General features: G+C 36.9%; 1 protein-coding gene across 3 annotated transcripts; it reads left to right on the top strand.

The window, feature by feature from the left end:
• The first annotated feature begins 35,922 nt into the window (after positions 1-35,922).
• On the top strand, positions 35,923-50,587 carry LOC120091303 (proteinaceous RNase P 2-like). Of its 3 annotated transcripts, none has more exons than XM_039049277.1 (7): positions 35,923-36,174; positions 36,765-37,805; positions 38,174-38,275; positions 38,394-38,569; positions 49,170-49,290; positions 49,393-49,461; positions 50,175-50,587. In XM_039049277.1, exons 2-7 carry the CDS (start codon positions 36,888-36,890, stop codon positions 50,382-50,384), a joined length of 1,596 nt encoding a protein of 531 aa, XP_038905205.1. In that variant the 5' UTR covers positions 35,923-36,174; positions 36,765-36,887; the 3' UTR covers positions 50,385-50,587. The 3 variants fall into 3 exon arrangements, with proteins under 3 accessions (XP_038905205.1, XP_038905207.1, XP_038905206.1); XM_039049279.1 differs by having other exon boundaries at positions 36,653-37,805; XM_039049278.1 differs by having other exon boundaries at positions 35,923-36,189.
• Positions 50,588-72,089: the final 21,502 nt, after the last annotated feature.

Raw genomic sequence — 72,089 nt, 5'->3', positions numbered from 1 at the left:
TATTTCCCTTACAAAAGAGTACTAGAGCACTACACTTATATGGTTTTGAGCAATGCTTCACCTCAATTTGAACATTCTTTTGGAATGTATCTTCAGGTTAAGGATTTTGAGAGTTAAACAACTCATCCTCTCTAAAGATGACATCTCTACTGTTAATGCACCTTTTCTCCACTGGGTGTCACAATCTATAGCCCTTTACACCTTTTTAGAATCCCACGAACATACACTTCATTAATCTAGCCTTTAACTTCCCTTGATTTTGGTGTACAAAAGCCACACACCCAAAGACTTTTAAGTGATTTAGGTTGGGATGCTTACCTGACCACCTTTCTGTTGGGTTGTATATCCTAAAACTCGCAATTTGTAAAGTTAAACATTTTTCTATTATCAATAAAGATGTTATTCAACATTTATTCAATAAAGTTGTTATTAAATTTGTAAATTGCACTTATAAAGACTAAATCCAATAAACTAAAGATCCATGGCTATTATATGAATACTTGAACTTTATGTGGAGACATAAAGATGGATCAAGTTCGAGTACATAGCCAAAACGGTCTATAGTATATGAATAAGGTCAGGTACCTTACTCTGGTAACACTATCGAATACAGCCTACTCTGTAGTTGTTACAATCTGTTGTAAAGTGCTACAAACGAAGTGATCCTAATTCGTTCATGTATTGACATAAGGAGCAAGGGCATCCTATGCAATGAGTTTGCATCAGATCATACTAAGAATTAAGTCAGTCTTACTTTATAACGCTGTTTACTATTTAAGACTGACTATTTCAAAGCGATGACCTAGGTAACTTAACCTTAATTCTGAGCTAACTATGAACTCCTGTTTATTCGAGATTATCTTTAGATTTGCATGGGTGAGGGTTGGCTCAATAGCACCGACTCAAAAGCCTCTCATTTCAGGGGTAAGACTAGGTAGATAGTTGGGGACATAGAGTACAAGACGAAATTCACTCCTACCCGTTTTTAGTTATAGTGGAGAGGTTGTTCCCTTAAATGTTGTCTCTAGATCTTGAACAAGGGGCCCCACCCTCTCATTGGCATGAAAGGAACTTAGTTTAATGACTGGATCACAAACCAATTGTTCATTAAAGGATCAGTGAGACTTAAGGAGCAAGATGTAATCTCAGGGGTAAAACAACTTTTGACCTAGCCGTTATTATGGATAAATTGTGAAGGGTAACTTACTAATCATGGTTATATCAAGTGGGCATAATATATCTACAGTGAGGGGAGTGGAACTACTGAACTTTAGTGGAGTGACCTAGTAGTTATTGTTGGGGTTGATGCTCTAAATCTCTTAGGGTCCTATACTTTGTAAACTTGTATGAACAAACTCTTATGTGATTAATAATATTTGATATTTTATACACTGTCTATAAAATATGTGATATTTTAGTTGCATTAATCACAAACCAATAAACTAACATTCAAGGTTATTGTTGTAACTCAAACATGTATATAGAGACATACAGGTGGATCATGTTTAAGTGATAACCTAAATAGTTTGTAGTAGATGGATAAGGCTGGGTACCTTATCCGTGACACTACGAGTATGACCCACTTTGTAGGTGTTACAATTGTTGTAAAGTGCTACAAATGATCTGATCCCGATCATTCATATATTAGACATGCGAGCAGGGATATTCTATATAAAGGAGTTAATATAAGACCGGACCACGAAATGTTTAGTCTCATTATAGAATACCGTTCATAATAGATTTACATTTCACCAGGATGACCATAGGTAATATGACCTCAATCCTGAGTGAGTTGTGAACTTCTACCTATGAGGGTGGTCCTTTGATTTGTATGGGTGAGAGTGGCCAGATCGTCGACTCAACAAACCTACCATTTTGGGGATGCGTCTTATTGGGGAGCTGAGAACACAACTACACAAGATGGAATTCACTCCTTCCTCGAAGCAGGGGTAAGTAGATAAATTGCTCCCTTAAGGGCTGATTCCGAGTCTTGAACAATATGGTACCACACCCTCTCTTGGCCCAATAAGGGTTTAGTCATAGTGGGACTATGATCTATTATTCATTAGAGGGATCAGTGGAACTTAAAAAGTTAGATGTAACTACATGGGCAAAACGGTAATTTGGCCTGTACTTACGAGCAATTTGTGAAAGGTCATCATACTATTGATTGGTTATATCAAATGGACAAACAAATATATCTGTAGTGCGAAGAGTACCGCTGTTGGTCTTTAGTGGGGTGTCCGACAGTTAACGGATGGTGAACAATGTAATTAAAGAGTTTAATTAATTATTCATGTACCCTTGGAGCTTCAAGCTATAGGTCCATAAGGTCCCCTTGGTAGCTCAAAAAGATTTAGTTGAGAATCAGTTTTTGGGTTAATTTGAATTGTTCAAATTAATAAGAGGGATTTAATTATATATGATATAATTATCATAATGTATTTGATACATTATTGTTTAATAGGAGAAAATAAATACTTGAATGAGATTCAAATATATTTTCTATGAATGTAATTCATAGTGGTTAAATTTTATATAAATATGATTTATATTAAATGTCATAAAATAGAGAAAAAAAATTGTAGTTTATATTGTATATAATACAATATTAAAACTATAGGTTATATATTATATTTGATATAACATATAGTTTAATATAAATATAATATGATAAGTTAATTATCATATTTGTTTATATTATTTTATTATTTTGAATAATAACTTCCCTCTTTTCTCTCGAACCACCTTAGTGGGTGGTTATTGTTTTTGTGGCAAGAGGAATAAAAGAAAATTTGTTTTCTCTTCTTCCTCTACGCATTGGCAAAACGATTGATAGTTGCATAAAAGTTCTGTGTGTTTCAATCTTCTTCTTCCTCCACACTCAAACTATCCCTCCTAACCAAAATAGACAGAGCCCACCACTCCTGAGTTCTCACCCTGAGAATACCAAAGGCTCATTGTGGTTGTGTCTTTGTTTGGTTCGAGAATATCTTGAAGAAGGTCTTCAAGATTTGCTGAGTTCGTAACTGTTCGAGGGAGTTAAGTGAAGTGAAAAGGTCTTCAAAGTTAATGTATCTTGACCCTTTTCTTGTATCAAACATGTTGTAATTTACTTTAAATGCATATCTACTGTATGTTTGCTATAAATTATGTTTCAATAATTAATGGAATTTGGACGATTTGCTTCCGCTCAAAGATCTCTTCAATACGAGTTCCTTCAAATGAACGATGGTTAATTAGGTTAAAGAGTTTTAGCCGATTAATCGCGGATCGTTGGAGCCCATGATCTGTAGGTCTATGAGATCCCCTTACTAGCTCATATCGAACTAAACCTTAGAACAGTGTGAAGAACAAATTTGAAGTGTTCAAATTCGATTTTTGGAGCAAAGCGTTAAATATATACGATATATTTAACCTAATGTTTAATTACGAATTAAACATAAAAAGAGAGAAAATAAGAGATATTTAAAGATTTAAATATCAAAATTAGGAATAGTGATTCATATTGATTGGGATTTTTATTGGATTTAATATTAGATTAAATTAATTAAATTATTTAGTTAATTATTTATTATTAATTTAATTTTAAAACTAATTATTAGAATTGATTTTAAAATTAAATGAAATTGGTCAAAGTTGCATTAAAAGTCAAAATTGTTGACTAAGTCAAAAATGCATTTAAAGTCAAAATTGTTGACCAAGTCAAATTTGCAATAATAAGTCAAAATGTTGATTTAGACTTTGAGACTCAACAAGTCAAATTGTTGACTTTGGACTTTTAAAGTCAAAGTTTTGACCATTGACCAAGTTAGTGGAAAGTTCCAACTTTTTTAGTGGAAAATTCCAACTATTGAATTGCTAAGTGTTGTCTTCAATTTGAAGATACTTGCCCCACTTGATTCCACTTTAAGTTAGTGATTTTTTTAATGTCAAATTCTCATCAAATTCAAAATTGCATGTCATGCATGACATGGCCTATAAGTAGAAGAGTTCTATGATATTTGATTTTTTTTTATTTTTTTTATTTTTTTGGCAAAGTGGATACTTATGAGATTTTTGGGAAAAATCTTGAGCCTAATTCTCTCTCAAACCTTAACCTATTCTTCTCCAAATTAATCATTCACCATATCCCACCATCTCATTCTAAGGTTAGAGAATAGTCGAGAAGACTCTCGTGGTGCTCTAAGAACTGTTCGTGAGAAGATTGGAGCGGATTTGGAGAAGCTTTGGAGACTACAAAGGTTGTACTTTTTAAATCCCTTTAATTTATTTTGATTTGCATTCTTATTCTTTTAGTTTAACCTACTTAGAGTACTTTGGATCTTTTATTTCTTCTGTTGCACATGTGTTTGTTCCATCAATTGGTATCAGAGCAGAGAAATAAGACCCTGTTAGACATGGTTCGTTCTATGATGGATTATGCTCAGTTGCCAAGTTCTTTTTGGGGACACGCAGTTGAGACTGCATTATATATATTTAACATGGTTCCCTCGAAAGTGTTTCAGAAATACCTTACGAGTTATGGAAATGATGTAAAGGTAGTTTACGTCACTTTAGGATCTGGGGATGCCTAGCACATATGTTGGTGTAAAATCCTAAGAAGGTGGAATGTCGTTCAAAGGTATGTCTATTTGTAGGTTATTCTAAAAAGACAAAAGGTGGTTTCTTTTATGATCCTCAGGAAGATAAGGTATTTATATCGACAAATGCAACTTTCCTAAAGGAAGACCATATTAAAAATCATCAACCTCGTAGTGGGCTAGTAATAGATGAAATGACCAGGAAAACGACAAATGCATCAACAAGAGTTATTGATCGAACAGGTCCATCAACAAGAGTTGTTGATGAAACTAGTACTTCACATCCTTCTCAAGAGTTGAGAGTGTCTCGACGCAGTGGGAGGGTTGTGCAACAGCCTGACTGGTATATGGATTTAACTGAAACTCAGGTCGTCATACCTGATGATGGCTTAGAGGATCCATTGACTTTTAAACAAGTAATGGGTGATGTGGATAAAGACTAATGGATAAAAGCTATGGACCTCGAAATTGAGTCAATGTACTTCAATTTAGTCCGGGATCTTGTAGATCAACCAAAAGGAATAAAACCCATTGGTAGCAAATGGATCTACAAGAGAAAATGAGACCAAGTTGGTAAGATACAGACCTACAAAGCTAGACTCATGGTAAAAGGGTTTACCCAAAGAGATGAGGTGGACTGTGAGGAAACCTTCTCTCTGGTTGCCATGATAAAGTCAATTAGAATACTCTTGTCCATATCTGCATTTTATGATTATGAAATCTAACAAATGGATGTCAAGATGGCCTTTCTAAATGGTTATCTTAAAGAGAGTATTTATATGTCTCAACCAAAAGGGTTTATAGAACGAGTCAAGAGCAAAAAGTTTTCAAGCTTAATTGATCCATTTATGGATTAAAACAAACGTCTTGATCCTGGAATATGAGATTTGACACTGCGATCAAATCTTATGGCTTTGAATAAAATGTTGACGAACCTTGTGTTTACAAGAAAATCGTTAACAGAATTGTTTCTTTTTTTTGTTATGTATGTTTATGATATTATACTCATAGGAAATGAGGTAGAAATTTTGGCTAGGGTCAAGAGATGGCTTCCTACGCAATTCCAAATGAAAGATTTAGGTGATGCACAGTATCCTCTTAGGATCCAAATAGTTCGGAATTGCAAGAACAGAACTTTAGCATTATCTCAAGCATCTTATATAGACAAGATGTTGTCTAGATATAAATGCAAAATTCCAAGAAACGAATATTACCTTTCAGACATAGAATTCATCTGTCTAAGGAAAAAAGACCTAAGATACCTTAAGATGTTGAGGTCATGAAACAAATTCCATATGCATCAGCAGTAAGGAGTTTAATGTATACCGTTATGTACTCGTCCCGACATATATTATGCAGTTGGAATTGTCAGCAAATTTTAGTCCAATCTAGGATATGATCATTGGACTGCTGTTAAGAACATTCTCAAGTATCTTCGGAGAACGAGGAACTATATACTCGTGTATGGAGCTAAGGATCTGATCCTTACTGGATACACTAATTCTGACTTCCAGATCGATATTGATTATAGGAAATCAACTTCGAGCTCAGTATTTACTCTAAATGGATGAGCATTAGTGTGGAAGAGCATCAAGCAAAGTTGAATTGATGACTCCACGATAGAAGCTGAGTATGTAGCTGCAAATGAAGCAGTATGGCTCAGAAAGTTCATGATTGATTTGGAAGTAGTTCCAAATATGCAACTGCTAGTCACCCTATATTGTGATAACAATGGAGCGGTTGCAAACTCAAAGGAACCTAGAAGCCATAAACGTGGAAAGCACATCGAGTGAAAGTACCATCTCATCAGGGAGATTGTATACAGAGGAAACGTGATCGTCACGTAGATAGCCTCAATAGACAACTTGGCTGATCCATTTACGAATGCCCTCTTGGCTAAAGTGTTCGAGGGTCACCTAGTGGGACTAGGACTACAAGATACTTAGAACTAGGACAAATGGGAGAAATAATGGGTATCTGATGCCCTAGTTTATTGTATTTATTCTATTATGTGTTTTCTCTCATTGAACTCAACTCTATATATTTGTATATATATCCACTGGAGTTTTAGTCCAAGTGGAAGTTTGTTGGGTTGTATGTGTTGGGATTGGTGTCCTAATTATCCTTGTAGTCTCGTAGTTTGTAAACACTTTATGAACATATTGTTATTAATAAAACAAGTGTTATTTTATAAGCATTTACTCGATCCAATAAACTAAGATCCGTGGTTATTTTATGTAACTTAAACATGTATGTGGAGACGTACAAGTAGATCATGCCTTAAGTAATAACCTAAATGGTCTGTAGTATAAGGATAAAGAAGGGATACCTTATCCTTGTGACACTACGGATATGGCCCACTTTGTAGATATTACAAGTGTTGTAAGGTGCTACAAATGGTCTGATCTTGACCATTCATGTGGAGACATGCAAGTAGGGGTATTCTATACAAAGAGTTTGTATAAGACTGGACCACGAGAAGATTAGTCTCTTTATATAACACCGTTCATAATTGAGACTTACATTTCACTAGGATGACCATAAGTGACATGACCTCAATCCTCCAAAAAGCCTGATGTTGCTTCCTCTTCACAGAGTAAGAGTATTTTTGTTAAGAAGAGCAAAGGGAAAGGGAAAAAGAAACCCACTGGTAAAAAAGGCAAGACTATCGCTGCAGACAAAGGAAAGTGTTTCCACTGTAATGAGAAAGGGCACTGGAAGAGGAATTGCCCTCAGTACCTTGCTGAGAAGAGAACAGAGAAAGAAAAACAGGCGAACTAGTTCCTGAAGATTGCTTGCTCAACACAACCAGTGGAAGATGTTGTTTGAAGATAATCTTATCTGTTTTTGTTATCTTGTAAAGAACAAAGTGTATAGATTTTTGTTGTAAATGAAATGTTCATTTTCGAAAATTATGTTTGTTCTATCTCATAGGAACTTCTTTTAAGAACCAACCTAGTTAAAATCCTTTTGCAAATATTCATATATTTAAAATGGCTAGAAATCAATTAAGGCAAATAGTTATTAACCTAAATGATAAGTTTAGAACACTTGAATCATTCAGAGTGTACAAAACTTGTTAGGTAAAATAAAACCAAAATACTTTGATTGGATCAAAGTATAGAAAGTTTAAGATTTCTAGGTCTATTTGATAGAATATGAAATCCATTGACAAACTTTTTAATTAGCTTAAATTGGTTTTTCAACATAATTGGAATATTATTCTAGATCACCTTGTATTATTTGTTTCCATAAAAACTTGCATAAATCAATAAAGAGTTATTGAATTAACACTGTAAACAAGAGTTGTTTAAAACAGGTCAGATGCGTCTTACTCAAAGAGTTGAGAGTACCTCGATATAGTGGAGGAAAGTATGACTTCCTGATCATTATTGAGAATAAGATGCATTCCTCATATGACTTCCTGGTCACTATTGTACACTAACATGTTTACAAAGATTCTCTCGGCTAAAATATTTGAGAATCATCTAGTAAGACTAGGTTGACCAGGTTAATAACCTAGGGCAAGTAGGAGAAAAATCAGGTATGAGATACTAAATGGTAAACCATGGGTATTTCGTTTTAGAAATTCAATAAACTAAAAGGCCCATGACTATTACATGAGTACATGAACTTTATGTGGAGACATAAAAGTGGATCATGTTCAAGTAAATAGTCAAAATGATCTATAGTATATGAATGAGGTTGGGTGCATTATTCTGGTAACACTATTGGATGTGGCCCACTCTGTAGTTGTTACAAAGAGTTGTAAAATGTTAAAGACGATGTGATCCTAATTTGTACATATTATGACATGAGAAGTAGGGGCGTCCTGTGCAATGGGTTTGTACAAGATCGAACCACGAAATAGGTTACTCTTACTTTATAACGTTGTTTACTGTTTAAGACTGACTATTTCAAAACGATGACCTACGTAACTTGACCTTATCCTGAGCTAACTATGAACTCCTATTTATTCGGGATTATCCTTAGATTTTCATAGGTGAGGGTTGGCTCAACAGTGTCAGCTCAATAAACCTCCATTTCAGGGGTAAGACTAAGTAGATAGCTGGGGACATAGGGTGCAAGATGGAATTCGCTCCCACCCACTTTTAAGGATAGTAGAGAGGTTGTTCCCTTAAGTGCTGATTCTGGATCTTGAACAAAGGGCCCCACCCTCTCTTGCCCTGAGAGGGACTCAGTTTGTTGATCAGATCACAAATCAATTGTTCATTAGAGGATCAGTGGGACTTAAGGAACAAGAGGTAGTCTCGGGGTAAAACAGACATTTGACCCAACCATTATTACAACAACCTGTGAAGGGTTAATTTACTAATCATGGTTATATCGAGTGGACATAATATATCTACAGTGAGTGGAGTACAACCATGGACTTTAGTGAAGTGGCCCATTAGTTAACGAATGAGGGTTAATTCGATGTAAAGAGTTTGACCAATTAATTTCGGATCGTTAGATCCCATGATCTATTGGTCCACAAGGTCCCCCTACTAGCTCGTAAATGGACTAGCTTTAGAGTAGCATGATAAGTTAATTTGAAACATTCAAATTAGAATTAAGGAAATTAATAATTATATGAGATATAATTATGCATTTAATTTTGGAATTAAATGGAATTTGATAATTTAATTAATATTTAAATATGATTTAAATATTAAATTCATGAAGGTGGAATTTGTGTAAAATTAATTTAACATTTGATACTAAATTAATTTGAATTAATTAAATTATTTAAGTAATTATTTATTAGTAATTTTATTAGAAAATTAATTTTGTAAAATTAATAAAGTTTTTTCAATTTTTTTTAAATCAAATTGGAATTAAAACAAAATTGGAAAACACAAATTTTAGAAATGTTGGATTTCTCCACTCACAACCAAGTAGCTTACTTAACATCCACTTGACTCTAGCTTCAATACTCCAAGCAGAAGTTGCATCTCATGTAGCCTTATTCTTTGCACGGATATCCTGCAATAAATAGAGAAGGTGGAAGTGAAGCTGAGACATGCATCAGTTGAGTTTTTCCTGAAAAATTCGAGTTGAAGAAAGGTGTTCTTTAAGTGGGTGCGGCAGTGAGTTCTTCTCCAAATTCCCTTCATTCAAGCTTATTTTGAGTCTCACAATTTAATCTAAAGCTCCAAGAGAATAGTAGGGAAGATCTTGAGGTGGTTCACACCGAGATTTGAAGAAAATTTGCAACTGAATTTGAGATTCTAAATGTTCTACAAAGGTATGACTTGAAACCTTCTTATTATTGTATGAGCATGCTTTATTTAAGTCAAATTTAATGATTTAGAATACTTATTAATCCTTGTTGATTCTGTTGCATGCTGATATAATCCTTCAAGTAGAAGAGTTCTATGCTTTTTTTTTTTTTTGGCAAAGTCGAGACTTACGAGATTTTTGGAAAAAAATCTTGAGCCTAATTCTCTCTCAAACCTTAAATTATTCCTCTCCAAATTAATCACTCGTCAGATCCCACCATCCCGTTCTAAGGCTGGACAATAGTCGAGAAGACTTTCGTGGTGCTCTACGAACTGTTCGTGAGAAGATTGGAGCGGATTTAGAGAAGCTTTGGAGACTATAAAGGTTGTACTTCTTAAATCTCTTTAATTTATTTTTATTTGCATACTTATTCTTTTAATTTAACCTAATTAGAGCACATTAGATCTTTTATTTTTCTTGGTGCGCATGTGTTTGATCCATCACTTTCTTCTAGGCTTGAGAAGTTAAGGGAATGATGAGGACATCTGTTTAGGGTGTATACCGTGCATGATGCAGCTTCTGCCCAGTACTTTTCAGGTAGGAGTACATCAGATAGCTAATATCTTACCCTTTCCATTATTGTTCTGTCAAGTCTCTTGCTTGTCCGTAAGTATGCGTTATACTCAAGAAATTCTAACTCACCTTCCGGCTTTCCTTTGCGATGACTAGCTTCTCAGAATATAATTTACTCATGCCTCCAACCATCGCCGCAATGCTCTCTTCCATTTTGGTTGCTTCTTCAAAAAGATCTTTTCTAAGTTTAGATCCGACAAGCCTTTACTCAAAAACTTTTTACTCATTCACCGCAACTTTGTGTTTAGCTTTTAAGAATGCGTTCGTTCAAAACACTTCAAAAATTTGCGATTACTTATTCAAATGCGCGTTGAACCTGGTTATGCTCTTCATTTTGGCTTACCTCCACATGTGTCATGCGGGCATCCAACTTCGGTTGTGTTCCATATTCAACTCAACTCTTGTCTTGCTTGATTTGGCTTGCGCCGGACAGAGGAGTTGCGCTAATGCGTTGATCCTGGTAACTTACCTTTGTTTTGGCTTGCCCCCACGTATGTCATGCGGACATCCAACTATGGGTAAGTGTCTTTCACAACTTAACTCTTATCAACATGGGTTTCCCCATAGCGTTGACAGTAGACTTGTTATTCTCAAAATTCCTTCTTTTTTTTTTTTTTTGCTAGATATGATCGCAATGCAATGAATACAATTTTCCGAGACCGCTGCCACCCTCAAACTTAGAGCTGTCTCTTATACACATCTAGATGTGTATAAGAGACAGATACGTACCATCATAGAAACATCGCAAAGGAACACGATCGGGAAAAAAAAAGAATTTCAAAAGGATAATGCATAAAAGATAACAAGAAAAGAACCTTAGGCGGAATAACGCATGCGATCATGCGTTGGAATCCACGCAATCGAAGCCATGCGTTGAAGGATGAAAGGAATTCTTCCGTTGATCTGCGCACCAAGGAGACTTATTGTTGCACCTACAAGGAACAATCGCACCATAACCAAGGAAGCAGTTGCATATCCAAAATAACAATAAAAATAAAAATAAACTAAACTACGAAAGCAATGTAAATATAGAGTAGAAGACGTCCCTGGAGAAATTGGAGTGTTGTCACCGTAAGGAGTCTCTCATGCAGTAGATTGCTCTCAACTGCTTAGGTCAAGGAGCTTATCCTGACATTGGAACTTCCGACAATTGTTGGGCGCATGTTAGCCACCATGTGCTTAGAACTGCCTTCGACTCACACGACTAATTGCCCTTCTACCTTGGGGTTAATACTGGCTTTCGGCGCATCGCCTACACTTCAATATTGGTTACAACCTGGTCGTACAAGCTGCAATACTCCCAAGATAAAAAGGTTGCTTGCAGAGACACAAAATTCAACAAAGAATTAGTTGCTAAGTCACCGGAAACGGCGCCAAAACTTGATGATGGATAATTAGATGTCAATTACTTGACAACTAAAGTTCCATGGACACGATATGCGATGTATGCTTAAGCTATGCGTTGATTATCATGCGTCGGTGGTCATACGTTAACAAATGTATGCGATGACCATGCGTTCCTATCACAAATTTTCTTACGCTCACGCCAAGTATAACGCGAACGCAAGTTTCTCGGGTGATCTGAGGTCAAACTTAAGGACTTGTAGCTAGACGTATGCGGTAATGTGCATGCGGTGGTTGAATAAAAGAATGATGGAGGGGTTGTTAAGCTAACACTACTCCTACTCTTAACTAACAGACAACGCAGTGAAAATATGAATGAGAGGTAGAGACACGGAAACTATTGAAAGGAAGTAAATGGATGGAAAAATAGATAAAATGTGGAGATGTCTTCACTGCAACACCAAGCTTGACCGCAAGGGCAACCTGAGTCAACACAATCTATGCAATCATGCTACACACACTTGAGCCTGATTCTAGGACATATGCGATGTATATGCGATAGTGTCGGGAAGCCTATGCCTGCCTAAACCTCCATAACCCGCTCACGTGCTCTCGTCGCATGAGCGTGATGGCCGCATACCACCATATCCTACTTTCTGGACGCATGCAATATCCTCTCCGTAGGGTGCATACGCTGTGTGATAGCAAACGGAGCTTATCTCTAAGTTCTCCATTCTTGCTTATGCGTTCCAATCCGCTCTCTCGAGTCTTAGATTTGGATTTTATACTACTTTCTCAAGCATGCCTAAATGATAAATGATGCGCTCATAAGATAAGGTAACCGCATAAACTCGGCTGACATAAGATTATTCCTATCTCTAGTGAACAATAGCTTACATTGCTTAATGTGACCAACCACTTACCCTCCCGGGCAATTAGTTGTTGCTGACTTTACTCATAGACAAGCGTTGCATCTGCCTATAGACAGGCGTAGCTACAGCTTTACACTAAGTAAATAAGGTTTACTCACACACTCATGCAACGCACACCTCTCGGTGGCTTGCTACATGCTTCATATCTCTAATCCACATGACTAAGTACGCGATACTCTAGCAATCTCACTAAGTGATGCAATGAAAGTTAAGGATGCTAAGTTGAAATCGGAGATGGAGATGGAATTGGGGGAAACATAGAAATGCATTGAACACATAATGTATTAATTCCTTAATCACAAAATGTAATAGAATACAATACAAGAAAATAAGAGAAAATGAAAGGACCAGCTGGAAGTAATGACTTGCTTCCAGCGGATGTGCGTCAAGGCTGCCGGTGGTGTCATGGATAGGCGGTGGAGCTAACTCTCTCGAGATCTAGCTCCAATTGAAGGCTTCGATCGTCACTCGAAATGGAAGAAGAAGATGAAGGACTCTCAAGCTTTCTTTTCACGCATTAATCTAGATCACAAGGATCCGCCCTAGAGTGAACCTCAGGCGAAAACCTTGGATTCTAACTTTGGGCGAAAACCCTAGATAAGTTGAAATTCTGCTCATTGACTTCTTTATATAGAGCTTGGATCGCCGACGGCATTAATGAACTACTCCGATTTTGATATTCGCGGCGCGTTGGTTCTTTTCTGAATCTCTGCTGCTAACGGTGTGGTAGGTGAGATGTCAACATCATCTTTTGATTTCCTCGAGATATGCGCTGATGCGTTCATTCCACCAACCTTGCGTTGATCCTCTATTATGCGTTGTCATGTAGCCGCATCCGTGCAATGACCACATTTGCTTAATACTGCAACTTCTACACGATGACCACAATCGCTCGACGATCGTAACTCCTATGTGATGGATGCATGACGCTTATTACCGCAACATCCATGCGTTGATCAAATGCGTTTGCCTTTGTGAAGGAGAGTTTCTCCGCATCGGTCGTCTATGTGGTAGTCCGCCTTCCGCGTTTGCGTCCACTTTCTGCATTAACTACAAAAATAGACAATTGAACGCATAATAATGCATAATAATAGGTTAGCCGAGATTCTCAATATTGAACGTCGCAAGCTCATTTTCTCCTGAATTCCTAACATAATTGTTGCATATTCTGCTTAACAGCCCTCATAATTCTAAATAAAAGGCCTAAGATGACATGAATTTCTACATGTCATCATCTCTCAACCATACCATTTTGTTGTGGTGTGTACCTAACGATTTTATGTCTTACAATGCCTTCTTCTTTGCAAAATATATCAAATTCTTTATTGCAAAACTTTAACTTGTTATCGGTTCTAAGACACTTAACAAATTTAGGTGTCTATTGTTCTGTGCATACTTTCCACTATTTAAATTTCTGAAACCCCTAGTCCTTGGTTTTAAGTATGAAAATCCAGCTTTTCCTTGAGTAATCATCAATTAGAGTTAAGAAATACCTTGCTTCTTCAAATGAGGGTGTTTGAATTGGACCCCAAAGATTTGTTTGGATATAAGCCAGAATCTTTAATGCTCTCTGCTTAGAATTTTAGAAGCTCTGTCTTTTTACCTTCCTTATTACACAGGGAACCCACAAAATTTCATTTGAGTAGCCAAGCATCTGAAAGAATGTCTGGTTTAAAAAGCTCTTAAAGGCATTTAGAACTAATATGAGATAACCTCTTATGCCACAGGTCTCATTCTGAAAGAGTATTATCTTTAGCAATGCAGGCAATGGGAGTCATTTGAACATTTTTTAACAACATAAACTCTATTTCTTTTTTCCCTTGTGAGAACTACCTTTGAATCTTCAACAATATGCAGCTTTCCCCCTATCCTTGGTAGTGGCAACCTATAGTGTCAAGCATTCCTATTGATATCCGATTTCTTTTTAAAGTTGGAACATGTCTCACATTCCTTAGAAGTTTTGTGGTTCCATCTTCTAATTTCAAAGAAACCGAACCAATACCAAATATCTCACAAGAATCATGATTTCCCATGTAAACTTTACCACCATTTCACTCTTTATAGGTGCAAAACCAGTCTTGTGGAATGAACTTCCAGAATCCAAGACCAAGACCAAGTCATGAGTGAACTGAGAATCACCTTTGCCATTACTGTTCCAGTCACTATGAGTGCATTAGAGAAAGAAAAAGAATTTTCACTTGTGGATGGCTCATTTTGTTTGTTTGTTTTTTTTTTTTTTTCATTCTATTTATGTTTGAGAGAAAAAAAACAATCTTTCTTCCAATGACCATCCTTTTTGCCAGGTACACTTGGCTTAAAATTACCCTTTTCACCCTTCTCTTCCATGTGATGCTTTTAATTCTTGGATTTGCCTTTAGTAAATAATCCTTCCCCATTCTTACTGATTTTATTCAAACTCTGTAGCTCAATTTCTCTGGTTCTAATTGCTAAAATGATAGTTTTTTGTGATGATGGAGTCTCTAAAGGAATCGGTTAAGGTTTGTGAAAGAAAATGGAGATTGGACCCAAATCTCAATTTTATACAATCAAGAATTTTACAGAAACGATTATGCAACAATATTAATTATAGCATGCCAAATGTAAAATTAAAAAGAGAGAAAATGAATTATGAAATCCTTTACCTTTGAAGAACCCTTTTTCAAAAAATCCTTCTCCAAAATTGGTCACGAACAAAACGATCTCCAAATGGCCATCACCACGAATGAGTCCTCTATATTCTCTAGGATGAGAATCACAGGAGTTTTGTGGGCTCTGTGATTTTTTGTGAGGGAAATAAGAATTGAGAATTGAGACAGGAAAAGGGAGATTGAAAAACCCTGGGAAATTTTGCAAAACAGTTATGTATATCTTCCTCTGTCAAACAAAAAAGAAGAATTGAATCCCAAATGCAACCACCCACACAATAAGTGGGCTGAGAGAGAATAGGGGAGGGAAGTTATTTCTCTCCCTTAATTTCAAAAAATAAAAATTTAATAAATTTAATTTATATATATATATGTGTGTGTGTGTGTGTATACAACTATATATTATATCACATATAACATATAACCTATGGTTTAATATTATATCACATACAATATAACTTATAGTTTTAATTCTCTCAACAAAGATATTTAATATAAATCCTATTTATTTTAAATTCAATTATATGAATCCAATTCACATAATTAATGTTTGAATCATATTCAAATATTTATTTGCTCTCAAATAAACTTTATAATGTATCAAATACAATATAGTAATTATATCATATATAATTAAATTAAATTAATTATATCACATATAATTAATTACCTCAATTAATTTGAACAATTCAAATTAATCCAAAATTGATTCTCATTTAATCCCCAGACCTGTAGCTTGAAGCTCTAATGATGTTGGAATAATTAATTAAACTCCTTTAATTATATTATTCAACATCCATTAATTTCCGGGCATTCCACTAAAGACCGACCCCTGCAGCCGTCATGGTTTGAAATTGGTGACAAGGTGTTTTTGAAAGTAGCACTTATAAAAGGCGTTCTGAGGTTCGGTAGAAAGGAAAAACTAAGTCCACGATCTATTGAGCCTTTTGAGGTCTTGGAGCGAATTGGCCCCATAGCTTATTGTTTGGCATTACCCCCAGCACTGTCTTCAGTTCATAATGTCTTCCATGTTTCGATGCTGAGAAAGTATGTGACAAATCTGTCCCATGTAGTTGACTTTGAGCCCTTGTAGTTGAATGACAACTTGAGCTATGAGGAGAAACCTGTAGAGATTCTCGCCAGAGAGGTAAAGACTTTGTGCCGCATGGAGATTGCATTTGTGAAAGTCCTGTGGCAGAATCATCATTTTAAGGAGGCTACCTGAGAGCGAGAGAATGAGATGAGGGCCCAGTACCCGGAGCTTTTTCAGGAATGAATTTTCAAAGATGAAAATTCTTTAAAGAGGGAAGAATGTAATATCCTGAATTTTCATTATTTATGTAATTTCAGTAATTTTTATTAATTGAGAGAATATTTGAAATTTTTGGACTTAAGTGTAATTGCGGGAATTTAATTAACGACGTTGGAAATTAATGGCAGGAATTAATTTTATTTTGGGAAGGAAAGGAATTTAATAAAATAAAGTAGAATAAGGAAAAGAATAAAATAAAAGTTTACTTTATTTCCTTTCAAGTTATTATTATTATTATTATATGAAACAAAACCCTTTTCTTTTCCCTTACGCACACTCCCCCCCCTCCCTCGTGAAAACCCTTGCACTGCCCTTATCCTTCGCTGTTCAGCCTTCAGTCGTCATGCACCTTCGACGTCGAGGTCGTTCGCTCGCCATCCGCATTTCGTCCTCCGCCCAGTCATCTGATCCGCGTAACCCACCACCGAATCTAGTTAATCGCCTTTCTCGTGTCGCGTGACGCCGCTCACTGTTCGTGGGGTGCAGTTGCGCCACCGTGAGTTGCCTAGCCTCATCAGCCACCAGATCTGAGTCAAAGCTTCCCTAGCCCACACCGCTCAGCCTTCAGCCGGCACTCAGATCAGAAGTCGGAAGTCTGTAGCGCGTCATGCCTTTGCAGAAACCCAATCGCTCACATCCGCGCCACTTTCATCCGATACTCCTCAGCCGTGTCGCTCGGCCCCTACAGCCGTCATGGTTGCCGTCATGATTGGACTTTCAGAAGCAAGATTCGGAAGATTTTGAGACGTTGCTCATCGAGGAAGAGACCAATTTTCAACAGAAATTGTTAGATTTGGTAAAATTTTGGATGAGTAGTTTGGTTGGTTGTCTTTTGGGTTAAGAGTAATTATGAAAAATTAAGTTATTAATTTTGGATTCAAATTATGTTCAGGTTGGCCATTGGGATTGAGTTATGGAAATTGTTTTGGGGCCAAGCCACGACTTTGGTAAGTTAAATTTGGGGACATTTGGTTTAATTTGGTTAATTGGATTTAGACCCCAAAGATGAGTTTAAAACTTTGGATTTATTATTTTTGGACCAGGGGTGCTAAATTAATATTTGTAATTTATGTTATAGGGTGGATTCAAAGTCTTCCAAGAGTTGTAAGAAGGTTAATTACTTGGATTAATTTGTAACCAAATTTGATGTAAGTAATCTTACTACTGGAACTGCCCTAGTGTCAGGCAATGATAATTATGATTTACAGAGGATCATTAGTTAACATGATATTCATGTATGCCTTCATTGACTGGGGTTCAAAAGGACTAGAGTCAGTTATTGATAATTATGATTTACTAAGGATATATTAATGGTGTAATGTTTATGTATGCCTTGTTGGCATGAAGGTTTAAAAGACTAGAAGCACATAAGAATGTTTGAATGCTACAATGATTTGAGTATATTATTATTCTTGGAGATCCTATTGAATCTGGAGATGATGAGATGTATATGTATGTTATGAGACTAGGATGACTAAAGGTATATGTATGTTGTAAAGCCATGATGTTGAGGTGTATATGTATGTTATAGAACCATGTTGTGATACTTGTGATGTTGAGATTGTGTTAGTGTCCTCACTGATTAGTTAGATACCCACTAGATGTTGTGTTTTCCTTAGGATTCACTAGAGATGATGCTATCCTTCAAGATTCACCAGAGGTTGTGTTTCCTTCGGGATTCACCAGAGGTTGTGTTTCCTTCAAGATTCACCAAAGATTGTGTTTCCTTCGGGATTCACCAGAGGTTGTGTTCCTTCGGGATTCACCAGAGGTTGTGTTTTCTTCGGGATTCACCAGAGGTCGTGTTTCATTCGGGATTCACTAGAGGTTATGTTTTCTTCGAGATTGACCAGAGGTTGTGTTTCCTTCGGGATTTACCAGAGATTGTATTTTCTTCGGGATTCACCAGAGGTCATGTTCCCTTCAGGATTCACCAGAGATTGTGGGTCCTATGGGATTCACTAGAGATTGTGGGTCCTATGGGATCTACTAGAGGTAGTGGCATACTTAACTACAGTAGGATAAAAATCAGTTTTTCATGTATGTATGTGTCTCATGAGGACTAGAGAAGTTTTATATGTTTCCACCAGAGGTAGGCATCTAGAGGACATAGATGTCTAGCCTGACCCCAGTAATAAGGTTACTTACTGAGTATTTTATACTCATCCTTTCTCATGCTGTTGTTTCAGGTAAAGGTAGAGATGCACTGACGATTGACAAGTGGAATCCGTGATCAAGCTACTGGGACCAGTTTTATGCTTCTGCTCATGATATTTAGATTTCTTTTCATGTTTTTCAACTTTCAGTTTTGATGTTTGAAACTTACTATTAAGATTTGTTTTCAGACCTATTTATTATCATTTATTTTTCGGCTAGCTTACAGGTCTTCAAGGATCCTATCGTCTGCTTTTAATATTTGAACTTAATGAAGGTCTTTTGAATTTACCTTATTTATTTAGCATTTATTTCACTGTAAAAGGGTGTCGTTTTAGGTTTTATACATGCATGTATTTGGTAACAGCCTAACTTGACTTCTAGGGGGTCGAGCCGTTACATATATATACTCAATCATCAACTTAAGACAAATGATAAACATTAACAGAGTTCTACATTACTCTTCAATAATATAACTTATACACTTTATATAAGAGGTAAGCCCAACACACTCCATTAGTCCCTACATGACATAATACATGCATACTACTTTATACGTAACCCTCACTTAGACTTTCTAACATTTTGGTCTTGAGTGGCAGAGCAACAGCAAAGTCGTTTTCTAGGGAGTGACCGCTACCTGTGGAGAAGACATTTAAATAGAGTGAGCTAGAAGCCCAGTGAATGACTAACCTTTGAAACGTAAAAGGCATACATATCAATCATGCTTAATAAGAGATCATGAACTGAAAAACATAGCTGAAAACTAAGAAATTAGTCAAGCAGGTAATTACATAAAACTTCTCTACTAGACTTTAAACATAACATAGGCATCATAGACATTAACTCTAAAGGTCTCCACTTTCACATTAAATATCTTTACAAGAGAGCAACTCCTCTGGTCTGCTCTTGAGCGTAACTCACTAGACTTCAGCTTTGTTGGGGGAGAAACCCTCCGGCCCAACTTCCACTATCACCTTAGTCGAGGTGTGTAACTTCTGACCATTAATTGTGTCTTTAACTGTAACTCATCGAACAACTTCATAACACTTGAAGCATAAAACAAAATAACGTATTATGAATACTTCTTGAATCTTAGTAGAGAACGAGCATTCATCGCTCAAGCTTCCAATGTCTGTATCACACCAAGAGATCCATACTTCAGCCTCGGTTACACAAATATGGCCTAGAAGACGCATACATCAGCCTCTCAAATATGGCCTAAGAGACCCATACTTCAGCCTCTTCTTCAAAACTTTGTACGTGCACGTGGAGTTACTAAATACCATCAACAACTTAGGTACTTCCTAGACACCTTCCATGCTTTCAGTAGCCGACTTACTAAAAACATATCATGCTTTAACATCATATATATATTGTGAATCTTTAGAATGTAGCTTTAAGCTTAGCATTTGTGGAAACTTAGCTATAGTCTTTAGAACGCATGCTTCGACATAGAATGCTTTATATGAAATAAGTCTATCATATTACCTTAGTATGCGATCAAACAAGTACATACTTAAGGAAAATGCTAAACAATCTCATGAAGCTTAATTGCTTGAAAACATATAAACTTATTAACAATTATCATTGAATAACATAGTTTATCCCTCTTCATAGTTCTTGCTAATACGGAACCAACTCAATGCATAACATTCTTCATTAACAAGTTTTACTGAAACTTGAATTCATATCTTGGGATGTGGATCCTCTGTCCATCACCTTCCCAGTCATACTGACCCAATGTGTATGTAGCTAGGATCCTATCATCAACCATCTTTAAGCTCGGTTACCACTTCGAGGTATTGAGCTAAACACACTTTACTAGGAGTCTTTCACATAAACCTCACACTTAGCTTGTCTTATAGACCTAGCTTTCCCTAGTAGCATGCGCTAACCTTTCAGATTTTGTCTAGGGCAACATAATTCATAAGCACTAGACTAATTACTTAAGAACATCATGCCTGGACCATAACTATCCATACTCTATAAGTTATTAGTCTACCAAGCATTCGTAAACATCAATAAAGTAAATAGCTAGATAAAGTTTAAGGCTAGCTATCAATAAGTAACTTTTCATAAAAGCATGACTTGTTAAATCATTCATAAGCGTATGTAAATATTAGAGTCACTCACAGTCTTTAGAATATCTTTTTAAGATTGATGAGATTCTTCTATTAATGTCAACCCTATGAACATATCAAATTACTTTAGTTACTAGTCATGGTTTCCCCTTTTAGACTCACTTTCAGAACTAAGCTCACAATTATTCAATTTGCTTGCAAATCTTCGTAACTTACATTAGGGCATCGGGTACTTAGTCGAATTTAAAAGGGCTTAAACTTCAGCGGGTCGCCTCCTTTCTGACGCCCACACCCAGTACTTAGTAGGCTTTTTGCAGTGCCAAGCCCCCGTGTAGCAAGTAGTTGCCTGTTTGCCCAACAAATTCTAGATTCAGTTCCTAATGTCAATAACTCGAAATCTAGAACTCATTTTAAGAAAATTCCTTCTTCAAACATGCTTGGAATTGTGTTAACAATGTTACAGCATAAAACTCTTCGTGGTTTGACCTGGAGCTTTAAATCTTCCCTAGTGGCCCTAGACCACAAAGCTGCCTACTTGTTCAACACTTTCTAGGTTTAGGTTCTAAAATATGTAACTCAAACCCCATATCTTATCTTACACAAGTTCCTTATACAAACTTACTCATAAAGTTGATAACAACATTACCTTAAATTTTTAGCTTGAAATTCCATATCTTTCGGTCTAGATCTACGTTTCTTCTTCGAGTGCCTAGAAACGCCCGAAAAATGAACCTTCAACTCTTCCTTCTTTCTCCGGCCCTCTGTCCAATGAGAACTCCTTTCCAAAGGCTCAATTTCAGAAATTAGATTCACAGAGCTTTCTAATGGTACCAAGTTCGCCTGGTTTGCTCGAGCAAATCGTCCCAAAATGAGCCCTAGAAGTTCTCCTCCCTTTTTATACTACTGTCCAGCTCTTTGCGTGAAATCTCCTTAATCCACCTCACCTATTAGTGGAGATTAAGAGCCAAGATCAAGCCATTTGTCCAAGTAACTAAAAGAGAAGTTTAAAATTAAGCGTTTAAAACTAAACGTTTCAAGCAACTCAAATCTCTTTGGGAAAACTCAATGGAGGAAAGTCCTTACTTGATGAAAGATTTCGCAGCTCTCTGTTAAATACTTGATGGAAGGACTCGATACTCGATGGGAAACTCGATGCTGGGAGCTTACTCGATGCACGCCCCTTACTCGATCGCTTGTACTCGACGCGCAACTCTTCCTCACTTACCCTCGACGCTCGACCCCTTCCTCGATCACTTATACTCGATGCTCGACCCTTCCCCAATCACTTGTACTCGACGCTCGACAACATTTACTCAATGCTTTCCTTATGCCCATTTGATGCTCAAGCATCCTTCGACACAACCAAGACTTGGCCAGAAATTCTCTTTGTAAGGCTAGATCAATAAGTAACCGAGAGTTAAGTTCCATACTTAAACATTTTCCCCCTTCAAACTTATCCTTTACCCTAAAATGCACAAATCCAATCTAACTTAAACATTTAACTCAACATTTTGCTTATTTAAACAATAAACATAATGAAAAAGGGGAACGTGAGGTGTGGGCTTTACAAAAAGGGAATAGCAGAACTGTCTCGACAATCCAAGGAAACTATATGACATAACTCAACCAGAGAAAGAACCAGGGAATAAGGGTAAAGCCCCATAAATGTAACTGTTGAAGGATGTAATCAATATCCAAACAAACTTGTTTTTTAAAGAAAATTTGTTTGCATAAATTATTGACAAACTGCAGATGGAATTTCGACGATGAAATTTTTTAAGGGGGTAGTAATCTGTAAACCCTCGAATTCTTTTACCTAACTATAGGAAGTATTAGTGTTCAAAAGATCCCTAATTTTTGAGATCATATGTTTGAGCTTAGGGACAAGTATTATGAACAAGTTGTGAGAAAGGAAATTGGAGGCATAGTAGGTCGAAGTTAGGAATTTGATTAAGTATATGAACTATGCTATAAGTGTAAGTGTTGAATTCATAAGCATAGTATAGAAGGAAGGATTGGCTAAGTGTTTAACTCATAGTATAGTGAGGGAATTTATAGCATAGCAAGTGAGGTCATAGCATAATAATGTAAGCTCATAGCATAGATAAAGAAGTTCAACTCATAGCATAGAAAGATTACTTTGGATGCATGGTAAGGGTAGGTTGGGCGCATATGAGGACTTCCAAGACACTTTCGTTGGACAACTTGAATGCATTATAAGGGAAATAAAGTTACCTTGGATGCATAGAAGACATCTTGGAAACTATGCAAGGAGAATGAGAAGCTATGCTATTAGCATAAGAAACTATGTTGTAAGCTTAGAATAAAGAACAATGCTATGTGCATCATGCTATGAAGAGTAGGGGCCTAACCTTGGATACATTGTCCTAAGTTGAACACATTGTGGGAGGAGAAGGAGGTTTAGACACATACTAGGGTAGAAATAAACCTACTTGGGCGCATACTAGAAGTATTAGATGCATAGAAGGTTTTATCTTGGGAAAATTAGGGTTAGGTAGGATTAGTTAAGTATTGGACGAACCATGCGTTGAACTATGCACAATCAAGAATGGTTGGATGCATAGGGAAAGGAGTTGGATGCATACTTGGAAGTGAAGAGAGGCCAAGTGGATGCATAGCCATGCTATGAGCTCAAAGGAGAAAGTTATGCCATGAGAAGGAGATGAAAACCAAGGAAAAATGAAGTTGAGGAAGAGTTAGATGCATAGGGAGAGAGAGAATGAACGCATGGGGGTGTGATGGTGAGAAGTTGACTAAGTATTGAAGAGTATGTGGCACATCAAGGGATGAAACCCTAGAGGTTAGGCATATAAGAAGGAAAGTGGGCACATAGATGGTTTATTTGGACACTTAGGATATAAACAAGAAAGGACACTATGCTATAAGAAGTAAACTAGAACTAAGAATGAGAAGTTGGAGGAAATTGGATGCATGAGAGGGAATCCATGCGCCCAAAGAAGGCATCTATGCATTGAGTTGAAAAGAAGGGTTGGGTTGATAGTAAGGTGAGGTACGTGGCTTAACCAGGTCAAGTTTTAGCAAACCTAAGCAGGTGGTGGAAGATGGAGATGCAAAGTTGAGAAATGCAAAACCAAGAGTGGCCACTTCAAAGGGAAGCATGCATTGGACATGGTTAGGTGAAGACACAACCTACTTACATGTAAGTAAATGGTGGAAAAAGCTATGTGTTGGCTCAATTTAAGGAGCACATTTAGATTGTATGCAAGGTGGAGGTGTCATGCATTGAGGGTAGGAGGGGATGACATGGAGGGGTTGTTGAAGCCTATAAATACCCTTGGAGGATCTCATTTCATCTCACAACTCAAAAATCCTCGGAAAAGAATAAAAAAGGAAGTGATTGGAAGAAGTTAAGAGTGACCATGCATTGAAGAGGGTCATCTATGTGACCAAGGTGATGACTATGCATTGAGGAGAAGCTGTCTGCGCTTAACATTAGTTGTTCAAGCAACCTTGCACCCAACTGTACTAAGGAGACCAAAGTCTGTGCCCACAACTCTTGCTTTTGATCCAAAGGGTTAGTTTGAGTCTTTTAGGGTTGGTAAGCTAGGTTTCGGGTTAAAAAGATGTTCTAGGATTATTTTTAACCCTAAACATAGGACACTAAATTAATTACTGGATTAATACAAGCTCGAAATTCAGAAGGTATACGAGACAGGGGAACTTCAGAACCAGACCTGTGAACAGTGAGTGGTTTACTCTTAATATTTCTATGGATCTATATACGTATATGGTTATATATACATGTATGGTTTTGAAAATATTTAGCATGGTTGGAAAATATGTTTCTTGAATTTTGATCATTGATTTTCTGTTACTATGGTTGAATGACTACTTTTCTGGAATTATATGGGTGCATGTCTAATATGGATTTGATTGGAAACTAGAACTGTACTCGAAAAATTGTTAGCATATCTCATGGACATCTGGTTGGGATTGTTAGTATAATCTAGCTGGGATTGTTAGCTCCCCAGGTATGACTAGCAGGAATTATCGACATGTGCATATTCGACAGGTTGTATTGGGTACCGAAATTGTTTCCTTGGATTTTTGTATGGTTGAAATGATGCACTTTGGAGAAACAAATGATCATGGCAGTAACATCTCGGTTATCAAACTACAGTCATTCATACTTTTATATGGTTATGTGATTGATTGCCTGTCTCTTATACACATCTAGATGTGTATAAGAGACAGAGGTATCACAAAAGAGTAGTATCTGCCATCCTCACATCTTCTTTCGGGCTTAAGAGGTAAGCTCGGGAGGGGGTGTGACAAGTGGAACTCTTATACACATCTAGATGTGTATAAGAGACAGGTATAGTAAGTATCACAAAAGGGTGGTATCTGTCATCCTCACATCTTCTTTCGGGCTTAAGAGGTAAGCTCGGGAGGGGGTGTGACATATGCATTATAAATCACAAGATTTAGGGCGCAATCAATAACATCTGTCTCTTATACACATCTAGATGTGTATAAGAGACAGCGTCATGTGTGAACATTAATATCTCATATGAAATAAGTTTTCTTTTAGCTAAACATTTCTGGTTTGGAATATGGTTGGTAAAAGATGGGATGGTTAGATGATAGATATTACAAAAGGATAATGTCTGCTATCTTCACATCTTCTTTCGGGCTTAAGAGGTAAGCTCGGGAGGGGGTGTGACAAGTGGAAAATATATGGACTTGAGATTTTAGGACTAATTTATAGAACATGGAATCCAATCTCAACTCTTTGCACCCGGTACGCCTAAGCAGAATGGTGTATCGGAAAGAAGAAATAGAACCCTATTAGACATGGTTCTTTCAATGATGGGCTATGCTCGATTGCCTAATTCGTTTTGGAGATATGAAATAGAGATTGTTGTATACATTTTGAACATGGTTCCTTTAAACAATGTTTCTAAAACATTATATGAGTTGTGGAAAGGGCATAAATGTAGTTTATGTCACTTCAGAATTTGGGGATGCCATGCACACGTTTTGGTGCAAAACCCAAAGAAGTTGGAACGTCGTTCAAAAATGTGCCTATTCGTAGGATACCCCAAAGAAACAAAAGGTGGTCTGTTTTATGATCCTCAAGATAACAAAGTATTTGTGTGAAAAAACGGTACATTCTTAGAGGAAGACCAAATGAGAGATCATCAACCTCACAGTAAACTAGTATTGAGTGAAATTTCCAAAGAAGTTACAGATAAACCAATAAAAGTTGTTGATTAGGTTGGTCCTTCAACAAGATTTTTTAATGAAGCTGGTAATTCTGGTCATTCACATCTTTCTTAAGAGTTGAGAGTACCTCGATGTAATAGGAGGGTTGTCCATCAGTCCGACAATTACATGGGTTTCATAGAAACTCAGATTGTCATACCCGATGATGGCATTTAGGATCCATTAATCTATAAACAGGCAATGAATAATGTAGACCAAGACCAATGGATCAAAGCCATGGACCTCGAGGTGGAGTCTATGTACTTCAATTTGGTCTAGGAACTTGTAGATCAGTCGGATGGGGTAAAATTTATTGGTTGTAAGTGGATCTACAAGAGGAAACGAGACCAAGCCTATAAGGTACAGACCTTTAAAGCTCGACTAGTGGCAAAGGGTTATACCTAGAGAGAAGAGGTGGACTATGAAGAAACCTTCTTCCCTATTTTCATGCTAAAGTCGATTAGAATACTCTTGTCCATCGTCACATTTTATGATTATGAAATTTTGAAAATGGATGTCAAGACAGCCTTTCTAAATGACAATCTTGAAAAGAGTATCTATATGGCTCAACCAGAAAAGTCCATTGAACAGGGTGAAGAGCAAAAGGTTTCCAAGTTTAAACGATCCATTTATGGATTAAAACAAGCATCTAAATCTTGGAATATAAGATTTGACACTGCGATCAAATCTTATGGCTTTGAACAGAATATTGGCGAACATTATGTCTACAAGAAAATTGCCAAAATCATTGTAGCCTTCCTAGTGTTATATGTAGATGATATTTACTCATTAGGAATGATATAGGATTCCTGACTGACGTTAGGTGATGGCTAGCAACCAATTCCAAATGAAAGATTTAGGAAAGGTTCAGTATGTTCTTGGAATCCAAAATGTTTGGAATCACAAGAACAGAACGTTAGCCCTATCTCAAGCATCATATATAGACAAAATGTTGTCTAGGTATAAGATGCAGAATTCCAAAGAGAGGTTTGTTACCTTTCAGGCATGGAGTTCATCTGTCGAAGGAACATTATCCTAAGACACCTCAAGAAGTCGAGGATATGAGACATATTCACTATGCATCAGTAGTTGGTAGTCTGATGTATGTCATGTTATGTACACGACCTGACATTTATTAATCAGTGGAATAGTCAACATGTATCAATCCAATCCAAGATATGATCAATGGACTGCCGTTAAAGATATCCTCAAATATCTTAGGAGAACGAGGGACTATATGCTCGTGTATGGTGCTAAGGATCTGATCCTTACTAGATACACTGACTCTGATTTTCAGACCAATAAAGATTCAAGAAAATCTACATCAGGATTGGTGTTCACTCTAAATAGAGGAGCAGTAGTTTGAAGAAGTATAAAGCAAAGTTGTATTGCTGACTCCACCATAAGAGGCTGAGTATGTAGCTTCATGTGAAGCGATAAAGGAAATTGTATGGCTTAAGAAGTTCTTAACGGATTTGGAAGTAGTTCCGAATGTGCATCTGTCTATCACTCTCTATTGTGATAACAATTGCGCAGTTGCAAATTCTAAAGAACCTAAAAGCCATAAGTGTGGAAAGCATATTGAGCGCAAATATCATCTCATAAGGGAGATTGTGCAATGAGGAAACGTAATCGTCAAATAGATAGTCTCGGAGCACAACATTGCTAATCCGTTTATAAAGGCTCTCATGACTAAAGTGTTTGAGGGTCATCTAGTGAGTATAGAACTACGAGTTATGTAAATCTAGGGCAAGTGGCAGAAGCCATGGGTATGTGATGCCCTAGTTTATTGTATTTATGTTTTTTCTCTCACGCTCAACATTATGTGTAAGTGACCCCACTGAAGTTTTAGTCCAAATAGGAGTTTGTTGGGTTTTATGCCCTAAAGCTCATGGTTTGTAAACAATAAACATATTCTATTTTACAATAAAGTTGTTAGTGAGGAACCGAATCAGCTTCGCGAGGGCGCACGACTAGAAAATTGTGATCTCATTATTCAGTAAAGATGTTATTGAATACATGAATTACATTTAATAACCCTAAATCCAATAAACTAAGTATCTTTGACTATAGCATGAATACTTGAACTATATGTGAATATATAAAAATGGATCAAGTTTGAGTAATAGTTAAAATGGCCATAGTATAGGGTACAAACAATGTGATCCTGAATCGTTCATGTGAAGACATGCAAGTGGGGGCGTCCTATGCAATGAGTTTACATAATACTGAACCGTGAAATTGTCACTTTTACTTTATAACGTCGTTTACTATTAAGATTGACTATTTTAATACGATGACTTAGGTAACTTGTTCTTAATTCTGAGCTAACTATGAACTCTTGTTTATTCGGGATTATCTTTTAATTTGCATGGGTGAGAGTGGTCTGAGTTCACCGATTCAACAAGCCTACCATTTTAGGGATATGACCAGATAGATGGTTGGGGACATAGTCCTGCAAGATGTAATTCACTCCTACCCGATTCCAGGGATAATAGATAGGTTGTTCACTTAAGTGCTGACTCTGGATTTTGATCAAGAGGCCCCACCCTCTCATTGGCTCGAGAGGGACTCAGTTTGGTAGTTGGACCACAAACCAATTGTTCATTAGAGGATCTATGGGACTTAAGGAACAAGATGTAATTACAGAGGTAAAATATAATTTTGACTCAGCTGTAATTAAAAATAACTTATGAAGGATCAATTTACTAATCATGGTTATATCGAGTGGACAGAAATATATCTACAATGAGGAAAGTGCAGCTACTGGCCTACAGTGAAGTGTCTTGATAGTTAACGAATATTGGTTAACTAGGTTAGAGAGTTTAGTCGATTTATCTTGGATAATTGGAGCTCATGATCTATAGGTCCATTAGGTTCCCCTACTAGCTCATATTGGACTAAACCTTAAAATAGTGTGATGTGAAGATTTGAAACATTCAAATTTTATTTAGGAAGCAAGCATTAATTATATTCAATATATTTAACATCTTATTGTTTAATGAATTAAACAATATGGAGAGTTGGAAATATTTAAATATGATTTAAAGATCAAACACATGAATAGGGATTCATGGCCAGGATTGGTATAAATTTATTATTAATTTAATATTGATAATTAAATTGTTTAATTACATATTTAAAATTAATTATTAGAATTAATTTGATTTAAAATTATTTTTTAAATTAATTCTATTTAAGAAAAATTAAGGAAAATTCATTTAAAATTGAATTTTAGAAATTCAAAATTAAATGAATTTTGGAGGTAATGGATTTTTCCCATTAAACCTCTTTCAAACACCTCAATTCCCACTAATTAATCTCAAATTTGGTGTCACTTTGAGATTAATTTGGTTTTTCATGAGTTCTTTAAATAGAAGAAAGAATGTTGAGATTTGGAGCAGAATGGCTGACTTTTGGTGCTGGAATTTCCTACAAAAACAATTAGCTCCAAATTCTCTCAAACTCCATTTTCCTAAAAAATTATCACTATTTTGGATCCCACACTCCGTTCTAAGACCGAAGAATAGTAACAAAGACTCTAGCGGTGGTCCACGAAGAGTTCGTGATAAAAAAAAAATATCCAGTGGATTGTTTCAATTTTGAGTTACATCAAGGTTTGTTTTTCCAAACTCTGTTTTTTTAGTTTTGAACAAGCATGCTTAATATATAAAATTAATGTAATTGGAGTACTTTAGATCCTAATTGCTTTCGCTTATATGTTCTTTACTCCCTCAAGTGCAACAAGGGCTCCTCTCGCCTCCAACTGATTCATCAACTTGAGCAACAAGCTCACTAAGCTCTGAAGGTCAGGTTTAGCCTCAAATCCGGAATAGAGATTGTCTTACTAGAAGCTCGAGAACTATTTTTTCCTATATAGGGATTCCTGCGAACACTCACAAGAGTTGTTAGAAAACTCTCTAACCAATTCCTCTAAAGACATATTGTGTCGATAGAAAGAGCATGCATCGACATCGAGATTAAGTTAGGCAACTCCTAAGGGGGATAGGTGTTGTACACAAAGGAACATTGCAACTGAGGACATGCTTCAAATTGATGACCCTGAAATGAGCAGACTCGACATGCCTCCAACTCTTGTAATCGCTTAGTAGACAAATCTTGAACAAGAGAGGTAAGATCAGATAAATAACTCCTAAGCTCACAAATTTCTCTTACCTCTTCTTCATCCTGCTGAGTTGCTTGCCTCATAAGAAACGCATAATAGATGCATCGTTCGTCATCTTCCATGATAAATAAGTAGACATAAAACAAAATATTTTGGGGTTTTTAAAATTTACAAGACAAATTAACAAAGAGAAATTAATTAGCTCCCTGACAACGACGCCAATTTAAAAGATGAGATAAAAGGTGTTGCAAACCTCTCTCCACCAATCAAATAAGATTTATATTTCATCGATCAAGAACTTCAACTAACTAATAGAATCAGTAGAAAGAACGGGGTCAAACCATTTATCAAGGAGCCAACCGATGAAGAGTAAAAAAGATGCACTGGGAGTGGTCGCCCAACCAGGGACCAAATGGACCACATCTGCTAAGGGGATGAAGACTCTATCGCCACACAGCCTGACGCCTGAGGCAAACGTGTGGCTTTACTTCATCAAAAGGAAGCTACTTCCCATGATGCATGACCATTCAGTTTTGAGAGAGCACATAATGGTGATTTACTGCCTAATGCAGCTTATTCCAATCAATGTTGGCCACATAATCGCAAGGCGAATTTGGACTTCATTCTCGAAACCAAAGGGGCAAATATTCTTCCTGTCGCTAATTACGTGGCTATGCATAGTGCAGGGTTGGTTTGAAGAAGAAGAAGAAGTGGAGGTGAGAGGAATACTCACAAGTCAGTCTTTCCGTCGACTCATGAGATTACTAGTGCGCCAAGCCGAAAATCAGCTAAAACAGCCAGTAAAACGACGATCCCAATAGCAAGCTCAAGCTTCTTCAAATCCTTCTCAACAAAAGAAGCGAAAACTGGTCATTTCGCCCAGTGTTAATGAAAGAGTGATCGCATCACCCCAAGTTAAGAAGATGTCTACTTCCTGCCGAAGCAAAACCTCATCGCCTAAGCCTAGGTCGGACTCTCTCCCGCATAAGGACGAATTTGATGTAGAACCATTTACATCACCAATATATAACAAGTCCCCTAGGTTAGGCATTGATCTGAACAAATGCCCTCCCCTTCTTGAAGAACCCTCTCTTAAAAAACATTATCTCTCTATTTTTCCTATCGTATCAAAATTACCAATGCCTCTACCTTCCCCCAAAATAACAAAACAGACTCTGGCCCTTGAGAAGCTTAAAGTCCCAAGCGTCCAACCGACCATGCCCACTGCTGATGACCCAAGCCTACCAACTCCTACCCTTAAAGAAAGCGGAGGATCCAACATTGGTGAGGCTAGTGGGCATCAAGCTGGTGAAAGAAGCCAACGCCAAAATCCCAACGCGTCTGAAGAAGAGGTTGATCCAGAAGTTAATGAGTCGTACAGATTCCTTCACGATGACCTCTGAGAGTCTATCTTAGGTGGTCTTGATGAGTTGTCACGACAATAGAACCTATCGCAAGTCAGTCGAGTGACTTGATGCGGCAACAACAAGAACTCATTAGTTAACACAACAAGTTGAGAGAATTTGTCCAACACCAGGTTCAGGCAATTCAACACCAATAGATCGTTACCAGAAGCTTCATACACCAACAAACGCAGAGGCAGTATGAGCTATTTAACTTTATAATACAATTTTTCTAAGACGTTCTTGCTCGCCTTGTGGTTGTACCAACCATTCCCTCGCATCTCCAAGCTTCTTTGCAATTTTCAGAGGAAAACACACCACACCAAGAGCAAAATGACAATTATGTGGGCGAATATTAAATTTGGGGGTGTTTGGTTTTCATTTTTTTTAATCTTTTTATTTATCTGTCGTCACATTTTATAATCAATGACTATGAATTTCATTCCAAATGCCAATTTTTCTTTGCCTTTTCTTTAAGCATGTCCCTTGCGTATATCTGTCATCGCATTTTATAATCAATGATTATGAATTGTAGGAGTATATCAACAAGTAGCGGAAGAAACAAGAATCAATAAACACTCTAATTCATTAATTTCGACAGTAACTAAAGCATGCTTAAACTGTAGCAAAAAGGTTTCAAGCCATACCTTTGTAGAACTTCTTCAAATCTCGATTTTCAGCTGCAGACTTCTCCAAATCTTGTTGTAGACCACCTCAAGATCTTCCTCATATTCTCTTGGAACTTTAGATTGAGTTGTGGGACTCAAAGTAAGCTTAAATGAAAGGAACTTGGAGAAGAGCTCACTACTTCAACCCACTTAAAGAACAACTTCTTCAACACGAATTTTCAGCAAAAAATTCTATATTTGCATGCCTCAATTCCACTTCAATCTTCTCAATATATTGTAGGCTATCATGCAAAACAGATGATTGCATGAGATGCAGCTCATGCTTGAAGTTATTGAAGTCAAATGAAGTGGGTTTTGTGTGAGCAAGTTGAAAGCTTAATGGAAAAAACCAAAATTCCATTTTTGTGTTGTTTTTCCAATTTTTCAATTTTTATCAAATGATTTCAAAAATCAATTTGATTTTAAAAAAATTGAAAATATTATTAATTCTATAAAATTAATTTCATAAATTAATTTTTAAATAAAATTAATAAATAATTATTTAAACAATTTAATTAATTCTAATTAATCTAATATCAAATATTAAAATAATTTTACACAAATCCACCTTCATATATTTAAATCATATTTAAATATTAATTCTCCTATTCCGTTTAATTCTTAAACGTGTAATTATATCTCATATAATTACTAATTTCTTTAATTCTAATTTGAACATTTCAAATTAACTTATCAAGTTACTCTAAAGCTAATCCATTCACGAGCTAGTAGGGGGACCTCGTGAACCTATAGATCATTGGCTCCAACGATCCAAAATTAATTGGCTAAACTCATTACACCGAATTAACTCTCATTCGTTAACTAATGGGTCACTCCACTAAAGCCCATAGTTGTACTTCCCTCACTGTAGATATATTATGTCCACATGATTTAACCATAATTAGTAAGTTAACCATTCACAGGTTGTTCGTAATAATAGCTAGGTCAAATGTCTGTTTTATGAACAACTGATTCTTAAGTTCCTTAAGTTCTTACTGATCCTCTAATGAACAATTGATTGTGATCTAATCACTAAATCAAAACTCTCTCAGCCCAGTGAGAGGGTGGGCCCTTTGTTCAAGACCTGGATTTAGTACTTGAGAGAATAACCTTTCTCCTATCCCTAAATTGGGTAGGCGTGAATTCCGTCTTGCACCCTATGTCCCCAGCTATCTATTTGGTCTTACCCCTGAAATGGGAGACTTATTGAGTCGGCGTTGTTGAGCCAACCCTCATATATAAAAATCTAAGGATAATCCCGAATAAACAGGAGTTCATAGTTAGCTCAGAATTAAGATCGAGTTACCTAGGACATCGCTTTGAAATAGTTAGTCTTATACAGTAAACAACGTTATAAAGTAAGAGTGACTTATTTCTTGGTCCGATCTTATGCAAACTCATTGCATCGGACGTCCCCACTCCTCATGTCATAACATATACGAATTAGAATCACTTCGTTTGTAGCACTTTACAACTCTTTGTAACAATTATAGAGTAGACTGCATCCAATAATGTTACCAGAATAAAGTACCCAACCTTAATTATGTACTATAGATCGTTTTTGCTATTTACTCGAACTTGATTCATCTTTATGTCTCTACATAAAGTTCAAATGTTTATATAATAGCCATGGATCTTAGTTTATTGGATTTAGACTTTTATGTATGTAATTTATAAAATTAATAATAAGTTTATTGACTATAGAAAATGTTTATCTTTTTACAAACTGCAAGTTTTAGGACATAAAACCCAACATGAATTTCATTTTGATTACCAATTTTTCTTTGCCTTTCCAAGATGTTCTTGCTTGCCTCTTAATTTACTTCTTTGTTTGGTTGTGTTCCACAAATGACCTCAATGATGACACTGTGCTACCAACACAATGATTAGTATGACTAGTGTTAGTACTTAGCTTTAGGAATTTGCCTTAGGAGACATTTTTTGAAGTTAGTATGCCTGCAAGCTTTATCTCAAACCTCTTTTGCAATATCTTTCTTATGCCATCGCATAAATCGATTTTCAGCAATGAGAATCTTGCTGCCTTCTAAATTTGGGGGTGGGAGAGGTTTGAACTAAATGTGTTCAAAATAGATTTTTTTTTTTAAAATCTCCTTGAAAAAAAAAAAGAAGAAGGAAAAAGGGTCCTGATATCGAAACCTGCTCGTAGTTGGATGTCCGCATGACACCCGTGGGGGCACGCCAGAACGAAGGTGGGGATCGTGATCAACGTAGTAAATAATCAATCGTAACTCCACTGCTTATGTTCAAAATTTTTGAAGGCATGAGTTAAGTCTGAAAAGAGTACATTGCCTGTAGTTGGATGTTCACATGACACTGGTAGGGGTAAGCCAAAATGAAAGTGAGATGCTCAGATCAGCGCATGATCAAACCAAAAGCCAAAAGCCAAGGAAAATCTTTTTATTAAACTTGAAAACCAAAAGCCCATTCCTGAAAACGGAATATAAAATAGCTTTGGAAATGAGTAAGGGATTTTTGAAAAATAAGCTTGCCACATCTAAAGACTGGAAATATTTCCATAGGTAAAAGAATGAAACGAAAGAAAACAATGGTCTAGCAAATCTAAAACAGGAAGCACTTTGAGAGGTATATGCAATGCTTCAAAACTATCAAGACATATTAAGACTCTAAATATATGCTTGACTGCTTGAGGACAAGCATTGTTTTAAATTTGAGGGTGTGATAACTTGTAGAAATATAAGTTATTTAATCTCTTTTATCTAAAGCAATTAGGAAAAAACATGAAAATTGCAACATCTTGGTAAGAGATTCATGAAATTAATTATATCATGCGATTACATGCGTACAAAATCTCACACTCCATGAAAGATATAAAAATCGTGCTTTTTCAATGGAAGAAATCTAGTTATGCGATCACAATGCATCACTGAAAAGGAATTCTTAATGCCAGCATTGGAATCGCATAGTCGAAAACATAGCCTCATGTGTCAGAAGGTGACATGACACGTGAGTGGTAGAGGACAAATCCGAGACTAAGTTGGTAACTGACAAGAAAGCTTTATGGCAGAGTCAATGGACTTAATGCATCATGTCAGTACAATCATTAGTGAGAGAGGAAGAAGTGCTCCTTGACACCTATAAATACTCAATGAGATTTCTATGGAAAAGATATAGTGAAGACATTGGAGGAAACTCTGCACAATTTCTCACTTCATAAACACTTCCCTTCAAGCTCTCGTGAAATCTTGAGTGAAAGCTCAAGATTTCTTTTGAAAAACAAAGGGGAAACTTTACCTTTAGTACAATCTTACGAAGCAGTCATCTACAGAGTCAGAAGGAGTAAGAAATTACAACCCACGACTTGATAATCTATCTTTATCTCTTTTCCTAACTATTGTTGTTATTTATATTGTGTAAAATACTAATCTTTGTATAGTCTGGTGAGATGTACCGAAAAAAACTAAAAAATCAATAAATTAGAAAAAAATTATTTTTTTTAACTAAATACCCATTCTCGGACGAGATGAACTAAGAGAAACTATTCTAACGAATTTTGAAAAAGAGAATGAGTTTTATAATGTGAAAACTTAAAAAGGTTATTTTGACAATTTTCCAAAAAGTTTCTTCCGACCAGTCAGCCTTCAAGCGAGAGGCGACTCCTTCGACTGCTTTCAGCGACTGAGGTGACGACGGCGAACTCCCAGGCAACTGCGTTGACAGCGGCAAACACCCAGGCGACTGAGGCAACGGCGGAAAACACCCTGTGACGAACACGACGAACCAAATCCGGCGGCAATCGCGAAACCTCTTCCTCGCAGCACGCACCACGATGAACTCTTAAGTGCGTTCTTCCTCGGTAACTTAAGCCGAGCACCGTTTTTTCTTCTCCTTCGTTCTTCCCTTTGATTTTGGCCTTGTAAGGATTGCGAATAAAAAAATAACATAATGTAAAATGGGGATTTGTCTTCATTTTATTTTTTTTTATCTTATGTGCTATGTTTGAAGTTACTTGGAACACCTCTTTGCTATAAAATGCTTTGAACTTTGTTTTATAGTTGGTAGATTGATTTTGGAATTGCCAGAGGAACGAGAAAAAGATTTGTATATGTTTGTGTATGTATATGAATGACTTTGAACTTGTATTTGTGGTTGGTTAAGCGATTTTGGAATTGTAAGGAGTTGCAAGAAAGAAAAAAAATTGAATGTAAAATTGGGACATGCTTTGACATTGTCTTTTGATCTAGTTTGCTTTATGTATGGTCATTTGGAACATCTCTTTAGTATAATATGACATTGAACTTGTGTTTTTGTGATTGTAGTTTGATGTTGGAATTGCGAGAAGTTGCAAGAAAAAGGATCATAATGTAAACTAGGATAGGCCTTGTATATATTTTCTTTACTTTTGATCTTGCTTGTTTTATTTGAACTCAGTTGGAACATTTGGTTGCTATTGGGTCATTTCAACTATTGAGCAGTCAAACAGTATCAAAGTGCCACAAAATTCCCGCAGTTAGTGGATTTTTTTTCCTGAGTTTTTCTACAGACCCTCCTCCAATGGATTCCACTGGCTCTCCCAAAGCAAGAAAGAAGTCCAAGAACCAATCACCTGAAGTCAAGTTCCACTTAGACCTCACTAACTGTTCGAGGAGGAAAGATTTACTTTCGGCCATAACTCTCTGTGAAGCTGCAGTTTCAGAGAAGTTGCAATTCAATCAACAACACTTCAATACACTCCTCTACCTCTGTTCTACTGCGATTTCAGACCCGTCATTGAAAGAATCTGCAGTAAGTTTTGGGTTTCGCGTATATAATCACTTGCAATCCATTGGTGTTATTCCTAACGAGGCTACAATCACCGCCGTCGCAAGACTCGCCGCAGCAAAAGGGGATGGCGATTGTGCATTTGAATTGGTGAAAACAATTGGGAAATATAAAGTTACACCCAGGTTGCGCACTTATGATCCCGCATTGTTTTGTTTTTGTGAGAATTTGGAGGTGGACAAGGCTTATGAGGTGGAACAACACATGGTATCTGCTGAAGTGGGGTTAGAGGAACCTCAGATTTGTGCGCTTCTGAAAGCGAGTTCAGAGACAGGGAAAGGGGATAGAGTATATGAGTATTTGCACAAACTGAGACGTTCTGTGAAGTGTGTTAGTGAGTCCACTGCAAAGGCTATTGAGGATTGGTTTTGTAGTGAAAAGGCCTCCAATTTTGGTGAATCGACTTGGGATGTGAGTCTGATTAGAGAGGCAATTTTAAGTAATGGAGGGGGTTGGCATGGAAAGGGGTGGATTGGGAAAGGAAGTTGGACAGTGAAAAGAACAAATGTTGATTCCAGTGGCAAATGTTGCTGTTGTACTCAGCAGTTGGTCTGTGTCGATATTAGTTGTGCTGAGACAGAGAGTTTCGCTCAATCTTTGGCTGCACTCGCCATTGAAAGGGAGACTCAACCAAATTTTATAAGCTTTCAGGTTAGCTAACTTCTACTTGTCTATTTCAAATGCAATGGTTGCCAAGATATGGTACTTAATATGTCCTTATGGTAGAGATATCATCCCATCCCTTGATCCTTATGTTTCCTTTGTTTGAAGCAGAACTTTTTCTCTTTAACCTCTTAGAGGGAGTAAAATGTGGCTATTAACGAATGGAGGTGTAGGAACATTTTTATGGAACCATCGAGATTTTGAGTTTTGCCCTGTTGTCTTTTGTTTTTTACTTCGTATGTGTGGATGTTTAAGTCTGTGTTTTTTATGTTGTCTTGGTGGTTACTTGTTCTCTTAACCTCTTTTTTTTTAACTGATTTCCTTTTTGCCTTGCATGTTATTTTGTTTTATTCAAGGAATGGTTAGAAGTACATAATCATTGTGATGCTATTGTCGATGGAGCAAATATTGGCCTCTACCAACAGAATTTTGCAGATTCTGGATTTAATCTTCCTCAGGTTGTAAAGTATATTTTGGTCCTTTGTTTATTTTGCAGAATAGTGCATGGCATGGCTAGCCTTTCCCATAAGAAACATTATTCATTATGCGTTTGTTCTCTTGATTTCAATAGAGCAGGTTGAGGCCGTTGTCAAAGAACTATGTAAGATGAGCGGAGGGAAATGGCCATTAGTTTTCTGGCACAATAAACGCACCAAGGCTCTATTGGAAAATTCTTCAAGTAGAAGAGTTGTTGAGGAATGGATAAACAAAGGTGCTCTTTATACAACCCCCATTGGCTCAAATGACGATTGGTATGCCCTTGACTAATAATTCTAAAATTCATTTAAAATATTAGTCCTCTGTTTGAGAGTTGAACTTTTGGATTCAACTAGTTTGTGTTTTCTAGAAGCTTGGTGATCATGTCTGCTCAATGCATCTGATAGGTATCGAATTCTTTTATTCCAAAAGAAAATCAAATCAAGATAGGCAGACTCGAGAATTGATCACAAGCGATCAATCCAGACCAACTTCTCACTCTCGAGAAGTTTCCCTCACTCTATTTTTCCTCCCTCCTTCCTAAACTACTTCCCATAGCTTATATATCTCTCTCTCCTTTCATTCTTGTGGTCCCCACTCATCCTTACCTCCCTATTACATAACATTTTCCATCCTACCCCTAGTCCCCTTATTCCTCCGTTGATATTGATCACAACCGTAGGCCTAACGTTACTTTTCCCCCTCCAAAACCACCTTGTCCTCAAGATGAAACGCAGGAAGCTGTTGTTGAAAATTTGCAATCAACTCCCAAGTTTCATCATGCTCTGGCAATCCCTTCCACCCAATGAGAACCTCCCAAGCACTTGTAGCTGGATTCTTATGATATCCCAACACCTCCTGTGGCTCAGTCTCCCACACAAACTTCTTAGAAAAATTGGAAATACCAGTTGCACTACCTTCTGAGGTCCCAAAGCTTTTTTGAGATGTGACACGTGAAACACTAGATGAATGGCAGATCCCTCCGGCAACTCCAAACGATACGCTAACCGTCCCACTTGTGCTAACACTCGATAAGGACCAAAAGTTTTTGGAGATAACTATGAACGTTTGTCTATAGGGTCGTAGTTTCAAATAAACAAAATCGCCGACCTCAAGTTCAACATCTCTCCTTTTCCGGTCAGCATACTTCTTCATTCTCTCCTGTGCAACACGCAAATGTTCCTTCAACATGTTCAAAGTCACATCCCTTTCATGTAATTGTTGATCCAAACTTGAATTAGAAGTAGCTTGTTCTCCATAAGCAATCAGCGTTGGAGGTAATCGACCGTAAACAGCTTGGAAGGGAGTAACCCCCAGTGAACTATGGTACGTTGTATTATACCAATACTCAGCCCAATGAAGCCACTTATACCACTGTGTAGGTCGTTCACCACAAAAACATCGCAAGTATGACTCAACACTCTTGTTCACAACTTCCGTCTATCCATCAGATTGAGGATGATAGGCTGTACTCATTTTAATTGAGCCCTTGCCAAACGAAACAACTCTTGCCAAAAATGACTCAAAAATACCTTATACCTATTAGAGACTATCGACTTGGGAAAACCATGAAGTTGCACCACTTATCTCACAAACTCTTCAGCCACTATCTTTGACGTAAAAGGATGTTTAAGGGCCAGAAAATGACTATATTTCGACAATCTATCCACCACCACGAAGATGCCATCATATCCTTGTGATTTTGGCAAGCCTTCAATAAAATCCATCAAAATGTCTTCCATATGGCGTCAAGAATTCCCAGAGGCAACAACAAACTAGCAGGTGATAATGTAAGGTTTTATTCCGTTGACAAACTGCACACTCCTCCACATACTTTTTCACATCTTTCTTTATTCCTTACCAACACAACTCACCAACCAACCTCTTCTACGTACGTAAAAACCTCAAATGTTCCCCAAATACTGAGTCATGGTAAGTATGCAAAATCGTGGGCAATAGCACAAACTTCTTTGAAAGAACCAATCGATTCTTGTACTTCAAAAACCCCCGACTTAGAGAAATATGACACACTCTCCTCATCATTCATTAATTTCTGTATCACTTTCTTTAACTTCGGATCTTGTTGAACTTCTTCTTTAATAACATCCACGTCTAACAATGTAGGCACTGTTAGAGTAGCTAGCTGAATTCCTTCGGGTCTACTTGACAAAGTATCAGTAGCCTTATTCTCCACTCCCTGTCGATAAACAACCTCAAAGTCATAACCAAGCAATTTGGAGATCCATCTTTGATGTTAGGGTTGTATTATTCTCTGCTCCAACAAGAACTTGGCTCCAACAAGAACTTGAGAGCCTTCTGATCCTTCTTGACTACAAACTTCTGCCCAAGCAAATAAGGCCTCCAACGTTGGACTGCCATAACCACAACCATTAGCTCCCTCTCATACACAGGCTTACCATGATCTCTATCTGATAATGTATGACCAAAATAAGCTATAGGCCGACGTTATTGCATCAGCACTGCCCCAAGTCCGTATCCAGAAGCATTAGTTTCAATTTCAAGCGGCTTGCTAAAATCGGGCAACATCAAAATAGGTAACGTTACTATGGCCGTTTTCAACTTGTCAAAGGCCAACTGAGTCTTCTCTGTCCACTGATAAGTCTGCAGCTAGACTTCCATAATTCTGCACAAATCTCCTAAATATCCAGTCATCTCTGAAAAACTTCGAACTTCACGTATACATGTCGGTATTGGCCACTCCAAGATTGCTCAAATCTTTTATGGATCAGCTTCCACCTCCTCTCCTGAAATTACATGCCCCGGATACTCCACCTTCCCCTCATGAATTGACATTTTTGTTGATTAGCATACAACTCATTCTTTCGTAATACAGATAAAATGGTTTCCGAATGTTGCACATGCTCCTCCAAATCCTTGCTATAGACTAAAATATCATCAAAGAACACCAGCACAAACCTGCACATATAAGGCTTGAACACCTTGTTCATTAATGCTTGAAAAGTATAAGGTGCATTCATTAGCCCAAAAGGCATCACTAAAAATTCGTAATGCCCTTCATATGTACGAAATGCTGTCTTTTCAACATCATCTGGGTGCATTTTGATCTGGTGGTAACTCGACCTTAAGTCTATTTTCGAAAACTAGACAACACCACTTAACTCATTGAATAATTCCTCAATCGTTGGTATTGGAAATTATTCAAGAATTGTCACATTATTCAGTGCCCTGTAATCAACACAAAACCTCCAACTTCCATCTTTCTTCACTAATAATACCAGATTGGAATATGGACTTGCACTTGGTCGGATAATTCCCAAGGCCAACATGTCTGCTACCATCTTCTACATCTCTGTTTTGATGCGCGTATTTGTATGGCCTCATATTCACGGGGTCTGTTACATCCTTCACATGTATATGATGATCTATTCCCCTTTTAGGAGGCAACTCCTCCAGCGACTGAAACACATCATCATACTTCAGAAGGACTGTGGTCAATGCTTTAGTTGGATCGAACACAATTTTCACTCCATAAAGTTCTTCCCATGTATCAAATCCTTGCAGCGTACGACATTCCACCATAAATCCCTGGTCTCCTTCCATCCATGTCTTCATCATTCACTTCAAGTTCACTTGCAATTTCTTTGGACTTGGATCCCCCTTCAAGACCACCTTCTTACTCGATTGCTCAAACTTCATCGTTAGAGTTCTCCAGTCCACTTCAATTACTCCTAACACGTGTAATGATTTCTTCCTCAATATGACATCCACCCCTCCCAATTCTAACGGCAAAAAGTCTTCTTTAAGTCTCAACCCTCGCAGCTGTAACTGAACTCCCTTACAAATTCCTTTTCCTCTTACGACTGTGCTAGTTCCCATAACAACACCATAATTGGCTGTTTCTTCCTTTACCAATCGCAACACCTTTACTAAACGTAGAGCGATAAAGTTGTATGTTGCTCCACAGTCAATGAGCACCACAACTTCCCGTTCAGCTATCTTTTCCTTGATTTTCATAGTCCCTGGATCAGTGTGCCCAACCACCGAGTTCATGGACAATTCGACAATTTCTTCAACTGCTACAGCCTATAATTCAACAGCTTCGAAATTCTCTGTCACATCCTCATAAACCTCTAAATCCTCCATATTTTCTCGTATAACTAGGAAGTGAAGTTCTTGCCGATCTTTCACCTTACATCGATGTCTCGCAAAATATCGCTTGTCGCAATGAAAACATAGCCCTTTCTCCCTCTTTGTTTTAAATTCAGCATTAGACAACTGTTTAAAAGCTCCTTCCCGCTGACTGTCAGTTGGCGATACTCCACGGAGAATGATCGTTCTCATCAGAATCACGTTAGATCCCTTTTTCGTCTCCCCATCGAAGTTGAGTTCGTCGATTTAGGGCTAACTAACGAATTTGGACTTCTATGTTTCATATTCGACTTTTCGTTTTCCTTTGAAAAGGCCTTAGATCGAATTAATTCTCTATTTTCTACTCGTTGGGCCACCTTCATCATATTCACTAGCCCAATCGGCTCCCAACACTCAACCTTGGCCCTAACCCAAGGTACTAACCCATTCATAAAAGTATTTTCCAACACTTCATACGTTAAATGCAGCAACAACACCACGAGTTTATCAAACAAATTGATATATTCCTCAACAGTGTTTTCGTGTCTAATCGCGAGAAATTGACTACATACCGTGATAGAAACTCAGTTATGTATTTACTATTCTGGCTCAAATTAGCCTAGGAAGCCGAGACCTCCTCCTTACAAGCTCGCAAGCTGAATTTAGATAAAAAACTTCTATGCCTATCCCCCTTCCCCTCTTCTTGCTTTATACTAATTTAGTTACAAAAATAACAAATTTTCTCTAACTACCTTTATTTCCTTCTTCTTCCTCATTTACATTTGTACCCTCTTCCTATTTTTCTTGTTGATTCTTCTTTCATATTTTCTAAATATAGGAGGTCTATCATTACCCTCCTCCAAAGCACCACCTTGTCCTCAAGGTGAAAGTTTGGAAATTGTTCAAATGTTGCTCCTCCTTCCCATGTTGCATCTTTGATTGGTAGGCCTTCCCATTGGATGAGTACTTCAAGATCGGTAGGTGATAATATGGTGGTGCCGATCTTCCGGATTCCCAAGACTGCCATTGGTTTGAGCTTGTGTTGCTCTTCTAATTGCCAAGCTGGTGGTGTAGTGATTCTCGGCAATAGAGTGCCTACGGCCTTCCCCAATTGTGAAACATGAAGTACAGGGTGTATGCTTATATCGGGGGGAAGGTCTAGCTTGTATGCTACCGGTCCGATCCTTTGGATGATTTGAAAAGGGCCAATGAAGCGTGGTGCCAACTTTGGATGTTTGTGCACTAGTAGAGAGCTTTGGCGGTATGGTTTGAGTTTGATGTATACCCAATCCGAGACTTCAAAGTTCACCTCCCGTTGTTTAGAATCTGCTAATGCCTTCATTCGCTATTGGGTTGCCTATAATGTACTCTTCAATTGCTTGAGCATTTCATCTCTATTTTTCAATAACACATCCACTTCTCCTATTGTGTTCCCATGCTCATAACAGACTAGTGGGGGAGCTGGTCGGCCGTATACCACTTCATAGGGTGTTTTCTTGATTGCTGTATGATATGATGTGTTGTAGTTATACTCAGCCCACGCCAACCATTTAGACCACTATGATGGTGTTTCCATGGTGAAACAGCGGAGATATGCTTCTAATCCTCTATTGACTACTTCTGTTTGCCCATCCGTTTGAGGATGGAATGATGTGCTCCTCTTTAGCTGGGTTCCCATTAGTTTGAATAGCTCTTCCCAGAATAGGCTAGTGAATATCTTGTCTCTATCTGATACTATGCTTTGGGGAACTCCATGTAATCGTACAATCTCTCGAAGGAATACCCCAGCTACGGTTGTTGCGGTGTATGGATGGCAGAGGGTAAGGAAATGTGCATATTTAGACAAGCGATCTACCCCTACCAAAATGGAATCATACCCCTCAGATTTTGGCAAGCCAACGATGAAATCCATACTGATATCCTCCCAAGTCAGTTCTAGTATAGGCAGCGGGTGTAGCAATCCGGTGGGTGCTAGTGATAAATACTTGGCTTATTGACAAACCGAACAATCTCCCACGAAGGCTCTTACCCGTGCCTCCATGCCTTTCCAGAAAAATTGTTTCTTCAGCCGTTGGTACATCTTAACTACCCCATTGTGTCCTCCGATCGGATTGTTGTGGAACTCTTGTAGCAGCAAGGGTATGGTTGGGGATTGGGGTGGCAATATAATTCGTTGCTTGTACAACAAAAGGTTCCCTTTAAATGAATAACCTTGTGGGTGCGACTGTCTTGTTCGAATACTTTCTCGAATGCCTTGCAACTCTGGTTCTTGCTCGACTTGACTAATAAACACTGCTGGATTGAGTGAATTGATCACACTTAACATAGCTATTTCCATAGTGGAAGGTAGTCTAGACAGGGTATCGGCAGTTGAATTCTCCAGTCCTCTCTTGTATTCGATGTCAAAATCATATCCGATCAGCTTGCCCACCCATTTCTGATACTCTCCCGCAATGATGCGTTGTTCCAACAAGAATTTTAGGCTTTTTTGATCGGTTCGCACGATGAACTTTCGCCCCAAAAGGTATGGTATCCATTTTTTCACTGCCATGACTATGGCGATTACTCTCGTTCATATGCGGCCTTGAGGTGATGCGTTGGTGGGAGAGCTCTACTGAAGTAAGCTACTGGTCGCCCTTCTTGCATTAATACCGCTCTAACCCCTACCCCTGATGCGTCCGTTTCCACTATGAATACTTGGTTGAAATCAGGGAGCTTTAGGACAAGGAGTTGTGCCATTTGTTGCTTCAAAGTTTCGAAAGCCGCCTGCGCTTCCTCATTCTATAGAAACTTCTCCTTCTTGAGTTGCTGTGTCAGTGGAAACGCAATGGAGCCGTAGTGAGCTACAAACTTGCGGTAGTACCTGGTCAGCCCCAAGAACCCCCTTAATTGTTTCACAGTGGTCGGGGTGGGCCAGTGTAACATAGCTTCAACCTTCGACGGATCAACAGCCACCCCTTCAGCTGATATTATATGGCCCAAGTAGTCAATCTGATTGGCCGCGAATGTGCATTTCTTGAGGTTGGCCATAAACTAATTGTCTTCCAATGCTTGCAACACCAAGGACAAATGGCGCACATGATCACATAATGAAGAACTGTAAATTAGGATATCATCGAAGAACACCAATACAAATTTTCGTAAGTATGGGCGTAAGAGTTCGTTCATTACCGATTGGAATGTTGATGGAGCGTTCCTCAATCCAAACGGCATGACTAACAACTCGTAGTGGTCTTCATGGGTGCGGAATGTCCTCTTGTGAACATCTGAGGGTACCACTCGAATTTGATGGTTGCCTAATTTTAGATCGATTTTGGAGAAGATTTGTGCCCCGGCTAATTCATCAAGGAGTTCATCGACCATTGGGATGGGGAAGTTATCAGGTACCGTTGCTTGGTTCAGGGCTCTGTAGTCTACACAAAATCGCCAACTCCCATCCTTCTTTTTCACTAATAACACAGGACTGGAGAACGGGCTTGTGCTTGGTTGGATAATTCCGGCGGTGAGCATCTCTTCTACCAACCTCTCGATCTCATCTTTTTGGAATGGAGGGTATCGATATGGTCTGACGTTCACCGGCCTAGCTCCTGGCTTCAGCTCAATATGGTGCTCATGGTGTCGTACTGGAGGCAATCCTACTATTGCTTGGAATATCGACTGGTACTTCTTCAGAACCTCCCGGATTTCAGGGTCATTTCCTTCCTCTGTTCGGGGTCTTTCCTCCCCTGCTACGGTAAGCAGAGAGTTCAATTCGAGCAAGATGCCCAATTCGAGCAAGATGCCCTGGCCTTCTTCCCTGACTAATTTCATCATTGATTTGAGAGATATTTGTGCCTTCATTAAACTACGGTCTCCCTTCAAGTGCTCCTGCCAATCTCCGATGTGCTCCAATCGCATTCCCAACGTCATCAGCCATTGAACTCTTAATACCACATCGGCGCTGCCCAGAGGCAAAAGGAAGAAATCATTAATATTGCAAGGTTAGGGAGGTTAAGTTTTACCCCTTTACTGATGTCGGTTGTCCGGGCTGAGCTTCCCGTTCCCAACATGATATCGTAGCTTGTCGTGGGCGTTTGTGGCAATTCAAGAGTCGTTACCAGCTCCTTATCAATGAAATTGTGGGATGCCCCACTATTGATGAGAACAACCACATCCCTATCTCCGATTGCCCCTTTGACTTTAATTGTTCGGGGCGAGTCAATTCCTGCCAATGAGTTGAGGGCAAGTTCTGCCGCTTCGTGCTCAGTGGTCTCGACCACCATGGATTCCAGAGTCGTGGGCACTGTCATATCGATTTCACTCGATTCTTCCCTGTGTCGACCGTCACCTCGTCCCCTTCCTCATCATGGTGCAGCAAGATGCTCAATTCCCTTTTCTTGCAACGATGACCCGGAGTGTACTTCTTGTCACAGCGGTAGCACAGCCCCTTGTCCCTCCGGTTCTGCATTTCGCTGTCAGATAGTCGTTTGAATGCACCGGCCGTGAACGACCTCCCATTTACATCCTTCTGTGTGACCGAGTTAGAAGACGTACCTCTGTTGCGGGTTGGGTTGAGAAAAATTGTTCGGGCTGCCGGTTGCGTGTGATTGTTCGGGCTGTGGCCGGTTTGACCCATGGTGGTATTGAGGCCCGCTGTTGCTGCCCTGGACCCAGTTGATTTCGATGGGCTTGGGCCGCCTCTGCCCCATTTCTTCCTTCGGGCTTCCTCCGTATCTTCGATGATCTGGGCCATCCTCATCTTCTCCTTAAGCTCAACTAGCTTAAACATCCTCATCTCGATTTGGATATCTTCTTTCAGCCCACTGATGAACTTACTCTCCAACTTTTGTCTAAAAGATCTTTCAACAGCCCCGATAGTTGCTTGAACCGCCGTCGGTATGCATCCTGCTTCAGTGTGAGTAACTCGGCTCGCCGATCATCTTCTTTAACCAACAGAAAATGTAGCAGAAGCTGTTCTTTGAACTTCGCCCAAGTATCCATCGGTGTCCTTTGTTCTTCCCATTGGTGCCATTCCAAAGCTTCCCCTTCCAAACACAGTATTGCTGCTTCAATCTTTTCCTTCTCCGATAAGCGGTTTACCACGAAATACCTCTCAACCCTATGAAACCAGCCCAATGGGTCTTCCCCGGCTTCCCCTTTGAAGATTGAAATTTCTAACTTTCTCAGCCTCATATCAAACAACGACACTTCTCTCCTCTCCCCGACACCTTCCTTTGCTGGTTGTTTCCCTATATCCGTCATTGTCCGCTCGGATGAACCCGATTCACCTTCCCCGATTGCTTCCGACTTCTTCGACCAAACCTCCAATGGTCGTATCATTTTCTGCTCAAGTGTTTCTCCCAGGGCTTCGATCTTGGCTGCCATAATGTTTTCGGTGACTTGCTGCATCTCCATGAATCGTTGGTCCATTCGATTTTCCATCCCTACCTGTAGTAGGGTAAGTTGCTCTTCGACTGCTGAAATTCTTGCCTCCATCTTCTTCACCATACCCTTCCCAAGAAGGAATGGCTCTGATACCAAATTGATAGAAACTGGGTTATGTATTTATTGTTTTGGTTCAAATTAGCCTAGGAAGCCGAGACCTCCTCCTTACAAGCTCGCAAGCTGAATTTAGATCAAAATCTTCTATGCCTATCCCTCCTTCCCTCCCCTTGCTTTATATCTGTCTCTTATACACATCTAGATGTGTATAAGAGACAGCAAGTGGTCCCTACCATTTCATTCTCCCTAACTACCTTTATTCCCTTCTTCTTCCTCATTTACATTTGTACCCCCCTTCCTATTTTTCTTGTTGATTCTTCGGTCATATTTTCTAAATATAGGAGGTCTATCATACCGTTCCTTGCTGCGGAGAGTGAAATCGCTGAAGAAGCTTCATCTTCAACGTCTTCTAATCAGAAAAAGGCTCCCGTTCTTCCTTTGCACGATATCAATCCAATGGTACGACTTCGAAACTAATGACTGCAACCGTCAACTTCTCTGCTTCCTCAACTTGTGCATCTGGATCAGTTCCGTTGAATATCGGCATTTTGACTTTCTTGAATTTGTTCCTTTCAATTCCGATTTCTCCTGTCCCTGTACAAAAGAGTTCATTTAGAGTCGTAGATGCTTCACCAACTCCTTCCTTCGACTTCTTGTTTCCGCCAGTTCCCTCCATCTCCGTGTTAATAATCGAATTCGATCTTGTTTGAGCCACTTTCGTCAACGGACTCATTATCATTTTCTTTAACTCCTCTGAATTTCGTTGATAAATGTCAGCTTGCGTAGTAAGCCGCTCAATACTCTTTGCCAATGAATTCATCACTTCCTCGATTTTCGGCAATTTATGAATCTCAACTCGTATTCCATTAATGTTTGCTTTACTCGCCTTAATTCTCTCTTCAAGACGTCGTTGAGCCATTTTCGACAGCTTCCCCAGGGTGAAGAGCTCTGATACCAAAATGATAGGTATCGAATTCTTTTATTCCAAAAGAAAATCAAATCAAGATGAATAGACTCAGGAATTGATCACAGGCGATCAATCCAGACCAGCTTCTCATTCTCAAGAAGTTTCCCTCACTCTATTTTTCCTCCCCCCTTCCTGAACTACTTCCCACAGTTTATATATCTCCCTCTCCTCTCATTCCCGTCGTCCCGCTCACCCTTACCTCCCTATTATATAACATTTCCCATCCTACCCCTTATTCCTCCATTGATATTGATACACAACCGGAGGCCTAACAGCATCCAAACTGTTGTAATCATATTTTTTTTTACCATATTTAGGTATTGGCTTTATGCCGCTGTGAAATTGAAGTGCTTGCTTGTCACAAATGATGAAATGCGAGATCACATTTTTGAACTTTTGGGAAGCGACTTATTTCTTAGGTGGAAGGAGAAACATCAAGTATGTGTTATCTGCATAAACCTTAGTCGGTAGATAGTTTAAGTTTTAACTACTTGTTGAAATTTGTATGTTCACATGCATTGTTGTATCATGTTTTTGCAGATTCGTTACACTTTCGTTAAGGGTCAACTGAGACTTGAGATGCCACCCCTTTACTCTGTTGTAATTCAGGTACCTTCTGCTTCCTCATCTTCTTGTCTTTTTATAATTTACACACGATTTTACTCGTCATTTTGAACTTTTAGTTTCAGCTGAAAATTATTAGAAATAGTTTGTTTTCAACATTGACTAAGATTTCAAAAATGTTTACGGAATATTAATACGCGGCAAGGAAAATCAGTAGAAAGCCTAGAAACAGACGGGGTTGCTGGCTGTTTGAGGTTTTTTTTCTTTTTTCTCTCAGGACAAAAAGGCTACTGGAAATATTTGTCCACCTAAGAGTTGTCTTCAGTTTGTTCTCACGATAGTTTGTTTTTAACAGCTGGGAATTGAAGTTCTTCAAAGTTTACAAGTTCATAAGCAAATATGATTTCCTTGTTCATGTAGAACTTAATCTTTATAGGCTGACCCAATCAAATATCTAAGAAATAGTTCTTGTAAAATATGCTGCAAAACAAACTGTCAGTCATCCTTGGAATGACTATTTTGGGAATATTTTCTACCCTTAGCCAATCTGAACTCTAAGAATTAGTTCTTGTAGAACTTGTTGCTAAACATACTGCCAATCATACTTAAAATGATTATCAATTTCTCGAATGTTTCTTAAAATTGAGAAATGAGAAACAGGAAATAGTTTTATTTCACATACATGTGTTTGAAAACTGGAAACAAAAAGACGGTAACCTTATGAAATCACCCTCTAATTATCCCTGCCTTCGTTTCAGGAATCAGAAACAGGATCTTGGCATGTTCCAATTGAATCAAGTGACTCTGAATTAGAACGAACATGGTTGTGTGTTACCAGGCCAGGTGTTTCTGAAAACATCGAGGCTCAAGGGTCATGTGGGAGTGTAGGCAGTTATAATCGACTGCATGATTCGGCCGTAGCACGTAAAAGAAAAGAGAGGCCATCGTCAACCTCCGAGCTTGCCTAGATTTGGTGGTGGTATTCAGCAGATTGCAAAGCTGATGAATCCATGTTTATTTTTTATCTGTCTCAATTGTTGGTGTTCATTTCCCTGGACAACGACAATGTTGCATCCTATCTCATTAGTCACTTCTTAATTATTTTATTTTAGGGTTGGTAACCATTTTGTTTTTAAAAATTAAGTCTATTTTCTTCCATTTTTTACCATAATTTTTCATCTTTCTTAAGTACAATGGTTGAATTTTTAGCTAAATTTCAAAAACAAAAACAAGTCTTTAAAAACTTTTTTTTCCTCGAAATTTAGCTTGATTTTTTAAACCATTGGTAAAAAGTAGAAACAAATGATTAAATTTGAAAGTGGATGTAGTGTTTATAAACTTAATTTTCAAAAATAAAAACTCAATAACCAATTTTTTATAAAAAAAGGTCTTAGTTTTTAGTTTTTAGTTTTTTAAAATTTTTGAAAATTAAGCTTATAGACACTAGTTTTCACCTAAAAGATTTTACTTTATTATCTATCTAGTATCAATGGTTTAAAAAGTCAAATCAAATTTTGAAAACTAAAAAAGTAAACCTTATTTGGTAACCATTTTATTTTTTAAAATTAAGTAGACATTATTTCTCACCTTCAAATTTCTTCATTTGTTATCTATTATATATTAATAATCTAAAAAATTAAACCAAAATTTGAAAACTAAAAAAAAGTAACCTTCAAAAGGTTGTTTTTGTTTTTGAAATTTGGATAAGAATTCAACTATTGCACTAAAAAAAATATAAATCATTCTAAGAAATGGGGAAGAGTAGGCTTAATTTTTAAAAATTAAAAACAAAAAATGAGTTGATTATCAAATGAGGCCATAACTTTTAAAATTTTATTTTTGTTTTTGGAATTCGGTTAAGAATTTAACTATTGTACTTGAGAAATATACAAATCATTGTAATAAATGAGGAAAAATGATTTAATTTTTTGTTTTAAATTTTCATCAGGTCAATATTTCTATTGATATATGTTTGAATTTGACATCGATATGATGAGTGAGACCTAGAAAAATTGGCAAATATAATAAAAATGCTATTTTTTCAAATCAAGTCAAAGCGGCTACGAGAGAATTAAAATCATCCTTACAGATTGACTAAATTCAATAAGGAAAATTAGAAACAGAAATTTGTTCCATTTTATGACATTATTTCAATTTTGTTCAATAAAACTTTGAAAATTATCACATATGTCGAAACGCATTCATTCATGAAATATAGCAAGTTTGCATTATTGGCATTCTGGTTGAAGAACCCAAGCGACAAACGGTACATATTGATGATAGAGTAAGGATCCATTTAGATTGATTTAAAAAAGTGTTTTTCAAAAAATTTATTTTTATTTAAACACTTTTAATAAAAATAGTTGAAAATATACTTTAAAAATTATTTTGAATGATTGTCAAACGCTTCAATTTTTTTTTAAAATAATTTTTTTTAAATTAAACACTTAAAAAATACATTTTAAACACACCCAAAATGGATTAAAAAATTGACACGAATCAACGAAATTTGAGCATTCAAGAGTGTAGACGGTTGAAGAAGATGAAGATGGAGCTCAAGATTGAAGAGGATCGTAAGAGTGTTGTGGCCTGTGGGAAGGTTTCCTGAGAGAAAAAGCTAAATTTTAATAGTCCAACTTGAAAAATGGCTAAACATGTTAGACTTTGCAAAAATGGCTAAATATATATTTTTAAGGATAATTGTTTTAAATAATAAAAATTTATATATGTCACGTTTCTAATTAAATTGAATAAAATTAGCTAGATTTATTGGAACAAAACAAATTTGGATTTATATTAAAAGTGAAGTATTCCAAAATGTAATTTTACTATAATAATCCTATTAATAGTTATATTACATGGTTAGTGCAAAAAATATGTAACAAAGGCTACATTCTTTGGCCAGTTGTAGAAAAAATTTATATATGATGTGGATCAATAAATGGTCAAGTCCACTTAAAAAAAATTACATAAACGTTCATCCAAATCCTTTATCGTATCTCGACAAAACTTCCTTCTGGCTCCCAAACTTCAATTCATACTTATCTTTTTGCCATGATACAAACTTCCATTTGGATGAACTTGGAAAAAAAATATTTTTAAAAAGTAATTTCCATTTAAACACTCTGGATAAAAACTCTTTAAGGTAGAAATACTCATATGTCTGATAACTCTTTCTCAAAAGTATTTTTGTATACAAATTTGTTTGATTTGTTATATGCTAAAAATGTTCCTATTAATGTCAAATTACTGTAAAGAACAACTATAAAATACTATGAACTAATAAAAAAAATTGAGAATTCATTGTTTTGACATAACTTACCTACTTCTGTTTCAATAAATGTGTTTTTATAGACCTTTTTGCGCGTAAACTTAAGTGTAAACATTCGTTGACGTTTTATAACCATTAGAATATGTATTTTTAAAACGTCTACGAATGTTTGTATTTAAGTGTCAACAAAGGCAAAATTTCTTTGTACTTTTGATTCTACAACAATCATCGAACGTCCTATACTAGTAGCGTACTTCAAAGGTATGTACATCTCTCCTACATTGTACTCCCTATTAAGCATTTAGTTTATTAACAGGTTAGGAATTGAATAGTCAAGACTTGTGATATTAAATTCTAGATTATGATTTGCATCTTTAAACAGATACTTTATATTCTAAAGTGATGACTTATATAGGACGAGGACCCATGTATATTGTTTGCTACTTTGGGGTCAGACTGTAAATACCTTTATATACCAGGGTATAAACGAAAGAAAAAGAATATTCACTTCCACCCTTAATAATAGAGATACTTTGAAATACATAAATCTAGAGGAATACTACGAATATAAATAGGAAGTAAATAAATATATATACCAATTTTCAGTTTTTTTTTAAATTTTAATTATTGATTCTCTCTCTCTTTTTTTTTTTATTGCTTCTCTTTTTTCTTTGTTTGGAAAAAAGGAACTTATTACCAACATGAGTGTAGCTCAACTGACATAGTACTTGTATTATTGATTTAAAGTCAAAAGTTCAATTCTCTCCTTCCACACTTTAATTACAATACCTTTATCTCCATGTTTTTTCCTTTTAAAAAACTTGATTTCACAGAAAGGAAAACTCTTTGAGAGATCCTCTGATTTCATAAAACCCAATAGCATGGAAATCATAATAGTATTTTAACCATCCTCCAAATCGATCAATAAAAAATCTAAATAAATAAAAAACATTATGATTGTTGAACTTTGGTTTGTAAAAGTTGAAAATTAAGTTGGTTAATTGGTTGTTAACTTAGATGTACATATTTGGTTAAAAGTAAAAGGTGTTATACATATTTGAATTAAATGTAGATGTACATAGATTACATATTTTTCATTATCTTCACCGTTATCTTCTTCGTATATTTACCCTTTTCATATCTTGTAAATTCTATGAATAGTGGTCATTGGGATATACTATTGAATAAACATATATTCACTTTTTACCTTCTCTTCTCTCTATTTTGTTATTACGTTATCAACATGATTCTATTGGAGTCTAGTCGATTCATTGGAACACTAAGAACACTAAAGGCCCTACAAATTTTTGAGGGTATTTAAAACTAGACTTCAAAGAAGAAGAAGATGAATACTCTATTTTAACCATATGTGTGATTTACGTATTTCCAAATTGATTGTTAAGATATATTTGATATTAGATTTTACTTTTGAATATATCAAATTGTGTAATTCATATGAGTGTTATGTGAGCACTAACATTAAAATCCTCAGACGTGAGTTGAGTCTGTGTCTTGAAGCATTTGTGAGTTTTTCAATGTTAGATTTGCAATTTGGGTTTACAATCCTTTTTGCTTGTTATGCAATTCTATCATACTAAAGGGAGATATGGTTTTGTAGGAATTAAACAAAACTTGTGAACAAAATACCAACTAATTCTGAATCGTGGTATTCATGTGGATATGAATTTCGTCGATTTTGAAAGTTTAGAATGTGTTTGGAATACATTTTTAAGTGTCTAATTTAAAAAATAAGTCATTTTGAAATAAATTGGACTGTTTGGAAATAATTCGAAATAGTTTTTCAAGTATATTTTAATCCGTTCTTATCAATAATATTTAAATAAAAATAAAATTTTTCAGTCAATCAAAAGTGGGTGATTTTCTTGTGGGTTTAAAATTTAGGTAGTCGATTGTGTTTTCAAATCGGGGGCTGGTGTTAAACCTAAAGTTGGAAGCTAAACTTTAGAAAAGCATCCATTTATTTAATTGTTGAATCTCTTAAGATTATCAATAATGATGTATGTTGTTTAAAATTGTTTCATAAAAGTATGTGATTTAAATTAAAATTTATCATAGATTGCAAATCATGCCTCTTATTTTTGTAAAATATAATATTATATTTGAAAGATTTGATTAGGATATTTTCCTAGTTAGTTTATATGTTCTACATATTTGAATATATTTGTTATATATGAAAATTTTATTAGGATGTTTGTTTCCTTAATTGGATGACATACTTCTAAATAAAATTTGAGTTTCTTTTAAATAAAGATAAGATTATCTCATATTAATATTATCTTTTATTTGTTAAAAGATTCTCTTCTAATGATATTATATTCATCTTTCAAATATGTAAATAAAAACTTAATAATTCACTTAAATTCATTAATCTATTAACTAACTCTTAATTAAAAGATTAATGAATTAGAATTTCTTTTTAAAAAAATGACTATAAAAAAACTTTGTCCAATAATTGTTCTAGCTAGATTGAAGTATTTAAGTTGAGCGTAAGGAAACACATGTACTTGAGAACTAAATTGAGAGTTGATTTAGTCAAAATTTGTTTGTCTTGCTAATGTTAAAAGATATTTAATTGTTGATTATTTAAATTATTCTCATGTGGATTTTGTGAACTTTAAAAATTTATATATAGTGATTATATATATTTGATTGAATTCTCTCATTATAAATTTGAAAGTTATGCGTAATAGTTCCTTACTCTTCCTAAAAGCTAATTTTAATTCAATGCACCTGAAGTTGCATAAATCAATTAGTGCTTATATATTATTAATTAGATGCACATCTAGTTGTACATATTTTAAATCAATAAATGCTTATATACTAATAAGCATATAATACTTTCATATATCAAACATGCATTACTCTTGCATTAGCAATTTGAGAAAGAAAGTTCGAAACATTGTGACAAACATTTATCTAATATTTTTTTTAGGTTGAATAGAACAAATAAGCATAAGTTTCTATGAAAAGTAATGAATTTCCATTAAATATTTAAATATCATTCCTTGAGGTGAATGTAACAATATTTAATAATTGTGATCGAAATGTGATGCAAAAGAGACAATAATCTTATACTTATCATACGTTAAGAGTCTCTTTGAAAAATTAAAATTCTTAGTAATGAAAAGGAAAATGATGTTATTAACATTTAATTGTATTCAATGTATTGTGTAGTTTATAGTGTTGATACAAGAGATAATATAACAAAATAAAGAACATAAAAGGAAAATATATCCTAATAAATGGAGATTCTAATTAGCCTAGAAGTAAGCTAAATTACATAAAATTTGTTAACACCCCCCTCCCCCAAATTAAGATGGTAGAGTAGAAACCAACTTGAGTTTGCTAAGTAACTGGGTAAAACAAGTAAGAGATAGCGCTTTCGTGAAGGTATCTGCTAGTTGCTCAGTAGTGGATATGGATTGTAGACGAATGTAGATGAATGGTGTTACTCTGTAGATGATGGAGAACAAAGTGACAATCATTTTCGATGTGCTTTGTTCGTTCATAAAAAAAATCATTGTGAGCAATCTGAATTGCATTACGATTGTCGCAATGAAGTATAGTGGCAGAAGGTTGAGGGGCCCTCATATCTGCAAGGAGCCAGCGAAGCCAAAGTAACTCTAAAGTAGCATCAGTAACTGCACGATATTCAGACTCTATGCTGGAACATGAAACAACAACTTATTTCTTACTTCATTAGGAAATGAAAGAATCGCCTAAGTATAAGCAATACCTTGGTGGATCGTCTATTAGTAGGGTCACTAGCCCAATCAATGTTCGAGTATCCTGATAAAACCAAGGATGATTGTGAATAGAATTGAAGGTCATGACCCAAAGTGCCTTTAACATATCGTAAAATATGAAGCACAACAGTGAAATGTATAGTGCAAGGAGCTGCCATGAATTGACTAACAACATGTACTACATAAGCAATATTTGGGCAAGTCACAGTCAAGTAGATAAGACTACCAATAAGTTGCCGATGTAGGGTAGGATCAAGTGAAACACCATCAAATGGAGTCAGGCAAGCATTTGAGTCTAATGGTGTGGATGATGTGACAGAATCAGTGGTACTAGATCGAGCCAAGAGATCAGAGGCATATTTTGCTTGAGACAAGTAGTATCCATTAGAGCATGACGATAAGACCAATGAAATAACTGAGTGGTCCCAAGTCTTTCATCTCAAAGTGCTCCCCAAGATAACATTGTAGGTCAGATATAGCTTAAGGATCATCCCCTGTAATAATCATGCCATCAACATATTGTTGGGGTTGATACCCTAAATCTCTTAAGGTCCTGTAGTTTGTAAATACCTGTATGAACAAACACTTTGTGATTTATAATGTATAATATTTTATTCACTTCAGTCTATGAAATATGAGATATTTTAGTTGCATTAACCACTAACCAATAAACTAAGATCCATGGTTATCGTTGTAACTTAAGCATGTATGTCTACATACAAGTAGATCGTGCTTTAAGTGATAACCTAAATGGTCTATAGTATATGGATAAAGGAGGGATACCTTATCCTGGTGACACTACGAATGTGGCTCGCTTTGTAGGTGTTATAAATATTGAAAAGTGCTACAAATGATCTGATCCTGATCATTCATGTATTAGACATGCGAGCGAGGATATTCTATATAAAGGAGTTTGTATAAGACCGGACTACGAAATATTTAGTCTTGTTACATAACGTCGTTCATAATTGAGACTTTCATTTCACTAGGATGACCATAGGTAACATGAACTTAATCCTAAGTGAGTTGTGAACTCTTGCCTATGAGGGCGGTCCTTTGATTTGCATGGGTGAGAGTGGCCAGATCACTGACTTAACAAGCCTGCCAATTTAGGGATTCGTCTAATTGGGGAGCTGGAAACTCAGCTGTACAAGATGAAATTCACTCCTTCCCCGAAGTAGAGGTAATTAGATAAATGCTCCCCTAAGGGTTGATTCTGGGGATTGAACAATGTGGTGCCACACCTTCTCTTGGCCCGAGAAAGGGGTTAGTCATAGTAGGACTATGATCTATTGTTCATTAGAGAAATTAGTGATACTTAAGGAGTTAGATGTAACTACAGGGGCAAAATGATAAATTGGTCCAACTGTACTTACAAGCGATTTGTGAAGGGTCATCGTACTGTTGATTGGTTATATCCAATGGACACAGAAATATATTTATAATGCAAAGAGTGCAGCTGTCGATCTTTAGTGGAATGCTCGACAGTTAAAAGATGGTGGATATCGTGATTAAAGAGTTTAGTCAGTTATTCACATACGGTTGGAGCTTCAAGCTACAGGTCCATAAGACCCCTTGGTAGCTAAATGGATTCAAGTTAAGAATCAGTTTTTAGTTTAGTTTGAAATGTTCAAATTAACAAGAGGGAATTTGATTATATATGATATAACTAAATTAGTTCAATTATATATGATATAATTGATATAATGTATTTGATACATTATTATTTGATTGCAGGAATTAATATAAGTATGATTTATATTAAATGCTATAAAAAGAGAAAAAGAACTATGGTTTATATGTTGCATATGATGCAATATTAAAACTATAGGTTATAAATATAATATGATGAGTTAGTTATTGTATTTATTTATAATTTATTAATTATATGATAATTAATATATTTTTTCTAAATAACTACCTTAGTGGGTGGTTTTAGACGGTTTTATGTCTAACCGTGAGATAAAAAGAAATTGGATTTTCAAAATCTCAGAAGGCAATAAGTTATCAGATAACTTTCAAGAGATTAAACGATCGCATCGAGTTTTACTATACGATAGTACTGGTTTCTAAACGATCAAGCGTCAAGTCTATGCGATAGACTTCCTTCTTCTACACGATAGTGCTGCCTGATACTCAATCGCCTACTCAATTGTTTACTTCCCCATTCCCTCTATTCAAAATCATACAGAGCCCACAACTCATGGATTCTCACACCGAGAATACCAAGGTAATCTTATGGTGGTGTCTTTTTTTGTTCGAGGATCGAGTTTTACTCACTAGTAATCGAGTAAGTTCCAGTTGTTCGTTGAGTTCGTGCTTATCGTTGCGTTCGTGACTGATCGAGGGAAATACGTGAAGAAAGATTTCTTCAAAGGTATTGTTTCCTCGATCCCTTGTATTTAATTTAAGAAGCATGTTGTAATTTATCTTTAATGCATAATCATTTCTGTTTGATTGTAAATGTTTGAGTTCTTTCACAATAGAGTTTGGAACGATCCGCTTCCGCTCATAGATCCTCTATATTTAGAGTTCCTTCATTTGGTATCAGAGCCAGATTGTTTTGATTTCGAAATTCCATTGTTGTATTGAATGTTATTTATAGTCTTGGTGGGTTTTAAGTATTCTACAATGCATTTAAGAGTTAAGTGTAGTTGTGGATGATGTTGATGGATGTTTACGGGATGATTGCCTCTGTTTAAGCTTTCTTTACATTTACAAAAGTTAATTTGTAAGGGCCCGTGCGTTTTTTGGTATAAATAACAAGCAATCGAGTTTGTATTCAATTTTTTTGTTTGTTTGAGTCATTCGTGATGAAGCTTCAGACGCAAAGGGTTGCTGTTCGCTTCGAAGGAGAAAACGAATCGTTGGTCGCATCGTGTATCCCAACCTAAACGATCGTTTAGATTTGGCTATGCGATCGTGTAGAAATTTTCTACTCAATCGTGTTGTATTTGCTAAAAGATCGCATAGTTAATGCTACGCGATCAAGTAAAGTGTTTACTCGATCGTGTTGTGTTGGCTACTCGATCATGTAGAAGCTCAGGGTAAACGATCGCAAAGTATATGATACTCGACGCGTGGCGCGTGCGCTAAACGATCGTGTAGGCTAACATGCTCATCGTATGTCACTAGATACACAATCACTCGGTATACGATACTTGATGCTTGTTACTTGATCGTTCAGACAATCATGGTCATCACATAGTCAATTTCTGCACCATCGTTTGGCATGTGTTACTCGATGTACGTTGCATGATCGTGTGGCCTTCAAGCTCATTGCATAGTCCAAAGGCATGTGATCAACGCTACACGATCGTTTATACTTGCTAAGCATTACTCGACGATCTGAAGGAGTTGCTACACGATCAAGTGATGAGGCTTCGCCCGGACGGTTCAAGACCCAGTTCGCCTGTTTGAACTGGTTTTGAGGCTAATTATCCCAGTCCATCAATTTTTAATGAATGTACATGTGATGTATGTTTAATTATATGACATAATATATGACATATAGTTTTAAAACCCACCAAAGGTTATGCATTTATTATTACATCATATTTATATTATAAGTGTTATAATATAGTAGTTTGCATGATTAAATTAGTTAAAGCATGCTCATGCATCATATAATATAAAAGTTATAATATACGCATGCATTAAAGCATATCCATGCGTCATCTTTATATTATAAGTGTTATAGTATAAGGGTATATGTTAGCATGTATGCTTAGTTCATTACTTTGTTATATAAAAATTATATAGTAGTAATGAATGAACATTGCATGAAGTATGACACTTAGGTTTATTTATAAAAGTTAAAATACCTTGTGTATGTCTAGCTTAGCAATATGGTTGATTTTAGTTTCATTTTTTATAAGAGTTATAATTAATGAAATTAGAATTAAAATCAATAAAAAAGAGTTGCACGTAAACTTAGGCTTTAATCATGTTTTAAAAGAGTTTTAAAATTTGATTGAGATAGATCTAAGATCATGGTTCAAATGAGATTAGCAATCTATGTTTAATCTTTTAACTCGATTTAATAGGATTAAATTGTCTAATAAAAGATTAAATATGTACCAAATTTATCTATTAGGGACCTTTTGGCTAAGGCTAATTATGGCTAGGCTGGGGTACTTAAGTTGATGGAAACGTCGTACCCCTACCTAAGAACCTACCTGGAAAGGTGAATTAGATAGATTTGTTGCATGCATGCAAATTTGATGATAGTCTGATAAAGTGTTTAATGAGACTTGAATCAAACTTGTCTAAACATCAAAAGCAAGTGTTGTTTTTAGCAAATTAAACACCCACTTGGTTAAAATCAGTAACCGAATTTACTAAGTTAATGAATCCCTAGGTAGAACATTCAGTGGGAGGTAATTGAGGTATATGATACTTCACTTTACCTCTACATGTTTCTCCCTAAAAAGTTCACACCGTGAGATCTATCCTCGACCTCGAGACACCTAGAAGTATCCCCCTATAGGATGGCATTTGGGCGTCAATACCAAGGTGAATGGAAAGAATGTTCATAGTATGTGGGAGTAGGATGTGTGACAACATATCCCTCGATCTCTTTCATTAGGTTGGATAACATTTTCGCGCATCGCCTCGAGGCACACTGGGAATGTCCCCTTAAAAGATTGTTGTATTTGCACAACTCTTTATTTGATCTCCAGAAATGGATAGGGTTGCTTTAGTCTCTTGTCCTAATATGCTTTTTTCCCTATGGTGGGCGCATTAGTGCGGGACTCTAGGGCCTAAAATGAGGGGTTACACTTACACGAAATTGTTAAGGATGTTAACAAATTCTGGACCAAACAATGGTGACTGTTAGATTCAGTTACAAGGAGTTGTTTCTGTCTAATGATTGAGATTGTCTCATTCCAATGAAGGGGCACTTGATCACCCTAATGGTGACTTTTGTCCTGCCTCACTAGGGGCATCCTTGCAAAATAGATGTCACTTCGGATACAATAGAACTATTTTACTAAAACTTAATTGGTGTTAAAAGTGGTAGTGCAAATAGGCTTATTAAGTTTGTTCTTTTTTCAATAACTTTATTATTATGGCTACCGCTACTCTTTCTTTTTTAGCCGTCGATAAATTGACCGCCGAAAACTATACTAGTTAGAAAAATACGATTAACACAATACCTATCATCGATGACCTGAGGTTCGTCCTTATGGAGGATTGTCCTCCTATTCCACCTCCTAATGCCACTCGAAATGTTCGAGAGGCATACGAGCGCTGGACACGGGTGAACGAGAAGGCCCAAGCGTATATTTTAGCCAGCCTTAACGACATTTTGGCCAAGAAGCATGAGCCCATGATCATTGCACGTGAGATCATGGAGCCCCTGAGGGGAATGTTCGGACAACCGTCCGCACAGCTCAGGCACGACGCTCTTAAGTTCATCTTCAACTCCAAAATGAAGGAGGGTACATCTGTTCAGAACATGTTCTGAACATGATGGTCCACTTCAATGTGACGGAGATGAACGGGTCAAGCATTGATGATGCCAGCTAGGTTAGCATCATTCTAGAGTCGTTACCAGAAAGCTTCCTTCATTTTGTTAGCATCGCCTGTTCTGACAGGGTTGATTATAACCTACAACTCTTACTCAAAGAGTTGCAAACATTCCAATTCCTTACTGAAAAACAAGGAGAAGAACGGTTGGGAGTATGTTGCTTCAATCTTCCAAGAAGTTCACCGGAGAGTCGACCTCTTGGAACTATAGTCTGCACCTTGCCTCTTCTAAACACCAGCATCACAGCAAGTGGAAGATAAAAGAAAGGGCAGTAAGGGGAAGGGGAAGGTACATGCTAACCCACAACCTACCACTCCGCGGGGGTAGGCGACCAATGGAAGTTGACAAAGGGAAAATGTTTCTACTACAATCAGGATGGACACTAGAAGCATAACTGCCCACTGTTATTTGGCTGAGAAGAAGAAGGCAAGAACAAGGTAAATATGATTTATTCTGGATTTGAAGATTGTTTAGGTGGAGAATGAATGATTCTGCCTGGATTATTGACGCTGGGACCACTAACCATGTTTATTCTTCATTTTAGGGAACTACCTGGCAGCAGCTTGGTGCTGGTGAGATGACGATGCGAGTTGGAACTGGGTACGTCGTCTTAGTTGTGGCGGTGGGAGGTCTCTGATTGACTTTAAAGAATAGGTTTTTCATTCTGAATGATGTATATGTAGTTCCCGAGTTAAAGAGGAACTTAATTTTTGTAAATTCGTTGCTTAAATGTAATTATTCAATACGTTTTTCTATTAATAAAGTGTTTATTATGAAAAATGGTGTTGATATATGTTCGGTTCAACTGAAAAAAAATTGTATGTGCTAAGGCCGTTAGCAAAAAATTCCCTCCATAACATAGAAATGTCTAAAAATTTCGTAACTCAAAACAAACAACTTAAAGTTTCTCCTAAATAAAATGCCATCTTTGGTACCTACGTTTAGAGCACATTAATCAAAATAGGATTGAGAGGTTAGTGAAGAATGGACTTCTAATCGAGTTAGAAGAAAATTCTTTACCTATGTGTGAGTCATGCCTTGAAGGCAAAATGGCTAAAAGACTTTTTATTGGAAAAGGTTATAGGGTCAAAGTGCCTCTAGAGTTAGTGCATTTAGACCTTTGCGGTCCGATGAATGTGCTAGATAGGAGAGGCTACGAATACTTCATTACTTTTAGTGATGATTATTCGTGGTATGGGTATGTTTATTTAATGCAATAGAAGCCTGAATCCTGTGAAAAGTTCAAAGAGTTCAAGGCTGAAGTTCAAAACATATTAAGTAAAACGATTAAAACGCTTCGATTTAATCGAGGTAGAGAGTTTTTGGATTTTGAGTTGCAGAATTATTTGATAGAACATGAATAGTTTCCCAACTCTCAGCACTTGGTACACCTTAGCAGAATAGTGTATCAGAGAGGAGAAATCAAACCCTGATGGATATGGTTTGGTCGATGATGAGTTACGCTTTCTTACCGGACTCGTTTTGGGGTTTTGTAATAGAGATTGCAACTTACATCTTAAATTGCCTTCCCTCCAAGAGTGTTGCTAGAACGCCTTTGGAGTTGTGGAACAAGCATAAAACTAGTTTACGTCATTTCCGCATCTAGGGTTACGCTTTCCAAAGAAACTACTGAAACTTCAACAAGAGCTGTTGAAGAGCCTGCTACCTCAACAAGAGTTATTAATGTGAGTTCATTTAGTAGGTCAAATCCACCTCAAGTGTTGAGGGAACCTCGACGTAGTGGGAGGGTTGCGAACCCACCTATTTGCTATATAGGTTTAACTAAAATCCTATCTATGGTAGCTGATAGCGAGGTTGAGGAACCGTTGTCTTACAAGAAGGCAGTGGAATATGTTGACAGAGATGAATGGGTGAAAGCCATGGATCTCGAGATGGAGTCTATGTACTTCAATCAGTTTGGGATCTTGTAGATCAACCTGATGGGTTACACTTATAGGTTGTAAATGGATCTACAAAATGAAACGAGGTGCTGATGGGAAGGTGTAAACCTTCAAGGCTAGACTTGTGGCAAAGGGTTATACCCAGGTAGAGGGAGTTGACTATAAGGAGACATTCTCGCATGTTGCCATGCTAAATTCTATCCGCATCCTCCTATCCATTGCCTCATATTATGACTATGAGATATGACAAATGGATGTCAAGACTGCTTGTCTGAATGGCAATCTTGAGGAGACCATTTATATGGTGCATCCCAAGGGATTCATAGCCCAAGGTCAAGAGCAAAAGGTTTGCAAAGCTGAATCTGTCCATTTATGGACTGAAATAGGCATCTCGATCTTGGAACATAAGGTTTGATACTGCGATCAAATCTTATAGCTTTGACCAAAACGTTGATGAGCCTTGTGTATACAAGAAAATCATCATCAACTCAGTAGTTTTCTTAGTGTTGTATGTAGACGATATCCTACTCATTGGGAATGACGTAGGCTTAATGACTTCAGTTAAGAACTAGCTAGCGACCTAATTCCATACGAAAGATTTGGGAGAGGATCAGTTTGTTCTTAGGATTTAGATCTTTCAAAATCGAAAGAACAAAATGCTAGCATTGTCTCAGGCATCGTACATCGATAAGATGTTGATCAAGTACTCGATATAGGACTCCGAGAGGGGTCTATTGCCTTTTCGGCACGGAGTTACATTGTCTAAGGAACAATGTCCTAAGACACCTCAAAAGGTTGAGGAAATGAGATGGGTCCCCTATGCATTTGCCGTAAGCAGTTTGATGTACGCGATGTTATATACTAGACCTGACATCTACTACGCTGTAGGGATAGCCAGTAGATATCAATCTAATCCAGGACAGGGTCACTGAACAGCCGTCAAGAACATCCTCAAGTAACTTTGGAGAACGAGGAACTACATGCTTGTGTATGGTTCTAAGGATTTAATCCTTACAGGATACACGAACTCTGATTTTTAGACTGATAAGGATTCTCGGAAATCCACTTCAGAATCAGTATTCACTTTTAATGGAGAGGCTGTAGTATGGCGAAGCACCAAGCAGGGGTGCATTGCTGACTTCACCATGGAGGTCGTTTGGTTTAGAAAGTTCCTAACTAATCTGGAAGTTGTTCCTGACATATCTAAGCCCATCACCCTTTATTGTGATAATAGTAGTGGGTGGCAAATTCTCGTGAGCCTCGGAGTCATAAGCACAGCAAGCACATTGAGCAAAAATACCATTTGATCCAAGAGATTGTGCATCGAGGGGACATGATTGTCACGAAGATAGCTTCAGAGCACAATGTTGTTGATCCGTTTACGAAGGCCATCATGGATATAGTGTTTGAGGTGAGTATGGGTCTATGGGACAGACCAAGGCTGAACTAAGACAAATGGGAGATGTTGTAATGGGCATTTGTACCCTAGTTTATTATCTTGTGTACTTGTAATATGATTATCTTATACACCCCATTAATTTTAGAACAACTGAGAGATTGTTGGGCTTGATGCCCTAAATCTCGTAGGGTTCTATAGTTTGTAAACATCTGTATGAACAAACACTTTGTGATTTATAATATATGATATTTTATTCACTTCAGTCTATGAAATATGGGATATTTTAATTTCATTAACCACAAACCAATAAACTAAGATTCATGATTATCGTTGTAACTTAAGCATGTATGTGGAGACATACAAGTGGATTGTGCTTTAAGTGATAACCTAAATGGTCTATAATATATGAATAAAGGAGGGATATCTTATCCTGGTGACAATATGAGTGTGGCCCGCTTTCTAGGTGTTATAAATGTTATAAAGTACTATAAATGATCTGATCCTGATCATTCATGTATTAGACATGCGAGCGGGGATATTCTATACAAAAGAGTTTGTATAAGACCGAATCACAAAATGTTTAGTCTTTTTATATAACGTCGTTCATAATTGAGACTTTCATTTCACTAGGATGACCATAGGTAACATGACCTTAATCTTGAGTGAGTTGTGAATTTCTTCCTATGAGGTCGGTCCTTTGATTTGCATGGGTAAGAGTGGCCAGATCACCGACTCAACAAGCCTACAACTTTAGGGATTCGTCTGGTTGGGGAGTTGGGAACTCAACTACACAAGATGGAATTCACTTTCCTCGAAGAAGGGGTAAGTAGATAAATTGCTCTCTTAAGGGCTAATTTTAGGGTTTGAACAATGTGGCACCACACCTTCTCTTGCCCCAAGAAGGGTTTAGTCATAGTAGTATCATGATCTATTGTTTATTAGAAGAATTAGTGGTATTTAAGGAGTTAGATGTAACTATAGGGGCAAAATGGTAAATTGGCCAAAGTGTACTTACGAGCGATTTTTGAAGGGTCATCGTATTGTTGATTGGTTATATCCAATGGACACAAAAATATATTTGTAGTAAGAGTGCAACTATCGATCTTTAATGGAGTGCCCGTCAGTTAACAGATGGTGGATATATTGATTAAAGAGTTTGGTCAATTATTCACGTACCGTTGGAGCTTTAAGCTATAGGTCCACAAGGTCCCCTTGGTAGCTGAATGGATTCAAGTTGAGAATCAGTTTTTGGGTTAGTTTGAAATGTTCAAATTAACAAGAGGGAATTTGATTATATATGATATAATTGATATAATGTATTTGATACATTATTATTTGATTAGAGGAATTAATATAAGTATGATTTATATCAAATACCATAAAAAGAGAAAAAGAACTATGGTTTATATGTTGCATATGATGCAATATTAAAACTATAGGTTATAAATATAATATGATGAGTTAGTTATTGTATTTATTTATAATTTATTAATTATATGATAATTAATATTTTTTTTTCTAAATAGCTACCTTAGTGGGTGGTTTTAGACGGTTTTATTTCTAACCGTGAGATAAAAAGAAATTGGATTTTCAAAATCTCAGAAGGCAATAACTTATCAGATAACTTTCAAGAGACTAAACAATCACATCGAGTTTTACTATATGATAATACTCGTTTCTAAATGATCGAGCGTCAAGTCTATAGGATAGGCTTCCTTCTACACGATAGTGTTGCTTGATACTCGATCGTTTACTTCCTTCTTCCCTCTATCGAAAATCATACAGAGCCCACAACTCCTGTATTCTCACACCGAGAATACAAAGGTAATCTTGTGGTGGTGTCTTTTTCTTTTCGAGGATCGAGTTTTACTCGTTGGTGATCAAGTAGGTTTCAGTTGTTCGTTGCGTTTGTGCTGATCGTTGCATTCGTGAATGATCAAGGGAAATATGTGAAGAAAGAGTTCTTCAAAGGTATTGTTTCCTCAATCCCTTGTATTTAATTTAAGAAGCATGTTGTAATTTATCTTTAATGTATAATCATTTCTGTTTGATTGTAAATTTTTGGGTTCTTTCACAATGGAGTTTGGAACGATTCATTTCCACTCGTAGGTCCTCTATATTTAGAGTTCCTTCACATATTTGGAGAAGAACAATACCATGAGAGGTTTGATGAGTAAAGAGTGTAGAATCATGAGAACTGGAAGTGAACTCGAGCTGGGTGATGGTGGAACTGAAAGTTGCAAACTTGACTCATGGAGCTTCTTTTAGCCCATATAGTACATGACAGAGAAGACATACTTTTTGTAGTGGAGGAGAGGAGCCTAGTGGTGGTTTCATATATACCTCTTCAAATAGAGTGCTATTGAGAAATGAATTTTTAACATCAATATGAAGAATGGGCCACTGTTTGGGAGCTACAACAACCAACAAAATGTGAACATATGTCATACGGGCAACATGAGTGAACATTCCTTCGTAATCAATACCATACCCCCAAGATAGTCTTTGGCCACAAGTTGAGCTTTTTAGCGTTCAATAGAACCATCACAGTGGGTTTTGATTTTATAGATCCACTTATAGTCTATGGGCTTCTTGCCAGGGAGCAAGTCAACATAATCCCAAGTGTAAGTCTTTTCTAAAGCATAAAGCTCCTTAGTCATTGTTTACTGCCATAAAGGGTTTATATATGTTTCATGGTAGGATGAAGGTTCAACTAAAGTCATGATGGTGGAAAAGTAGTGATAGTCTTTGAGATGAATGAGAGTTTCTCTTATTCGGGTGGAGCTACGAATAGGTGCTGGTTCAACACTAGGAGCATATGACAAATCTATTGTCGAACGTAGTGCCCCACAGGTTAATCTCTCATTTTCAGGAGGGGGCACAGAGGTAGAAGCAAATTGAAAAAGCTTAAAGATAGGTAGTGTGGGAGACTCGAAATTATGTAAAGAGTCGCAAGTAAGAAATAGATCATGGGAAGGATTGGTGAAGAATGAATAAAGACTAGATAAAGTGGTATGAAATGGAGAAAGATTAGAGAACATACGATGTTTCTAAAAAGTGACATGGCGAGAGATACGTAATCTTTGAGTGAAGGGATCCCAACAATGAAAGCCTTTATGTTTAGTACCATAGCCTAGAAACCAACATAGATGAGCACAAGGTTCGAGTTTGGTATGTTCATGAGGATGCAATAAAACAAAACATGCACAATTGAAGACTTTAAGATGAGAATAAGAGGGAAGAGTACCATGTAGTCGTTCATATCCTACCGTATCTGTACCTTGTATATATATCTGAATCTATGCTTCATAGTTATTCTCTCATATAACTTGTAGAACTAATATGAATCTCATCCACATTAATATTAACCTATAGTTTCATATGAATCTCATTCATATAAATAATATTTATTTCACTCATATAATAAAGTATAATTTTGAATCTCATTCAAAATTAACTTTATATTATAATGTATCTATTCACCTTCTTCTATTCTCGATAATGATGAAGAATGATGAATGAGGATGAGAAAAAGTGATTGAGATGGTAAATGATGAGGATATTTATTTATCTCTTATTATGCAAAAGATGCTATGCATTGGACTGATGATATGTGTGCACACCTTACTAATGCGTACAAGTCTTCTTAAGCTAGACCTAAATATAAATCTAGCCTAAGTGTCCTAGTAAACCCAGAGTTGAACGCGGGAATTCTAGAGCATACTAACGTAGGGCTAGCCTTCGAATCTATTGCAGAGGGTTCCTAATTACTTGATAGGTGTTGGTTATTTACACTAACTATTGGCACGTATGCAAGAGAATGTAGGAGTTTAAAGAGGGAAAAAGGCGTTGTGGATGTGAAACCCGGATTTCTATTTTCCTTACTTAAGCAAGTAATAAAAGGAATTAACTAAGTGAAAGTTAAATCCTAAGTTAAGGGGAAGGAAATTTCTAAGTATTATGTAGATTTTCTTTGAATAAATTAAGTTGAGCTTTAATTGGTAAAATTGTGATGAAATTTGTATAATAAGTAGGATGATGAAACAGCTAGTGTGGAATGGGGATTCGAAAAGAAAAATATGGAATTGAGTTGGGAGAGTTGGGGAAAAATAATAAGTAGGTTGAGCTAGCGTGGAATAATATGGAAATTAAGTTTGGAAAATTTGGGGAAAAAATCGGCTAAGTATGGAGAAATTAGATGAAGTGCGTTATGGCTGAAGAACTGAGAAAAATATGAAACTTATGTGAAATGCGGAAAATATGGGAAATTACTTTGGAAAAAAATTGGAAAATCCATGTAAAAGTATCACAAAGTGGTGAGCAAACAGACACGGAGAACATTGTTCACAATAGCTAAAGATTGGAGAGAAAGTTGGAGAGAAAATAGGAGACAGCGAGATTGAAGAGAAAATGTGAGAGAGCGAGATTGGAGAGAAAATGGGAGAGAGCGAGATTAGAGAGAAAGATGGAGAGAAAATGAGAGAGAGCGAGATTGGAGAGAAAGTTGGAGAGAAATTAGGAGAGAGCGAGATTAGAGAGAAAATGGGAGAGAAAGTTGGAGAGAGCGACACCACCGAGATTGGAGAGAGCGAGATTATGATCAAGAAAGTGGGNTGGAGAGAGCGACACCACCGAGATTGGAGAGAGCGAGATTATGATCAAGAAAGTGGGAGAGAACGGCACCACCGAGAGTGGATAGAGTGAGAGCAGCCTTTGCGTCAACCACGCCTTGTCCGGTGCAGCATTCGAACGTCACGCCCACGCGATTGAAGGGCCTCGCCTATGCATCGAACAACTGGGCAAGTATTTATGCGTTGAATTTGGCCGCGTTCTTGTAGATTATACATTGGAAACCCTAAATTGAACACAAACAAAGGTTGAAGAAGCAAGGGAAGACGTCAACCAAAATTAAGTGTCTTCATAAGAAAAATTCTTAAGGGCTAAGGAAATTTGGTGGACGCATATGAAGAAAACACCTTAGGACAAGGTGATGCAAGCATGCGTTGATAAAGGGAGAAATAAACATTTGGCCATGTAGCTAAGTAGGTGCTGTCAACACCACGAGAGATTTGAACGTCTATAAATAGAGCTTTGGGATTTCATTTTCAAATCACAAAATCATAAATTTCGTAAATGAGAGGGAGAACAGTGAGGGTTAAGAAGAACGTATCAACTTGAGACGAGAAGATCTCCCAATCTACTCGTGCGTTTGGAGTGATTTCAACGCCATCAGAAATCCCTGAGAGTCTAGTTTTCAGAGTGGGGCTGTTGGAGGAAAAGCTCGAAGGAATCAAGCTGAAAAATGAAAAGAATGTAGAAGGGTCAGGATGTTGGATTAGTTTGGGTCAGTCTTGAAGATTCTGTGATTCCAGCCAAACCACGAGGATTTCTAAGCTCAAATGTTAGGGTAAGCTTCCTGAGACATTTTAGAATAAGTTTGTAGAAGGAAGTATTTCCAAATAAGGTTTAGAACTATGAGTAATCTAAGCTGTAAGTTGAATTTGGATTCTAGGGGTGAAAAGAAGCCCGAGGAGCTACTAGAATGAAAAGCTCCTAGGAAGTCAAGGTGAGTGGCTAAAATGTTTTGACTAAAACATTTTGCTTAAACTGTTTGATTACAACGTGTTATAGAAAGCATGTTTTCAAGAATATTCTCATGCCTATTAGTTTTATGAAGTGATTTCCAAGCAAGTTGTGAATTATGTTTTGAACGCATGTATGTGTGAGAAATTGTTGAAAAACTATTTATATGTGTTGATTTGATCCAGTATGCATTAACATCTTTAAATTCATGTTTTATATGTGTTATACTACATGCTTTAAAGAGAAAAGTCGTTTATGACTAGTTTTACTAAAATGCGACACTGAAGGACATTTGAGAAGGTATCCACCCAACTAGATACTGAAGGACATTTGAGAAGGTATCTATTGGTACTGAAGGACGTTTGAGAAGGTATCCTAGTAGCTCGATACTGAAGAACATTGAGAAGGTATTTGAGCAGAAGTACCTAATGTGTGAGGGTACTTAGTGTGGCCACAGGTGAATAGAGTCAGAGATTGAGCAAAAAGGTTCTCTCTAGACTAGTAATTGGTGTTGGGATTGTTTTACCCACAGTAGGGTACGTTGGATTGAGAAATGATTTTACTGTTTTATGGTTAAAAAAACTTTATATGTTTTACGCTTGGAAAATTTTTATGCTATAGTATAAGTACTGTAAAAGTTTATATTTCAGTTAAAAACTCATTACTAAAATCATGCATGAGAATTTACTATGTTTTCTCGGTCACTCACTGGGCGTAAGCTCATCTGTTTTCAATGTGTTCCCCCCCCCCCCCCCCCCCCCCCCACTAAAAGGACAAAAGACTTGTAACCGTTTGCTAGCTGGTTACTGTTAATATTGTACACATGTTACTATTGTTCATATAGGGACTAGGGTTTGTGGGTTTTGGGACTTGTAAATCTAGTGTTGTAATGACTCTTAACATATTATGTTTCTAAGTTAATAAATTATGGGCCTAAAGTGGTCCCGTTGCATATGAATTATAATTGGTATCAGAGTTATTCCGCAAGAGTTATTAGGCAGTATGTGTCAGCCCAAGGGTTGGTAACTGCTGCAGTCACGCCTTTCTTTAGGCTAAGAAGGTGGTCTGGGGCGAGGTGTGACAATGGATGAATGACTTATGCATAGATGATATTCATTGATTTCCTAGTGGGAACAACAAGCCTATATGAGCGCAATGACAATGGATATGAAGATGGTATGGATGTCTACTAAATCTAAGTGCATATGCGATGCATCGA

The sequence above is a fragment of the Benincasa hispida genome, chromosome 11 (assembly GCF_009727055.1).
Source record: "Benincasa hispida cultivar B227 chromosome 11, ASM972705v1, whole genome shotgun sequence".
Classification (NCBI taxonomy): Eukaryota; Viridiplantae; Streptophyta; class Magnoliopsida; order Cucurbitales; family Cucurbitaceae; genus Benincasa; species Benincasa hispida.
Note: the sequence above shows the minus strand (reverse complement) of the source record. Positions and strands in the feature narration are given on the sequence as shown.

Coding starts and splice junctions, on each gene's coding strand:
- LOC120091303 (XM_039049277.1), top strand. CDS start 36,888: ATGGATTCCACTGGCTCTCCCAAAGCAAGAAAGAAGTCCAAGAACCAA. Junction 49,291..49,392: donor GGTGGAAGGAGAAACATCAA/GTATGTGTTATC, acceptor ATGTTTTTGCAG/ATTCGTTACACTTTCGTTAA. Junction 49,462..50,174: donor TTTACTCTGTTGTAATTCAG/GTACCTTCTGCT, acceptor CCTTCGTTTCAG/GAATCAGAAACAGGATCTTG.